The 72,089-nt window shown below is 37.7% G+C and overlaps 2 long non-coding RNA genes across 2 annotated transcripts; one reads left to right on the top strand and one right to left on the bottom strand.

Annotated features, from left to right (window-relative positions):
• Positions 1-5,995: 5,995 nt before the first annotated feature.
• On the top strand, positions 5,996-18,181 carry LOC131253281 (uncharacterized). The gene is made up of 3 exons (XR_009175072.1): positions 5,996-6,090; positions 6,283-6,367; positions 18,077-18,181. It is a non-coding gene; the product is annotated as an uncharacterized LOC131253281 (long non-coding RNA).
• Positions 18,182-35,636: 17,455 nt separating this feature from the next.
• On the bottom strand, positions 35,637-67,641 carry LOC131253282 (uncharacterized). The gene is made up of 3 exons (XR_009175073.1): positions 67,603-67,641; positions 40,031-40,124; positions 35,637-35,655 (listed from the first exon to the last, which is right to left on the bottom strand). It is a non-coding gene; the product is annotated as an uncharacterized LOC131253282 (long non-coding RNA).
• Between the last annotated feature and the right edge of the window lie 4,448 nt (positions 67,642-72,089).

The following is a 72,089-nucleotide window of genomic DNA, read 5'->3' as shown; positions in this document are numbered from 1 at the left end:
AATGTGAAGGAGTACGGTAACAAATTACCTTAAGGGGTAATGAATATCACTCCCACCCCTGCTCCTGATGCTCGGGTAGCGCCATCAAAATACATTTGTCATGGGCTTTATGACTCAGCTAACATAAGTTGTTCATCTGGAAAGTCATCACTGATGGTTTTGCATTCTACTACAGGGTGTGCTGTAAGAAAGTCCGCTACTGCTTGTCCTTTCACCGCTTTTGCTAGCTCATACATAATAGTATATTCTGAAAGTAACAGCATCCATTTGGCTAATCTTTCAGACAACATCAGCCTTGTCATCAAAAACTTTATTGGGTCTACTCTTGAGATCAAAGTTATGTCATGGGAGAGTCAATAATGTCTCAATTTCTGCACTGCGAATATCAGCGCCAGACATTCTTTCATGATCAGAGAGTAGTTGCATTCTGCACCCATCAGAGTTCAGCTTAAATAGTAAAGAGCAGTTTCTTTCCCGGACTCATTTACCTGTGCTCACAAAGCTCCTAAAGAATTCTTAGCTACAAATATATACAAAAGAAGTGGTTTCCCTTTTATCGAAGCTGTTAGTACCGACGGCTATTTCAACAATTCTTTTATTAAGTCAAATGCATTCTGACAGGCTTGGTCCCATACAAACTCTATACCTTTCTTCATCAAATGGGAAAATGGATGACATCTCCCTACTGGATTTGAAATGAAATAGCGAATATACGCTAGCTTTCCTTGTAAACTTTTTAATTCTTTTAATGTCTTTGGCGGCGGCATATCTTGAATGGCTCTAACTTTCCCTGGGTCTATCTCAATGCCCCTGTGTCGGACGATAAAACCGAGGAATTTACCTGAGGACACCCCAAATGCGCATTTAGCTAGATTCATCTTTAGTTATTTCTTTCTAAGTCGACGAAAAACCAATGCCAAGTGTTCGCGATGCTCTTGATGATCTCCTAACCTAACCACCAAGTCATCGACATAACACTCAACATGCTTGTGCATCATGTCCTGAAAGATATTCTGCATTGCCCTCTGATATGTTGCTCTGGCATTTTTGAGACCAAACGGCATAACTTTATAACAGTAAATTCCCAGTGATGTCATGAATGTCGTTGCTTCTTCATCTTCAGGTGTCATTCGAATCTGATTGTACCCTGCATAACCATCTATGAAAGACATAATAGCATACTGGGTCGTACTGTCAATCAGTAATTCTGTTATCGGGAGAGGAAAATCATCTTTTGAACAAGCCTCGTTCAGATCTTTAAAGTCAACGCACACCCTGATTGTCCATTTTTCTTCTTTACGGGGACAATGTTTGATATCCACTTGGGATACTTGACCTCCCTGATAAACCCGACCTTTATCAACTTACTAACTTCTTCTTCTATCAGGGGAACCAAGTCTGAATGAAATCGCCTTTGCGCTTGGTTAATCGGCCTTTTCTCTTTAGAGATATTTAATCGGTGCAGTTCTACAGAAGGTTCTAAGCCCGGCATCTCTGCATACGTCCAAGCGAAGACATCTTTATTTTCCTTGAGAAGCCGAATGTATTTCTTAGACTCTTGCTCAGAAAGACCGGCGCTGATGAATGTGTTCCTTGGCTCTTCTTTTAAACCTAGGTTTATCTCTCATAAACTATTTATTGTCGGCTGCCCCCTGTCTTCCAACTGCTTCAAAGTCATTTCAGGATGTTCGACTGTGTGAGGATCCTCTTCTGATAATTGTTCGATTGTAACCATATTCACCGATGACTCTACCCCCAGTTCTTGAAATTTTCTTCGTTTTTCCTGGCCGACCCTAATAGGAATTTGAATTTCTCTCCCATGTTTCAAGCTGGTGGGTTCTTCATAATTAAACCCCATGCTTCTCAAGATTCACTACCAAAAAAAGGGGCAAAGGATAGAGACCACGTTAGTTTTTCGCTATAGATATAAACCTTAGCTATATTTGCTATAGACTTAATCTGTAGCTAAAAGTCAATTATTTGTAGCTAAAACCTACCTCTCACCATAACCTTATTAGATATTGATGGTGCTTAAGGGGCTCCATGGGGCCCATTGGAATATATGTGTTTGATTTAAACCTCCCATCAATTCTGATATATAATTTCAATGGATGAGCCAAAAAATTATGTAGATTAAAGGTCTAAGTGGACCACACCGTAAGAAATAATAAAAAATAAATTTCTATCGTTAATATTTTATGTAGTCCACTTACGGCTTCGATCTGACTCATTTTTTGGTTCAACCCTTAAAATGATATTTTAAAATGAATGGACAAAGTATATAAATAACATACATCATGGTGGGCCCCACAACACCTACAACGAAGCACTTAAAAGTGTCATCCATCACCCCACCCGCGCGCGACCCAAATCCCTCAAATCTCCCTCATGCACCCGCCCCTCTCCCAAAATCCAAACCTTCTCTCTCTCGCACCCGCGCCCATGCCCGTGCCTCTCCTAAAACCCAAACCCTGTCTCTCGCGTGCCCGCCCCTCTGTTTCCCAACCTCTCTCTCTCTCTCTCTCTCTCTCTCTCTCTCTCTCTCTCTCTCTCGGGTTTTCAAAACCCCCTTTCGCTACAAACTCATCGTTGATCTGTGGTCACACCATGTGCTAGGGTTTTCGAAACCCCTTTCATCCTACCCTCGTCACCGCCTCGGCTCCTCCACCAACTGTAGCCCCTATGACCACAAACTCCGTCCGCAGCCATCGTCCTTGCTCCACCAACACCGCCGCCACCACCGATCGACGACAACATTTGCCCCATCGAGAGTTTGATTTGGAGTTTCAGCTGGTATTTCTTGTTTCGAATCAAGGGTTTTCTGTTTTAGAATATCTTTTCTTTTTACCTTTTCATATTATATAATTTTTTTGAATTTAATCTATTTTTCCCCGTTCGATTCGATGGGGAAGGTGATTTTTTGATGAAGTTGAAAATTTCTATGTGGTTGTTATACATGATGGGGAATCTAGCCTGTGCAGAGTGCACATGCTAGTTATCCTATTCCCCCTGTGGGCCCCACCGCGAAGCTACAGCCGTGGGATACTCCTACTGATCCATAATGGGAGGGTGTTAGAGAATGTTGTTAGTTGAGGACATTGGAAGGGAAAATGCTCAACTCATTGGATAGCTAAGATTAACCAATAGGGGGATTTTTTGGACTATGGCCTGTGTACAGCGGGGCCCGCTAGATGAAAAGTCTGGAGACTACCAAAATGTTGTGCCACATGCATGATTTGTTTGTATGTGACCCATGATAATTAACCCATGCACCATGCACAGGTTAGGAAACCGACTTTGTACTATATATGTTCTGAATTTAGCTTATTTTCAGATTATTGATGGACCAGTGGCTTGCTGTTTTTTCTTTCCTTCCGCTGCTCCTTGTGATTGGTGTTTTTAGTTGAATTTTGTTAGGCAGTTTTAAACTATCTGTTTCTTTTTTTCTTTTACTTTCAAAAAAATTTAATTTCAGCTGAGATCATGATGACAAGTGGGTTAGTGATTAAATTTTGCTGTTTGAATGCATGATTTGAGCTTTTAGTTGAATTTTTGTCTTTGACAGTGGGAGCTGTATTCAGTTTCCTTCACGCTTGAAAATATTGGATTGCCCATCGTTGTTTCCCATTTTACCCTTATATATATATATATATATATATATATATATATGTATATGATTAGTGTGTTTACTAGGGTTTTGTTATTGCTAGTTATGAACTATACCATTTGGTTTTTGAGTTATCTCTCTCTTTAAAAAAACTAGTGTTTGTGGTCACAGGGGCTGCAGCTGTTTTAATTGCATTCATGTTGTTTTAAGAGTAGTGTTGTTTGTTTACAGATTTAAAAAAAGAATATATGTACCTTTTCACTTGTGTTTTCTTTTAGTTGCATAAGAAGGCAATATAAGTACCTTTTTTGGAAAGAAAATATGGATATATGATAATCATAGGACTCAAGAAAATGGTTAGTAATAAAATTTCTATTTTCTTGATTTTCTTTTGTTTTCATGTGTAGATGAAGGAATGGGTATTGTATGTTGGAACAAAAGGTTGCTGATAACAGGTATCTCTAGAGCTGTTCCATGCATTTCCATTTCATCTTCTTTTCCTTCTGTCATTTTAACTCTCTCACATTAGTTTTCTTTAGGTCAGATTTGTGGTTGGGGCATAGTTAGTACCTGATGTATAGTTTGGGGCAGAGTTATTGTTTCATGTGGTGGGTTGCAAATCTAAGAGAATTACAACCGCACACAAGAAAACTCTTGTGTGCTTTCTTTTTCCCTCCATTCATTGTTACTTCTGTTTTGCCAATAGTCTTCATTAGAACTTGTGGCTTTCCATTTCATCATCATCACCAGGTTTAGTTTAATCCACTAATGAATCTAAAAGTGATCATCATCATCATCATTGGGTTCAGCTTAATCTACTGACAGATTTTTTTTTAAAGGCTACCACCTTGGAAATTTTAGTCCATTCCATCCTTGATTTATGAAAGCTACCAACTTCGTGAGAAGAGTATGATTAGTTTTGTTTAGTTTTTTATTTTTATTTTTATTTTTATTTTTTGTATTGACTTGATTTATGTGTAGACCATGTACCTAGTTCTAATGGAGAAACCAGGTGCAAGGATGGGCTTTCATCAGACAATGTACATGAGACATACATGAACTCAAATTAAAACTAGATTGAATTGTGTGACCCACTATCATGAAGTCATTGTCCCAAAATCAGATTGGTTGAGCAATCATGACCTATGATTCGTAGACACATGTTTCTTGAAATACATAGAGAACAGATTGAAAAATGCTCGATATCTGCTTCAGAATGTTCACATGAACTCTTGAAACAAGCAGGAAGCAGCTGCATGCAATTCTATTCAAGTGAGGAGCCTTGAGCCTTAGAGCTTTTTCAATGGGGTGCACTGGACTTAGATTGAAAAATAGAGAAAAAAAACCTTTAAATTCACATTTAAGATGGCCCTCATTAACTGACATTCTTTGGCATTAACAGGGCTTGTGTAGGAGAACTACATCTCACATGGAGAAACGGGTACTAAAAAGTAGCCTGAACAAGTAATGACTTTTGCTGTCACCTTTTCTAATTTGGCAACTACCTTAATTGTTGACATCTACCAGAAAATCATTGTTTACTTTTTGTCATAGCTAGACTAGAAGAAAAGCTCTTGGACATGGTATGAACCGCGTCTCTCTTTCTGTCCTTTACTTTTTTATATGCTTTTATATGACAGGAGATATCTGTATTTGGCAGATAATATGCTATGCCAATTTGTTGATCCCATGTTCTGCACCCATATGGATTAAATCAACTCTTTGACATTGAAATAGGTAAGGTATATACCCCCATATGGATGTTGTTGCCATGCTTTCTAGATCATACTGTCTACACTGGAATCTTGCACAGAAGGAAGGGAAAAAAAAAACTTTTTTTCTCGATTGCAAGACCTGTCTCTTACTTTAGAGGTGTTATGTGATGCTTGATTGGGAGAAATAATATGGATTTGTTCGACCCGGAAGTAGCAGTGGTTGGTCCAGATTATGTAGTTTAGAGGAGTCTTAGGTCCAATATATATCTGATTTTATCATTTTTGAAGTGTTTTTATTGTTTCATAATACTAATGACTTGGTGCAGATGTGAAATATTTCAGATTGTTGGTGGATCTGAACATACTATATGTGCAAAACTCACATTCTCACAAGAATCATATGGTATGACTGAGATTCTAACCTATGAATTTGAAAGAAAATGTATGAGCTGCAAGCTTCCATAACACATCTTGTTTATTTTTCTATTTAGTGTAAACATTGGCTTGATTCGTTGATTTTTTTTTAAATGTCTCTTTTGGTGGAAACGGATTCCAAGAGGAAACCAATTCTAAGTATTTACGTGGGCCCAAATGCAAGAATTTGCATCTACCTCCACTTCTTTTTTTGGTACATTGGCATATATGATGTGTTACCCATACAAGCTTTCGTCATTTTTTGTCATTTCATTCATATAATTTTTTTGTTCTATCAATGCAGCTAGGTACAACATTGGTGCAGTTATCTTGCTCTGGGCACCTGTAGTCTTGGTATGTCTCATTGTCCTTTAATAATTTAATATATCGAGATTTCTTTCCCATCATCATTTACATTTTTCTTCTTAATCGATACTTGGAAGTTAATATAATCATTTACTCTGTTTTACAATCTTTAAAATCTTTATATGTAAATTTGTGTCCATATGCATTGTCGGAGAAACTAAAAAACTTACTCATTCTTAGATTGCATTGTGGAATATGCATCCATTATTCAAAGAAAGGGCAACATTCCAAGCACTCACACTTTCTCTCCTTGCTAGCTAAATTGGTGAGTCTTTTTTCCTTCATACTATATGATTCATTGATGAAGTGGCCTGGCCATTTGGACAGGCCCATATTTATATATTATCTCGAAATTGATGAAGTAGATCTAAATGTGCATCGGAGCTATCCGGATGTTGAGCGGGGGTCCCTAAAAGGTGGGAACCGCTGTTATGACCATGATGAAGTTATCCATTTTCTACGAACAACAATATGGGTGGTCGGGCCATTTGGATAGGCCCATGTTTATATATTATCTCGAAATTGATGAAGCAGATCCGGATGTGCATCGGAGCTATACGGATGTTGAGCGGGGGTCCCTGGAAGGTGGGAACCGCTGTTATGACAAAGATGAAGCTGTCCATTTCTTATGGACAACATTGGAGGAGCTTGCCATTTAGACAAGCCGTGTTTATATCTATATTTGCAGGGACCACACCCTTAACCTAAACCACACCCTAAACCTATAACCTAAACCTAAACCTTAACCTATAACCTATAACCTATAACCCAAACCTAAACCTATAACCTATAACTGAAGGTGACAGGAGCTCTGGAACGTGGGAGGCAGCGTGTAAGGCTTGGTTTTCTCTCTCTGTCCTTCTTATTCCTTTCTTTTCCTTTTTATTTTTATTTTGTTGTTTAATCAGCCCATCCATGTGTGGCTAATCCTCTTAGCTAGGGCTAAGAGGTGAAGCCTGTAGCGAGATGGGAGACACTATTTCCTGCTTTTCATTTAAATTTATGAACTGAACTTGGTTTTGAGTTGATTATTAAAAGAATATTTTCTCAGTCTTTAATGGTCTGTTGTGACTGAAATTACAATGGGTTTGCAATGGCTTTGAATATCTCTTTTTTCTCTTTTGATGTCCATGACGTCAGAAGGCCCTGTTGTTCACCATCGTCTCCTGGGCATGGTTGGATGATAGTACTCTTCCTAACTTCCATGTACTTTTGATTGGTTGGTAATTAGTTTAATCCTGTTATTTGCTTTGTCTCCTGGGCATGGTTAGATGATGGAATCCATTCTAATTCATATACCTTTCATCTCTTGAAAACCAGATCAAGTAAGTTCAGTTTGATTTCCATGATTCCTGATGCAGGCAAAAGATCTCCCTGATCCCTACAAGTGGATCCTCTGAATCCCTAGTTTCCCTTCTCTAAATTCCTTAAGTTTTAGATAATTATTCCTTAAATTCTATTTGGTTTAGATCACATCTTAGTCTAGTTCTATTTCTACCTAGTTTCAGGAAACGTACAAGTTTCAGTCCCTGTGGATTCGACCTCGGTCTTACCGAGTTTATTACTACATCACAACCCTGCACTTGGGGAGTGAACAAGTTTTTGGCGCCGTTGCCGGGGACTGATGGCTACGTTTTTCTGAAATTAATTAGTTTTAGAATTAGTTTGAGATTAGGATTTTACTAACTTTAGTTTTTGATTTTTATTTCTATTTGATTTTTAGAACTAACTTGTTTCCTGTTTTGTAGGATCCTGACATAAACTTCTAAATTGGTAATCCTTTTCTAATTCCTCTACTTTTTCTATTTTTAGAATTAGGGTTTGAATTTTAGAAATTTTCTAATTCTAGTATTTTCCTATTTATTTTATTTTATTTTAATTTTTTTAGAAATAGTTTATTTTTAGAAACTTTCCTGTTTTGCTTTTAGAAACTTGGTTAGTTATTTCTTTTTTTTTTTAGAGTTTCTTTCTAATTTTAGAAACTAACTCATCTTTCCTTTATTTTTAGAAATTTTCTAATTCTGGAACTTTCCTTCTTAGAAATTAACTTTCTAATTCTAACTCTTTTAGAATCTAACTTTGTTTCCTAATTTATTTTTAGAAATTTCTACTTGTAGGCTTTTTGTTTAAAAACTAACATTACTTTAGAATTTTTAGATTTAGAAACTAATTTCTGTTGTTTTCTTTTGCAGGATCTTAATATAAGAATCTCTAGTCTGGTAACATCTTTCTAACTTCTCCTCTTACTTTATGTACTGCTGTAGGATTCTTCCTTTTTCTAGGATTAGACTCAGAGTTAGGGTTCTACCATGGAAGCATGGGTACGTGCATATGCCGAGATGGATAAGAGATATTGGGGAATGCCTGAGGGTTATGGAATTCAATGTATACCTTAAGATTTTTCTCCATCAAGAACAGACATTGAGAATTGACTAGAACGTTATGTTTCATCTGTTAATAGGGCCGTATATGATCGTAATTATGGAAACGAGGATTATTATCAACCATCATATTCTCCCATGTATGATCAGTATGACTATTACCAGGGGAAACATCAAAATTTGGAAGATGAACCAACTATATGTTATAATGATTATCCTCTTGGATACCCTACCATTGATATCCAACCAGAAACAATCCAAGAGGATTTAGCTCAGCGTAGCCTGGCCTATCTCACGGAAATGAGAAAATCGTTGGAAGCGCTTAATTCGCGCCTTGATAAGATAGAGGAGGCTCGGTTATCTCAACTACAATTCATTCCAGAAATACAATGCGAGAAAAGTGATCCTAACTCACTTTGGAAGAACTCTGGAATTACAAATGAGGAGTTGGATTATATCAATGAGCATATGGTTCAATTTCCCGATGAGTTGATCTCAATGACTGTTCAAAGGAATGGTCAAGATGCATGGGTATCTTTCAAATACAGTGATGATGACACACTTTCCTCACATGACACACAGGATATCAATGATGACGTAGAGGTTAGTTTTTTCAAACCTCAACCGAACTTAGGTGTAGAATGTAAGGAGAGCGACCCCATCCCAAGTGTGTACTGCACGGAATTAGACAATGATGCTTATTGGGATGATAATCATGAATATACAGCCCAAAGTCCCCTAGAATCAATCTCAAGTTTGGTCCAGGTCAATGATCAAGATGTACATGAAGTAGTCAGTCATAATGAGCCACTCCCCTCACCTGACATGTCTGATTTTAAGGTGGAGGATGAGCCCCTTACAATCGACCCTTCTAACTCTTATAAAACATGTTTGGACCACTCCTCTGAATTAAATGATGATGTGATTCGAGAGAAGGACGAGTTGCTCGCTACGACCTTGGAAATTGAAACCACTAAGTTGAGGCCACCATCTGAGCTGTACACGTTTGACAATTCAATACCTCGATTGAGTAGTTTCAATGATCAAAGTGATCACATCGATGCTTCCCCTATTGATTTTCAATCTATCTGTGTAGGGCTGGAGCAAGAGAGCACACCTCCATTTACCTTTAAAGATAATGGATTCCTTGGGCAGATCATCACAAGCTTTAATGTGAAAAATGAATCACCCTCAGCTGAATGTCCCAACTCTTTTAATGATTGTTTGGCACACTTTGCAGATTCAAATGATCCCATGATAAGAGACATAGTGAATGCCTTGCAAGACAACATCTCGGTAGTCATCACTGAACGAGAGAACCCTTACTTTGAAGCCCCTTCTTCAACAGACCCTGAATGTTTACCATTAGGGGAGGAGGAGCTGAAAATTAAACTGAAGTTTGCTACTTTAGAATGTGTTGAGACTACACCACTTCCTGAAAATTTTTCTCAATTTGATCTACCTGTAGTCTCTGATTCACCATGGGATACTAACTTTGCAACTTTTTCTGACACAGGAGAATCATATATATTTTGGATACCTCAAGCGAATCAACAGCAAAACTTTAACGAGGTACATAAGTTTCTATGGAAGGTCATGCTCCAAGGCGTCCAAGCCTATTGCAAAAAGGGCTTTTGGATGATCATATTGAGGAACTTACTGAGAAACTTATCAAGATACTGGCCGAAAGAGGAACCTTGCGGCTTGACTCAGTAGTTTTTCCTTGCTTTCTTAAGACTAGGATAGTTGCTTTATTTGTCTGGCTGAAGACGGTAAACTTAGCGCTCCTAGGAGGCAACCCAGCTCTTCATTTCATTTCGTTTTTATCATTAGTTAGTTCAATGTTTGTGGGTAACATTACTGCAAACCCTCACGAGATTACAACTCGTCCACTAGGGGCAACCTAGGGGTTTAAAGGCTTGTTGCATATGCTAAATGCAATCGAGAGCACCTGCGAAAGTGGTATAGGTAGGATTTTGTCTTTACTGTTGTTGGTTTCTCTCTTGTACTGACCCCCTTTTACGTAAATAGCTATGGAAAGCCTCTTGATTTTTTCAGGTATTATCTTCCTATCACTTCTCATTTACTTATTTTGTCCCATGTGCATTGCATGTTTATTTCTTTTACATTGTGGACAATGTAGATTTTTGGTTGGGGGTGGGAGATTAGGTTTCCTAATCAGTATTTCTTGGTCTTGAGCAAAAGTTGTGAAAATTTTTAAAAAGTTGTGAAATTTTTTAATTTTTCAGGCTTTCTGATGAATTCGAAGTGATTTTGACGGCCATCTAGGGCACTTAGAATTTCAAGATGCGTGATGTTGGTACTTCTTGACTCTTGGATTCAGTTATCTATTAAATTTCACAGCTAAGTTTGAATTGTTAATCCATTATTAGAATTTGTAAACATTGATTGAGTCATGAATTCGCAGGACACATCTCACTTGCATATTAAGGTTTCAATTTGATATTAAAGGATTAACTTGGTAATCACTAAACATGAAAGGAACCAACTTGAGAAATTGAATGGATTGGGCGAACAATCTTACCATAGGTTTGCTCCCTATAGGTGAGGATTCGATTCCCCATGAATGATATGTGAAAAAGTTGGGTGTACAGTCTTTACCTTAGGTTTGCTCCCTATAGGTGAGGATCTGATCCCTCTTCTTGGTGTTACTTCTAATGAAAAAAAAAATCAAAAATAAAAGAATAAAAAGATAATGTGTAAGCCAAGTTGGGTTATCGTGAATTCTCTTAGTTGTTACCAATGATATCCTTCAATATCGAGGTAAAACTTAATGTTGACAAGTCGAGATTACACTATACATCCATGGAATTCAATATTTAGCATTGTTCTAATTAATGGATTAATATTTGAGCTTGATTATGAAGTACCGTGAGTTTGATTCGAGGAGAAAGTAATGCCAACATTCATAAATCTTAGAATTCGAATATCTGAATTGTTTTTCATAAATCTCTCGAGTTTGTAGAAATTGTTCTGTAATTCTCAACTTACTTTTCGCATACTTTGCTCGGGACTAGCAAAATGCTGGTTGGGGGTTGGGCGCCGTTCCCGGCAATGGAACCACAAAAACTTGTTCACTCCCCAAGTGCAGGGTTGTGATGTAGTAATAAACTCGGTAAGACCGAGGTCGAATCCACAGGGACTGAAACTTGTACGTTTCCTGAAACTAGGTAGAAATAGAACTAGACTAAGATGTGATCTAAACCAAATAGAATTTAAGGAATAATTATCTAAAACTTAAGGAATTTAGAGAAGGGAAACTAGGGATTCAGAGGATCCACTTGTAGGGATCAGGGAGATCTTTTGCCTGCATCAGGAATCATGGAAATCAAACTGAACTTACTTGATCTGATTTTCAAGAGATGAAAGGTATATGAATTAGAATGGATTCCATCATCTAACCATGCCTAGGAGACAAAGCAAATAACAGGATTAAACTAATTACCAACCAATCAAAAGTACATGGAAGTTAGGAAGAGTACTATCATCCAACCATGCCCAGGAGACGATGGTGAACAACAGGGCCTCCTGACGTCATGGACATCAAAAGAGAAAAAAGAGATATTCAAAGCCATTGCAAACCCATTGTAATTTCAGTCACAACAGACCATTAAAGACTGAGAAAATATTCTTTTAATAATCAACTCAAAACCAAGTTCAGTTCATAAATTTAAATGAAAAGCAGGAAATAGTGTCTCCCATCTCGCTACAGGCTTCACCTCTTAGCCCTAGCTAAGAGGATTAGCCACACATGGATGGGCTGATTAAACAACAAAATAAAAATAAAAAGGAAAAGAAAGGAATAAGAAGGACAGAGAGAGAAAACCCAGCCTTACACACTGCCTCCCACATTCCAGAGCTCCTGTCACCTTCAACTTTCTTCCCTTTCTTTTTCTCAATCCTCCTCACGTGCCAGCCCTCCAAAATCTTCCTCTTTCTCCACGTTTTCCCTGCCTAAGACGTGCAGCCAGCCTCTCCAGCTTCCTTTCCCTCTCCGTTTCTCTTCCTTTAGCCGAGCACAAAACCAAGACCGAGCAGCAGCAGCAGCCCCCCCAGACGAGCACTGATCTCCTCCCGTTCAAGCCTCTGCTCCAGCACTCAGCAGCAGCCAAGGTGCCTCCACGGCTGCCCTTCCTCTCCCCGTTTCTCCTTCCTTTGTACACTTTCTCTCTCTCTTTTTTATAGCACCCTCGTCGGCACCCAATTTCCGACCTCCATGCGGAAGTTTTTCGCATCAGAAACTGTGTTGGAGTCGGAATAGAAGAGCTTTCGCAGCAACTGAGTTCGTCTGCGCAGTGAAAACGCAAAACGACTTGCGTTTGGAGTGTCTTTGCGGCGTGATATCGACCTACCTGACAATTCTGACATCTTGGCTAGGGTATTGGACTCCCTGTGGACACATTGGACGGTCTGGATCACTCAAAGTGTTGATGGTGGGCCACAACTGCCTGGAAAATCCGATTTCGCGGACGTGCGTAGCCTTTCGCACGTCCGGCGCTGACGTGATCGGTGGGCCCCACAGAGGTGTTTTCGAAGAAATCCACCCCGTCCATTGGATTCAGAACGAAATTTTGATAAAGAATGGATAGTTTTGAACGTCCATTGACGCGGAATCAGAGAAGAAATCACCCAAACATCAATTTGAAAGTTGCAGGGCAGTCCACTTATGGCCTCTGTATCGTGCACGTGTGCTTGCATGGGTCCAAAAGTTTAGCATGGGTTTGAAGAACTCATGGCCCTCTACAAGATGGACGGTTTAGATTTCCTACTGGGACAATGTGTGGGGCCCACTAGCGTCCGCAAAAACGGACAGCGTCCGTTCATCTCGCCGCGTGAAACGGAAGCTCCGTTTTTGGGAAGAAGATGCAGGTCAGCGCTGCTGACCCGCTTTAGCTTGTTTGGTGCGGCTCGGGTACGTGTGTACCTCATATACACACGTTGTATATGTGGGGCCCATTGTGATGTTCTATCAAAATCCAAACCATCCATTTGTTTCCTCATCTTATTTAAACCACCGAGACCAAAGTTGAGACAGTTCCAGATATCAGGTGGGCCCAGAATCAATGGTTTATGGGCTGATCTGTCAGATGGGGCACTTCTATAGTGATCCGATGGCTGAAATTTGATATGTACAGCTAATTTATGGCCCTCAGGCCATGTATAAAGTTTTGAGTCAATCAGATGGCGGGAACTATGTGATCTTGCATTCTTCACCAATTTCGGGCCTCTTTAATGTGAATGGCCTGATTTCCTCGGATCCTTGATGCATAATTCCATCGATCTTCGTCCCCTGGAGTCCGTCCCTTGCCTTGGGTATCATCAGAGCGTTAAATCCATGGTTTAAGCACCATTTTTCAGTTCATGCTTGTAAATACACTCTGCATCACAAATACAATTAAATCAGGCTATTAAACGGTATCATGCTTGTAAAGCCATGCAATAAATGGGTCTGATATGCAATATTTGACCCTCAACAATAACCTAACCTAAACCTACACCTAATCCTAATCTCAACTCCCAAACCTAAACCTAAACCTACACCTAATCATAATCTCAACTCCCTAACCTAAACCTAAACCTAAACTTGAAAACCCAAACCTAAACCCAATCTCAAACCCGAACCCGATTTCCTAAACCTAAACCTTAACCTATTCTCAATTCCCTAAAGCTATAACCTATAACCTAAACCTAAACCTTAACCTTAACCTTAACCTAAACCTATAACCTAAACCTAAACCTATAACCTTAACCTAAACTAAAACCTAGGACCTAAACCTTAACCTATAACCTATAACCTAAACTTATAACCTATAATCTAACCTTAACCTTAACCTAAACCTATAACCTAAACCTAAACCTAAAACCTAAATGTATTCTCAAATCCCTAAACCTAAACCTACACCTAATCCTAATCTCAACTCCCTAACCTAAACCTAAACCTAAACTTGAAAACCCAAACCTAAACCCGATCCCGAACCCGAACCCAATTTCCTAAACCTAAACCTTAACCTATTCTCATTTCTCTAAAGATATAACCTATGACTTAAACCTAAACCTAAACCTATAACCTTAACCTAAACCTAAAACCTAAATATATTCTCAAATCCCTAAACTTAAACCTACACTTAATCCTAAATACAACTCCTTAACCTAAACCTAAACTTGAAAATCGAAACTTAAACCTAAACCCAAACCTGATTTCCTAAACCTAAACCTTAACCTATTCTCAATTCCCTAAACCTTAACCTATAACCTAACCTAAACCTATAACCTAAACCTAAGCCTAAAACCTAAACCTAAACATAAAACCTAAATGTATTCTCAAATCCCTAAACCTAAACCTACACCTAATCCTAATCTCAACTCCCTAACATAAACTTAAACCTAAACTTGAAAACCCAAACCTAAACACGATCCCGAAACCAAACCCGATTTCCTAAACCTAAACCTTAACCTATTCTCAATTCCCTAAAGCTATATAACCTATATAGTATAGCCTATAACCTAAACCTAAACCTTAACCTAAACCTATAACCTAAACCTAAACCTTAACCTAAACCTAAACCTATAACCTTAACCTAAACCAAAACTTATGACCTAAACCTTAACCTATAACCTACAACCTAAACTTATAACCTATAACCTAACCTTAACTTAAACCTAAAACCTAAACCTAAGCCTTTAACCTACAACCTAAATCTAAACCTAAAACCTAAATGTATTCTCAAATCCCTAAACCTAAACCTACACTTAATCCTAATCTCAACTCCTTAACTTAAACCTAAACCTAAACTTGAAAACCCAAACCTAAACCCAATCCCGAACTCGAACCCGATTTCCTAAACCTAAACCTTAACCTATTCTCAATTCCCTAAAGCTATAACCTATAACCTAAACCTAAACCTATAACCTTAACCTAAACCAAAACCTAGGACCTAAACCTTAACCTATAACCTATAACTAGAACTTATAACCTATAACGTAACCTTAACCTTAACCTAAACCTAAACCTAAAACCTAAATGTATTCTCAAATCCCTAAACCTAAACCTAAACCTAAACCTATAACCTATAACCTATAACCTAAACCTAAACCTAAAACCTAAATGTATTCTCAAATCTCTAAACCTAAACCTATACCTAATCCTAATCACAACTCCTTAAACTAAACCTAAACTTGAAAACCCAAGCCTAAACCCGAACTCGAAACCGAACCTGATTTCCTAAACCTAAACCTGAACCTATTCTCAATTCCCTAAACCTTAACCTATAACCTAACCTAAACATATAACCTAAACCTAAGCCTAAAACCTAAACCTAAACCTAAAACCTAAACCTAAACATAAAACCTAAATGTATTCTCAAATCCCTAAACCTAAACCTACACCTAATCCTAATCTCAACTCCCTAACCTAAACTTAAACCTAAACTTGAAAACCCAAACCTAAACCCAATCTCGAACCCAAACCTGATTTCCTAAACCTAAACCTTAACCTATTCTCAATTCCCTAAAGCTATATAACCTATATATTATAACCTATAACCTAAACCTAAACCTAAACCTAAACCTTAACCTAAACCTATAACCAAAACATAAACCTTAACCTAAACCTAAACCTATGACCTTAACCTAAACCAAAACTTATGACCTAAACCTTAACCTATAACATATAACCTAAACTTATAACCTATAACCTAACCTTAACCTAAACCTAAAACTTAAACCTAAACCTAAAACCTAAAACCTAAATGTATTCTCAAATCCCTAAACCTAAACCTACACCTAATCCTAATCTTAACTCCCTAACCTAAACCTAAACCTAAACTTGAAAACCCAAACCTAAACCTGATCTCGAAAATGAACCCAATTTCCTAAACCTAAACTTTACCTATTCTCAATTCCCTAAAACTATAACCTATAACCTATAACCTAAACCTAAACCTTAACCTAAACATAAACCTATAACCTTAACCTAAACCAAAACCTAGGACCTAAACCTTAACCTATAACCTATAACCGGAACTTACAACCTATAACCTAACCTTAACCTAAACCTATAATATAAATCTAAACTTAAAACCTAAATGTATTCTCAAATCCCTAAACCTAAACCTACACCAAATCCTAATCTCAACTCCCCAACCTAAACATAAACCTAAACTTGAAAACCCAAACCTAAACCCGATCCCGATCCCAAACCCAATTTCCTAAACATAAACCTTAACCTATTCTCATTTCCCTAAAACTATAACCTATGACTTAAACCTAAACCTAAACCTATAACCTTAACCTAAACCTAAAACCTAAATGTATTCTCAAATCCCTAAACCTAAACCTACACCTAATCCTAATCGCAATTCCTTAACCTGAACCTATACTTGAAAATCCAAACCTAAACCCGAACCCGAACCTGAGCCTGATTTTCTAAACCCAAACCTTAACCTATTCTCAATTCCCTAAACCTTAACCTATAACCTAAATCTAAGCCTAAAACCTAAACCTAAACCTAAAACCTACATGTATTCTCAAATCCCTAAACCTAAACCTACACCTAATCCTAATCTCAACTCCCTAACCTAAACTTGAAAATCCAAACCTAAACCGGATCCTGAACCCGAACCCGATTTCCTAAACCTAAACCTTAACCTATTCTCAATTCCCTAAAGCTATAACCTATATACTATAACCTATAACCTAAACCTAAACCTTAACCTAAACCTATAACCTAAACCTAAACCCTAACCTAAACCAAAACCTATAACCTTAACCTAAACCAAAACCTATAACCTAAACCTTAACCTATAACCTATAACCTAAACTTATAACCTATATAACCTAACCGTAACCTAAACCTAAAACCTAAACCTAAACCTACCATCTAAACCTATAACCTAAAACCTAAGCCTAGACCTAAAACCTAAATGTATTCTCAAATCCTTAAACCTAGACCTACACCTAATCCTAATCTCAACTCCCTAACCTAAACTTAATCCTAAACTTGAAAACCCAAACCTCAACCCGAACCTGATTGATGTAATAATGTAGCCCACTCACATGGCAACAAACAAGAAAATCTTGCTTTGTTGGCAAGCATACTCGAACTCAAGCATCACAATGCATCTATTTCCATCTCCACTATCTCTTATAGCATAGATTATTTGAGATTTGAATTTATCTCATTTTTAGAGTCATGTCCTAACACAATATGATAATATTAATAGAGAAGGTGGATTTGTCACCAACATTATTCCAAGACCCATATAACCAAATGGGGCTGTTACTACTTTTGGCAAAAAACCATGAAGTCTAGTAGGAATGGATATCGTCTGTAAATAGTAAGTTTACTTTTTATAGTAAGTCACATATTTTAGTGTGTTTGATTTGGAGTTTTGAGTTTAAAAGTCCATCCTAGGTTTGAACACATTACTCATGTTGGATTTTGTCATAGTTTAGAAGATTTGTAGGTACATTTTTTATTTCTTCATATATAATTATTTTTTTTCTTTCTTCCTTTTGAGTTGTGTACAAAGGCATGCTTGTTTGATTATGTCTACAAATGTTGTTTTATACAGGCTGACAAGTTAAAGAAGTTAGTGGAGGATGAAATTCATTTTCTCAACTGAAGGGTTTCAAACTTGAAAGTGATCTTGTGTTGAAGTCCACAAAAGTTACATCTGCAATTTCAAGGAAAGAAGAAGCTCTATCTTCTACATTTGCAGAATTGACCATTTGAAGGAAGAGAATTCTATAAAAACGTGAGCATTATTGAATGCATATGGAGGGTGTTTACTGTGTTGGAGTGTATTTATTTCTTACACATGAGGGCATGCCTTAGTTGTAATTCTTAGGATAGGTTGAGCAAAGTGAAGTATTGTTTATTTAGAAATGTGAATGTAGGATGCATTGTATGATTTGATTGCTATTTGTAATAAATGCATCATTTTTTTCTGATTGCATTTTATGTACTATTTTTATCAGCATTAAGCTTAGATGAGTTATCAATCACAGTAGGTTCTTGCAATGGAAACAGGTCATATTATTACAATTTAAAAAAAAATAGCTACAAATATAATCCGTAGCTATAGCTACGGCTTTTGTCCGTAGATATTGGTATCTATTGCTATGGATATTGTCCGTAGCTATTGGTATATATTGCTACGGATATAATTTGTAGCTATTGGTGGGGTAGCTAAAGGTATTGCTACGGATATAATCCGTAGCTATTGGTATCTATTGCTACGGATATGATCCGTAGCTATTGGTATCTATTGTTATGGATATAATCCGTAGCGATACCTTTAGCTACCCCACCAATAGCGACAGACATGCTATGGATTATATCCGTAGCAAAAAGCCTTTTGCTATGATTTTTAGCCGTAGCCTTTGCCCGTTTTTCTTGTAGTATTTTCTTGCTTGCCGAACTATACTTTTTGAAGTCTTGCGGTGTCAGCCTACCGCGATACACATTATTCTTGATCTCTTCTCCTGCCTTTGCTTTCACTGAAGCATAAATTCTATTGGCGTGGGTGTTCGCACTAGCCTTGACCTGAAATCTTCCTAGGGCGGCCGAGAATGGCTTGTTTCTCTCAACATACGGCAATGGCACTGTAAATTAGACAGTAACATTTTCAACTGTTCAGGTGATAGCAGGGTTAGTGGTGGCTGCCCTAGTTGTCTCAGATGTTTCGACACAAAATAGAATTTCTTCTTTGCTTCTGCAGTCTTAGATGATTCTGCCTTTTCTGTTTCTTCTTTAATCATATTTGCTTGACTGTCCTTCAAGACTTTGCTTTCATCAATCTTTCTTTCATCTTCGGCAAACCCTATATAATAACTAGCATCCGCAAAGGACTCGGCCTCTATATATGGCTTTGCATCAGCCATTACTTTATACTGCATTCCATCTTTAAAGTATTTGAAGCATTGATGCAGTGTAGAGGGTACAATGCTGTATTGATGGATCCATGGCCTTCCTAGGAGAAGATTGTATGTTGTCACGGCATTTTTAATGTGACACATGGCACCAGTAATCAATTCTCCTATTTTTAGCATCACCGTAATTTTACCAAGTGCATGCTGCCCATCTTGATTGAAACCCTGTATCATCATTCCACTAGGGCATAAATCTGAATGACGATGACCCAGTCTACATAACATTGAGAGTGGCAAGAGGTTCACCGCAAACCCATTATCTATTATAACCCGCTTAACCTTCTTCCCACAGATATGACCTTCTATCATTAGCGGCCTATTATGCTCTAACTCGCAGATCAAATCATCATCGGAGAAAGAAATGACCGGTAGGCAGTTTTCTTGTTCATCATGCTTTTCACGCTCCAATTCTACCAGTAAAGTTTCTCTGACATCATAATTAGACAATGCTTGGATCAAGCTCTGCCAAAATTTCTCTAACAACTTAAGCGCATCGTAGACGCTTAATTGGGTGGTATACCCTTCAAATGACTCACTACATCATAAGTCACCTTTGCCGTCTCATTCTTCTTTTCATTCTCATCATCATCACTCTGCCTTCCAATGACTTCTTTTCTTATAATCCTTCCTTTTTTGCTTCACAAGGCTTGTTATATTCTTTCCTGATCGCAATATAATCACTGCTACCTTCTTTGTCGTCTTACGGTCCTCTTTCTCTCTCTTTTTGCTGCCCCTTTCTCGGATCGTAAGCATATTCACCATTGCCATTGTACCCCTTTCCTTTTCTTTTCCAATTGATATTTCACCTTTATCTATCATCCGTTGTATTATACATTTTCAATGTATAACAATTCTCCGTCGGATACCCCACCAGACGATGATAGCGGCAAAAATCTTTCTCTAGTTTTTATCACATCCTCAGGGCACTTGGGTTCTAGTAATTCAATCGTGTCGGCCTTTAGTAGTTGGTTCATCATAGAAATGACATCTTCCTTGTCGAACGCGAACCCCTCGTGAGAATTGAGCATCCTAGGCCTCTTTCCACTATATCTATTTCTTGATTAGTTCCATTCTTCTTTTCATTCTGGTCTCTTTTCTCTTAAGTCCCCTGTATCTTTGCTTCTCTTGTCATGATCGACAGTATTTACGGCCATCCTGCTGGGCACTCTCCTAGCTGTCTCATGGTGAAATGCTGGCATCTTACGGGTCATCAATTCCAAAGCATGAGCCTTGGTGGCCAGGTCACGAAAAGTTTTGATGTCGACGCTAGTGAGTCCAAACGTGATTCCCGTCTCCATAGAATTCAGACACGTTTTGACCTATTCTTTTTCTTTCGGCAGCTGCTTACATGAGGCTCCCAATGTCTTCCATCTATCGATAAATTTTCTACTGGTTGTCCTTCTCTTTGCCACACGGAAGCCAATTCCGTAATACTAACATCTCATTCTGAAGAGAAGAAGTTTGACATGAAGGCATCCTGCATTTGCTCCCAAGTACATATCGACCCTGGAGCCAGAATGGAATACCATCAGAATGCTTTGTGCGTCAATGACGACTCGAACAATCGTAAGCAATACTACGGTAACGTAGAAAAATTCCTTATGCTAGTAATGAAGTGCATTAAGTGTTCTTCCACTACGTGAAAAATGGAAAAAAAATGACGGATTTAGAGACGGTTCTGGACCGTCACTAAAATTGCTTGGTTTAAAGACGCTTTAGAGACGGCCGTAAACCGTCTCTAAATTTTTAGACGGCCCTTGACTGTCCTTATTATTGTCTTAAAATTTTGAACGATGACAAATCATTTAAGACAGTCAAAAACCGTCGTTAATTGCAGATAAAAGACGGCCATTGACCGTCGGGAATAAGAGACGGTCCCTGACCGTCTTATATGGTGGAATTTGAGACGGTCAAAGACCGTCCCTATTAGAGACGGTCATTGACCGTCTCTTACTGGTAATTTGAGACTATCAAGGACTGTCTCAATTAGAGACGGTCGTTGGCCGTCTTTTCCTGTAATTTGGGACTGTTAAAGAGAGTCTGTATTAGGGACGGTTCTTAGCTGTCTCTGTTTGAGACTGTCAAGGACCATCTCTATTAAAGACGGTCATTGACCGTCTTGTATTGGTAATCTGAGACTGTCATTAACCGTCTCAATTATAGATGGTCATCGGCCGTCTTTTACTACTTATGGAAGGCAGTCAAAAATATCCTGTATTAGGGACAGTCCTTAGCAGTCTCTATTTAAGACTGTCAATGACCGTCACTATTAGAGACGGTCCTTAGCCGTCTTATTATGGTTATTTGAGACTGTCAAGGACCGTCTGCATTAGAGACGGTCCTAAACCGTCTCTAATGCTCAAGTCAAACATTAAGAATAAAAGAAATTATGAATTTGGAAAAAAAAAAGGTTAAAAAACTTAGAAAATTAACTAACAATGTTTAAGAAAAAAATTTTAATTTTGATAAAAAAAAATGTAATTTTATAAAAATCTAGATTTTGAAATAAAAATTAAGAACTTTTAATAATGTTGATAATTTTGAAAAAAAAATTCGATAAGAAAATGATATTTTGAAAAAGAAAATTTTAAAAATTAAACAAAATTGTAAAAAAATTGTCAAATTGAAAAAATATATATTTTTTAAAAAAGAAAACTAGATTTTGTATTTTGAAAAGAAAAATTAAAAAGTTGTATAACAGAAGTGATATTTAAAAAATGATATTTTGAAAAAGAAAATTTTAAAAATTAAACAAAATTGTAAAAAAAAATTGTCAAATTGCAAAAAAAAAAAAAATATTTTTTAAAAAATAAAACTTGATTTTGTAGTTTGAAAAGAAAAATTAAAAAGTTGTATAACAAAAGTGATATTTAAAAAATGATATTTTGAAAAAGAAAATTTTAAAAATTAAACAAAATTGTGAAAATATAGACAAATTGTAAAAAAAAATATATTTTAAAAAAGAAAACTAGATTTTGTATTTTGAAAAGAAAAATTAAAAAGTTATATAACAAAAATGATATTTAAAAAATGATATTTTGAAAAAGAAAATTTAAAAAATTAAACAAAATTGTGAAAAAATTTACAAATTGTAAAAAATATATATATTTTAAAAAAGAAAACTAGATTTTGTATTTTGACAAGAAAAATTAAAAAGTTATATAACGAAAGTGATATTTAAAAAATGATATTTTGAAAAAGAAAATTTAAAAATTAAACAAAATTGTGAAAAAATTGACAAATTGTAAATTATATATATATATATATATATATATATATATATATATATATATATATATATATATATATATATATATATATATATATATAAGAAAACTAGATTTTGTATTTTGAAAGGAAAAATTAAAAAGTTATATAACAAGATTTCGATTAAAAAAATGATATTTTGAAAAAGAAAATTTAAAAAATTAAATGAAATTGTGAAAAAATAGACATTGTAAAAAAAAAATATTTTTTTTAAAAAAAAAAGAAAACTAGATTTTGTATTTTGACAACAAAAATTTAAAAGTTATATAACAAAAGTGAGATTTTAAAATGATATTTTGAAAAAAAAAATAAGAAATTAAACAAAATTGTGAAAAAATTGAAAAAATGTAAAAAAAATATATTTTTTAAAAAAGAAAACTAGATTTTGTATTTTGACAAGAAAAATCGAAAAAAAAAAAAAAGGGATCTATATCAAATTGAATGGATGTGGCCTACAATACACAAGGTGGGATTAAAAACATGTAAACGTGAAAAGAAAAAAGAAAAAGAAGAAGAAGAGTGTTAACTCGAGGTTAAAAAAAATATAAACGTTTAAGAAAGAGGAGTGCAAATCAAAGTTCCTCAATACCTTGGTAAAAAAGAAAATGGTCTTAAATTCAACGGTAATATCAGATGGTTGAGATTATCCAATCATTGTGATATTAAAATAAGTGCTCTACCCAACAGAATAGATGTGCCCTTCAACCCAAGTGCAGACCAAAGAAGATTGAAGCATATAGATGTTTAAAAAGAATAGTACAAGTCAATGTTCCTCAGGATAGTCAAAAAGAAAATGGTCCAAATTAATCCAACGGCAATTTCAGACAGTTGAGATCATCCAATCAGTGTGACCTTTGGAGAGGGTACAGGTCTGCCAGGTGTTGCCAACATTAAGAATTGGAACCAAATGCATACATTAGTATAGGCCATTCTCATGTTATCATTTTTCGACTATTAACTCGTCTCCAAAGCAATGAGATGTAAACTTGCACAGCTTAGATATAGTTTAAGCTGCTTGTTAATTAAAAAGGAACTGGAATATAGTTAATTAAGTCAAATGGAATCTCAAAAAAAGAAAAAAAAAAAAAAAGACGACCGACATCCATCCAATCGTACCAAGTCCACCAATCATGTGGCAGAGATTGTTCCATGAAAGGCATTCCCAGCTCTCCAGCCATCCACAGTCGGCCCCCACATATTAACTCCAAGGACTCTAAAACAGTAAAACACAACACATAAGTCTCACTAGAAATCCTAGAACTTGCAGAAACACAAGACATTGACACAGACAGAATTTTTTCCAAATAGAATCAAATTAATATCAAAGGTTAGTTTCCAAACACCACTAGTAGAATCAAACAATCTTTAACAAGAAAACAAAATCAAACCCTACAACCCCTAGAATTCAACATACAGCCTCATCAAAATAGCAAAATTCAAAGGTGAAAAAATTATCATAAGAGCGATTTCATGACCCACCTGAGATTATTGAGTTCTTATGATTCGAAATCACATCCTAAATATATGATGGAAAAATATATGGACGATGTCGATATACATAAAATATATCAAGGTGGGCCATACACGGTTAGAGTAACACCCATGAAGGAGTTATCTAAATAGTGAAATGGTACTATAAGGTCACCTCTTGGGAACTTCCCATGAGGTTAATCTGTGTGCGCCCCACCATGATGTATGTAGAACATCAACACCATGCATTTAATGTGTCCCATTTAAGTCCAAAAATCAGTCATATACAAAACTCAGGTGAGCCATAGCATCTAAAACTATGTGAAGACATCCCTAAAACATATAAAAGCATTCAATTGGTGGGGCCCACATGAGTTTTGGATGTGTGTGAAACTTGGGCTGACTCCTCATCCAAGTGGGACACACGTATATAATGAATGGGCTGGATCTATGAACCACATCTAGGTGGCCCAATAAATGATTATGAATGTTTTAATGGGAGGGTAACCCTCTCAACTATAGTATGTGGTGTGGCCCACCCAAGTCATGGATTGACTTTATTTTTAAGGTCGTGGCCACCATGGAATGGTGCATCTAACTGACGGGACAAATCCAAAGTTCAAGTGGACCCACCATAGAAAAGAGTGGGATAGTGACACCCACTATTGAAACCTTCTTAGGGCTCGCCGTGATGTTTATTTGAGATCCAACCTGTTTATCAGTTAATACAGACATGGATGCAGTTAAAAATTGGTCTGACCCCTCATCCAAGTGGGACACACATAATGAGTGGGTTGGATATGTGAATCACATTTAGGCAGGCCTAATATATGATTATGAATGTTCTAAGGAAACCCCTCCATTATATTATGTGGTGTGGTCCACATTTAGGTTGATTTTTGTGTTTTCCCTTCATTCATATTTTTTTTTGATATTATGAACATGTTGAATGACAAATAAACATTACTGTGGGCCCAAGGAAGGTATCAACGGTGGAAATCATTATTCCACACCGTTTTGTGTGGCATGGTCCACTTGAATTATGGATTTATCGAAAATTTGGGATCAACCCACACCGTTCATCTATTTTTTGAGATCATTTTATAGAATTATCCAAAAAATGAATCATATCCAAAGATTAAATGGACCACACCACAAATAAGGGGAACGAATTGGCTCCTCCCCTACACCATCCAATGGCTTGTAGTTGGTGCTGTGTGGGCCCAACCATGATGTGTTTTTACAAATACATGGATGAAGGGAAAAACTAAAATATCAACTTGATCCAAAACTTCAGTGGCCTCCCAAAAATTTTCAATGGTAGACGTTTAGTTTATATTATTTCCTATGATGTGGTCCACTTCAGATTTTTATAGGCTTCATTTTTGAGCTTATGTAATAAAATTATATGTTAAAATGGATGGATGGAGTGGATAAAATGAAAAAATCATGGTGGGCCCCAAAGGATTTACTTAGTATGCTTGGGAACGGATTGGCTACTCCCCAGAGACTAGCCAATGGCTGGTGGTGGGTGCTTTGTGGCCCCCACCATGATGTATGTGTTTCATCCATGCCGTCCATATATTTTTACAGATAATTTTACAATATGAGACCAAAAATGAGATATATCCAAATCTCAAGTGGACCACATTATAGGAAACAGTGTTGAATGAGCGACGACCATTAAAAACATTTTGGCAACCATAAAAGTTTTGGATCAAGCTGATTTTTGTTTTTTCCCTTCATTTGGTCCTGTATGACCAAATCAACAGATTGGATGTCAAATAAACAGTATAGTGGGCCTTAGGAGGATTTTAATGGTGGATATCCAATCACTATTGTTCTCATGTGGTGTGGACCACTTGAGATTTATATTCCTCTAATTTTTGGCATAAAGCTTTAAAATGATCTTTAAAAATGGATGAACGGAATGGATGAAACACATACTTCATGGTAGGGCCCACAGAGCACCGACCAACAACCAGCCCAAATTTGGGCGCACGCTCAAAACAGAGCCGCGCGCACCCTTCTCTCACTGGGCACGCTCCCTTCCCTCTCTCTCTCTCTCACCCCTGCCCTCCCTCGCCGCCCTCTCTCTCTCTCTCTCTCTCTCTCTCTCTCTCTCCTCTCTTCACCACGCCCTCTCTCTGTTTCTCTGTCTCTCTCGGTGCTCTCTTCTCTCACGCATCCACACGAGGTATCTCTCTCTCTCTCTCAATCTCTCTCAATCTCAATACCGATTGAAACGATTTGGGGATTTAGGGATTTGGGGATTTGGGGATTTGGGGATTTAGGGATTTGGGGATTTAGGGATTTAGGGATTAAGGTGGGCCCTACTGAGTTTACTCAGTACAATAAGAGCGTACTGAGTAACTCGGTATGCAATCCGATTTCCTCTGCAGCATCACCATGATCTATGGCCCCACCATGATGTATATATTTTATCCATGCCATTCATCTATTTTTACAGATCATTTTAGGGCTTTATCTCACTCAGAAAACCTTTTGGAGGACATGTGTGAGATGGCCATGCATGCTTATGAGAGTATCAAAGTTTCTCTTTTGCAGGCCTGTTCCACGAAAGGGGTTTGATACTCTGGCAAAGTTTAGTGAATGATACACATGTACACAAACATCTTTCAAGTAGCAAATTTTTTCTGATATTAAAAATTCTTAGAACTCTGTTGATGTGGCTACTGGCTTTAAGATGGAATGTAAAGATCAGAGATTTGGACATCAGCAGTATTTATGCATTGAATTAGTCGTAATCTTTGATGTAATATTGACGTGTGGATTCTCTGGTATTAGTTCATAATATAGATGCCAGACAAGCAAAGCTTGTTATACACTGCAAGCTGCAAATATTTAAACTTATTTAATGTGTTTTGTGATGTGTTCTTATGCAAAACCAAAAGAAAATGTCATCTAGAAAGTTTCAGATATGTATTGATCAGGTAAAATATTTATCTTCCTTTAAAGAGATTGTGATACTTTAGCTGATTGGAAATGAAATTTCATGAAACATGATGAAGCAATTGCATCATAAGAATTCCAAAGTGCTGTATTTCATTTAAAATAAAATAAAATAATTCGTTGTGGTTAAGAACATATAAGGTGTGTTTAGATGCATTATTGAACTGAATTGCAGCTATTAGTCTAATAGAGTAGAAATTAGACAAGTTGTGATTTCCTCAGCAACTGTTTGGGCTCCAAATTGTGGTTATGTTGCCTCCAAGTTGGACTTGAATAAAAAATAACTACCAGTTTTGTGGGTTGCTTCCTCATCATGAATTCTAGAAAATGTCGATTACTTTTTCCTATTCCTATAGATTAATAAAGTGAAATTTCACAATTAACTTTGTGCATGATTTTTGTATTTTAACCCATCATAGAGGTAACCCATTGATTGGACAATTGGAGTCAATGAGGATGTTGATTGGATGGTATACGGGGCTTCATACCAAATCTTAGTATATTGCTGATGAACAGGATCATTTCTATTTCTTACACATTTACACTTTGATTTTCAAATAGCCAATGAGTTAGAAAGGCCCATTGCTTGGTGATCTAGACTGTTGAGATGGGTTTTCATCGTGGATGGACCATGCTTCCAAAATTTTCCCTACCAAAGATCCTACCTCTCAAAAGTTTCTACTCCTTTTCCTATTTGCTTTGAATTGTGTTGGAACTAAGAGATTCTTTAGATAAATCTATTTAACCTTAGTTTCATTTGTTCTATTTGACTGCAGGAGATGATATCCAAGCCTGAAATTGGACAATCACAAAGGTTTTATGCATGAAACAAAGCTAATTTTTCCCTTCCTATGTTGCTTTACTATTGATTCCAAGTAGCTTTTTCCTTCTTCTTTATATAGTTTTTATAATGATTTGTATTTTTTAAAAAGGTTTCTGGGATATCATGCTGATAAATATGGGTGGACCAGCATGATTTTTTTGAGGTTCTATATTTTTCTTTCTTTTGTTTATTTATTTGTTTATTTTTCCTGATATTAGTCCTAAACATATGCATTTCTAAATCTTAATTCTACACATCTCAGTTTGTTGGATTGATTAGTTCATCATTTCTTTGTAGGACTAATTTAGGAGTCGTTGGAGATGATAACCTGCTTAATGCAGTTTCCATTTTCTGTGTCAACTCAAGCATAAAGTGGATGGGTTTCACTAATGATGCTGATCCAATACCGATTTGGAGGTTCATCCAAACGTGCCCTTCAACTGTGGCATTCTCCATTTGCTTCCTTGCTTCCCTTTTTTATTTTCTTTTTTGGTAGTACCAGTAACTTGCCTACTAATATTCCATCTCTTTTGAGGGTCCTGCAAGGGGTATAGACAAGATTGACAAAATTCTACATGCCCATTTTTTTTTTGGTGAAAATCAATTTGATTTTAGTAGATGTGTAGTTGTTTTTTTTTCTTTTTGGAGAATCAGTGAAATTTGGGATGTTTTGAAGCAATTTTATGCATATTTTTCGATTTTGATGTTCATCAAATTTGGATTAAAAAAGGAGTATTATGTGGGTTTTTTCTATTATATGTAACAGAATCTCATTTGAGTGCTTTTGCATTTATCAGTTCTTCAAGTCTGTGTAATCATTTGATGTGAATCCATTTGGATTCTACTGTAATAATTTTTCTATTGTCAAGAAGGAAATCTGTTGAGGGTCAAATATTGCATATCAGACCCCATTTATTACATGGATTTATGAGCATGACTCTGTTTAACGGCTTGGTTTAACTGTGTATGTGATGCAAGGTGTAATTACGAACTGAGACTAAGAAAGGGTGTTTAAAGCTGGGATTTAACGCTCTGATGACACCAAGGCAAGGGACGGACCCCAGGGGACCAAGATCATTGAATTTACACACCGGAGATCCGTGAAAATCAAGTAACTGAAGTTCAAGTGGCCCAAAATTGGTTCATAATGAAAGATCACAGGGTTCCCACTATCCGTTCAGGTCAAAACTCTATACAGGGCCTGAGGACTCTAAATGAACCGTACATGTCAAAATTCATCCGTCGGATCATCGCGAGAGCAGCCCAACGGACAGATCAGCTACCAAAATAATGATATGGGGCCCACCTGACATCTTGATATGCTTCACTTTTGGTCTCACCCCTTTTATGGAAGTACTAAAGATGATGGACGGATTGGATGTTACATATACATCACGATGGACCCCACAGGGCCAGTGCGTGTACACCATGTACACGGCACTGGCCGTGCACCGAACCACGCTACGCGGGTCAGCAGCGCTGACCCGCATCTCCTTTTCAAATACGGCGGTGGCCGTTTCACGCGGCGAGACGGACGGACGGCTTTGCGGATGCTAGTGGGCCCCACACATCATTCCAGTGAATGATCCAGGCCGTCCATCTTGTAGAGGGCCATGAGTTCTTCAAACCCATGCTAAACTTTTGGACCCATGCAAGCACACGTGCACGATACAGAGGCCATAAGTGGACTGCCCTGCAACATTCAAATTGATGTTTGGGTGATTTCTTCTCTGATTCCGCGTCAAAGGACGGCAAAGACCACTCTTTCCCGACCGAAATTTCGAGAGGAATCTGGTGGATGGCTTGGATTTCTCATTTGAAGCTTATTGTGGACCCCACCATTGTCACAGCGTAAAGAATACGCAAGCGCTGTTTACGCAGTCCGGAAAAACCTGGATTTTCTGAGCTATTGTGTATCCATAGAGAGGGTCGGATGGCCAATCCGAACCATCCAAACACTACAAAGCTGGGTCTTCAACCTCACCATGGAGTCAGATTCCAAGGTGAGGAGGTTCGCTATTCCAGAAATCACTCCAAAAATCATGTTGTTTGCGGTTTCGCTGCGAAAGAGGAGTGCGTGACTCCTTGTTCTCTTCTAACTTTCGCACCGACTCCAGCATGCACCCACGGCCATCTCTGTTGTCTATAAAAGAAGAAGAGAGAAACAAAGAAAGGGTATTCGGAGAGAACTATCGTGAAGTTTTTGAGACAGGGGGAGAGCTAGGCAGAGGAAAAAGGAGGAGAGCACTGGAGCATTTGCTGCTGCTGTGCACGGCTGCACGGTTAGGGAGGAAACGGAGAGTGTGGCTGCTGTGCATGGAAGGAGCGCTCGTTTTTTTTTTGGTTTTTGACAAAGGAAGAAAACGGGAAGAAAAAGGGGTGCTCGGTCTTGGGTTTTCTCTTCTTCCTTCTTATTCTTTTCTTTTCCCTTTTATTTTTTTATTTTGTTGTTTTTATTAGCCCAGTCATGTGTGGCTAAACCTCTTAGCTAGGGCTAAGAGGTGAAGCTTGTAGCCTGATGGGAGAGATGTTGCTGGTGCCCTTTGATTAAGATTGAAGAGATTATTTTTGACTTAATTTTATGGGAATATTTTTAGTTGTTAATGGCATGTTGTGACTGAAATTACAATGGGCTTGCAATGGCTTTGAATATTCCTTTCCTCTTTTTATATTTATGAAGTCAGGAAGCCCTGTTGTTTGCTTTGTCTCCTGGGCATGGTAGGATGACAATACCTTCCTGACCTTCACGGCATGTTGATTGATTGATAATTAGATTAATTCTGTTGTTTGCTTTGTCTCCTAGGCATGGTCTGGTGATGGAATCCATTCTAATTCATACACCTTTCATCTCTTGAAACCTATATCAATGGCAGTTCAGTAAATTTTCATAATTTGTGATCCTGGCATACGATCTCCCTGATCTCTACGAGTGGATCCTCTGAATCCCTAGTTTTCCTTCCTTTGAATTACTTAAGTTTTAGATAATTATTCCACAAATTATTCCCTAAGTTTTACTTGATTTAGATCGCATCTTAGTCTAGTTCTAGTTCTACTTGATTTCAGATAACGTACAGGTATCAGTCCCTGTGGATTCGACCTCGGTCTTACCGAGTTTATTACTACATCACAACCCTATACTTGGGGAGTGAACAAAATCTCATATGGGTATCTCTCCTTTTGAACTTTCTTTGATTTGGTGAAAATCAATGTGACTTTAGGATGATGTGTGGGCTGTTTTCAATTGTTTTGGGATGAAAAACCAATGAAATTTGGGATGTTCTTAAGCAGTTTGATACATATTGGTTGAAAAATGAAGTGTTATGCAGATTTATTATAATTTTTTGTGGTTTAGATGATGGAATCTTATGTAGGTGGTGCTTTTGCATTTATCAATTCTTAAAATTTGTGAGATTACTTGATGTGAATCAATGGGAGTTTTTGATGATGAGTAGTTGCTTTTGGGTGTTCTTGGACTGAAACCAATGGAATTTGGGGCACTTTCAAGTTATTTGGAAGTGACATAATTAATGGAGTGTTGTACACATCATTTATGTTACATGTAAGTGAAGCTCATGTGGGTACTTTTGCATTTGGCAATTTTTGAAGTTTATGTGATCATGTTATATTAATTGATGGGAATTTAGGATGATGGGTACTTGTTTTCCGGATTATTTTTTTTTGGGACCAAAATAAAGGAAACTTGGGATGTTCTCAAGCAATTTGATGCATATGTATTGACCCAGATGTTCTTCATACTTAGATTATCTGAAAAATGGAGTGTTCGTGTAGATACTTTTCTATTTATTAGTTTTTGAAGTTTGTGTTTATTTGATGAAAATCAATGGGAGTTGAGGATGCCGGGTACTTGTTTTCAGGTGTTTTGATTGGAACGAAGGTAATTAAGGGCTTTTTCTAGTTATCTGATGCACATTGATTGATTTTAATGTTTTTCAGATTTTAATGATTGTATTTATATGCATGTGGTGTCCTCAAGTCTTACATGAACTAATTTATATGCATGTGGTGTCCGCGGATCTTACATGTACTAATACGACGCCCCAACTAGATCATGTGGAGCAAGAAAGAAGTTAGTTTTCTTCCCTTTACCATTATTGTTTGATTGTTAATCCATGCAACGATTATTTTTTTATGCCATAGGTCTTGGCACTTGCTATTTTTCTTAGAATTTATTAGTTTAATAACCTAGCTATGTAAACTATTAGACTTTCTTTCATAAGCATAAATATGAATCACCTTCTTTCTTCTTTTTGCTATGTGGCATCAAATCTAGATGTCGTAATAGATGTGTATGATTTCCTCCATTTGGTAAGCACCATTTCTAATGAAAAAGAAGTAAGCAATGAATGTCTAGGTGCAGATGCTGAAGAAAAAGAAGTAAGCAATGAAGCAGGCCATTCAATCTGATCAATCTACTCCCTGGGGAGGTTGGAAATCAAATGATGTGTACAACAATTCAGGTATGGTTTGCACCAATTCAAGAGACTGTACATTAGGCATTCAATATATAAGACTGGAGTGAGACTGATTAGGCATTTAAATGTGTTGCACGATGTTGTTTGAATTACTTGTCCTAACAGGTGCACAAGTTGGGATGGATTGGACTTCTATCTTGAGAAAACGCCATGATTTTAGGTAGTTATTATTGTAATGGAAAGTTAAAAAATTAAAAGAGAGAGAGAGATAATGAATTCCTGGAAAGAAATGTTCTTTATCATTAGGGCTGCTTTCACCAGGTTTGATGCAGAAATCGTTGCCAACTTCACAAAAAGACAAATAGCATCAGTGGCCACAGATTGCAACTTGGATTTAAACAAGGTTCGAGGTGTCGTCAACAATACTAACAGAATCCTCCAGGTCAGATTGTTGATTGGACCTGATTTTATTTAAATGATCTTGATAATCCATTTTATTTAAATGAGCAGACCCAGATGTGCGTCGGAGCTATCCAGATGTTGAGCGGGGGTCCCTGGAAGGTGGGAACCACTGTTATGACCATGATGAAGCTGTTCATTTCCTATGGACAGCATTGGAGGGGCCTGGCCATTTGGACATGTCATGTTTATGTATTTGATCGAAATTAATGGAGCAGACCCAGATGTGTGTCGGAGCTATTCGGAAGAGCAGGGTTCCCTGGAAAGAGGGAACCGCTATTATGACCATGATGAAGCTGTCCATTTTTTATGGACAGCATTGGAAGGGCCTGGCCATTTGCGCCGGATGGCCGTGTTTATATCTGTATTTGCAGGGACCATTAACCTAAACCAAAACCTATGACCTAAAACCTTAACCTATAACCTAAACCTCAACCTTAACCTAAACCTAAACATTAACCTAAAACCTAAACCTAAACCTAAAACCTAAATGTATTCTCAAATCCCTAAACCTAAACCTACACTTAATCCTAATCTTAACTCCCTAACCTAAACCTATATCTAAACTTGAAAACCCAAACATAAACCCAATCCCGAACCCGAACCTAAACCTTAACCTTAACCTATTCTCAATTCCTCAAACCTATATCTTATAACCTAAACCTAAACCTAAACCTTAACCTATACCTATAACCTTAACCTAAATCTAAACCTAAACCTATAACCTTAACCTAAAACCTAAACCTAAATCAAAACATATATCCAAAACCAAAACCAAAACCAAAACCTATATTCTAAACCCGAACGCATTCTCAAATCCTAAAACCCATAATCTAAACCTAAACCTAAACCTAAACCTATAACATATAACCAAAACCAAAACCTATAACCTAAATCAAAGCCAAAACCTATAGCCTAAACCCGAACCCATTCTCAAATCCAAAAACCTATAACCTAAACCGTTAACCTATAACCTAAATCAAAACCTATAACCTAAACCAAACCTAAACCTAAAACCAAAACCTAAAACCTAAACCTATAATCTATAACCTAAATCAAAACATATAATCAAAACCAAATCCCAAAACCCAAACCTAAACCTAAAACCTAAACCTAAACCTATAACCTAAACTCAAATCCCTAAACCTAATCCTAAACCTAATCCTATAACCTAAACTCAAATCCCTAAACCTTAACTTATAACCTAACCTAAACCTATACTTATAACCTAAAACTATTCTCAAATCCCAAAACCTATAACCTAAACCTAACCTTTCCCTAAACCTATAACCTAAACTCAATTCCCTAAACCTAGACCTAGACCTAAACCTAAACCTATAACCTGAACTTGATTTCCTAAACATAAACCATAACCCATTCTCAAATCCAAAAACCTATAACATAAACCTAAACCAAAACCAAAACTTAGAACCTAAACCCAAACTCATTCTCAAATCCCAAAACCTATAACCTAAACCAAAACTAAAACCTATAACCTAAACCCGAACCCATTCTCAAATCCCAAAACCTATAACCTAAACATAAACCTTAACCTAAACCTATAACCTATAACCAAAACCTATAACCTAAACCCGAACCCATTCTCAAATCCCAAAACCTATAACTTAAACCCGAACCCATTCTCAAATCCCAAAACCTATAACCTAAACCTAAACCTTAACCTAAACCTATAACTTATAACATAAATCAAAACCTAAACCTAAACCTATAACCTATAACCTAAATCAAAACCTATTGCCTTTACCTAAACCTTAACCTAAACCTATAACCTATAACCTAAATCAAAACCAAAACCAAACCTAAACCTAAACCTAAACCTATAACCTATAACCTAAACCTAAACCTAAAACCTAATGTATTCTCAAATCCCTAAACCTAAACCTACACCTAATCCTAATCTCAACTCCCTAACCTAAAGTTAAACCTAAACTTGAAAACCCAAACCTAAACCCAATCCTGAACCCGAACCCGATTTCCTAAACCTAAACCTTAACCTATAACCTAACCTAAACCTATACTTATAACCTAAACCTATTCTCAAATCCCAAAACCTATAACTATAACCTAAACCTTAACCAAAAACCTATAACCTAACCTAAACCTAAACATATAACCTTAACCTAAACCTAAACCTATAACATTAACCTTAACATATAACTTTAACTAAAACCTATAACCTAAACCTATTCTCAAATCCCAAACCCGATTTCCTAAACCTAAACCGTAATCTATTCTCAATTCGCTAACCCTATAGCTTATAACCTAAACATATACCTTAACCTAAACCTATAACCTATAACCTAAACATAAACCTAAAACCTAAATGTATTCTCAAATCCCTAAACCTAAACCTACACCTAATCCTAATCACAACTCCCTAACGTAAACCTAAACCTAAACTTGAAAACCCAAACCTAAACCTGATCCTGAACCTGAACCCGATTTCCTAAACCTAAACCTCAACCTATTCTCAATTCCCTAAACCTTAACCTATAACCTAACCTAAACCTAAATCTATAACCTAAACCTAAACCTATAACCTAAGTGTATTCTCAAATCCTTAAACCTAAACCTACACCTAATCCTAATCTTAACTCCTTAACCTAAACCTAAACCCGATCCCGAACCCGATCCCGATTTCCTAAACCTAAACATTAACCTATTCTCAATTCCCTAAACCTATATCTTACAACCTAAACCTAAACCTAAACCATAACCTAAACCTAAACCTAAACCTATAACCTATAACCTTAACCTAAACCTAAACTTAAACCTGTAACCTATAATCTAAACCTAAACCTAAAACCTAACTTTATTCTCAAATCCCTAAACCTAAACCTACACCTAATCCTAATCTCAACTCCCTAACCTAAAACTAAACCTAAACTTGAAAACCCAAACCTAAACCCGATCCCGATTTCCTAAACCTAAACCTTAACCTATTCTCAATTCCCTAAACCTATAGCTTATAACCTAAACCGAAACCTAAACCTATACCTAAACCTAAACCTATAACCTAAACATAAACATAAAACCTAAATGTATTCTCAAATCCCTAAACCTAAACCTACACCTAATCCTAATCTCAACACCCTAACCTAAACCTAAACCTAAACTTGATAACCCAAACCTAAACCTGATCATGAACCCGAACCCAATTTCCGAAACCTAAACCTCAACCTTTTCTCAATTCCCTAAACCTTAACCTATAACCTAACCTAAACCAAAATCTATAACCTAAACCTAAACCTATAACCTAAGTGTATTTTCAAATCCTTAAACATAAACCTGCACCTAATCCTAATCCCAACTCCTTAACTTAAACCTAAAACCGATCCCGAACTCGATCCCAATTTCCAAAACCTAAACATTAACCTATTCTCAATTTCGTAAACCTATATCTTATAACCTAAACCTAAACCTAAACCTAAACCTAAACCTATAACCTATAACCTTAACCTAAACCAAAACTTAAACCCGTAACCTATAACCTAAACCTAAACCTAAAACCTAAATGTATTCTCAAATCCCTAAACTTAAACCTACACCTAATCCTAATCTCAACTCCCTAACCTAAACCTAAACCTAAACTTGAAAACCCAAACCTAAACCTGATCCTGAACCCGAACCCAATTTCCTAAACCTAAACCTCAACCTATTCTCAATTCTCTAAACCTTAACCTATAACCTAACCTCAACCTAAATCTATAACCTAAACCTAAACCTATAACCTAAGTGTATTCTCAAATCCTTAAACCTAAACCTACACCTAATCCTAATCTCAACTCCTTAACCTAAACCTAAACCCGATCCCGAACCTGATCCCGGTTTCCTAAACCTAAACATTAACCTACACTCAATTCCCTAAACCTATATCTTATAACCTAAACCTAAACCTAAACCCAAACCTATAACCTATAACCCTAACCTAAACCTAAACTTAAACTTGTAACCTATAACCTAAACCTAAACTTAAAACCTAAATGTATTCTCAAATCCCTAAACCTAAACCTACACCTAATCCTAATCTCAACTCCCTAACCTAAACCTAAACATAAACTTGAAAACCCAAACCTAAACCCGATCCCGAACCCGAACCCGATTTCCTAAACCTAAACCTTAACCTATTCTTAATTCCCTAAACCTATAGCTTATAACCTAAACCGAAACCTAAACATATACCTAAACCTAAACCTAAACCTATAACCTATAACCTAAACATAAACCAAAAACCTAAACGTATTCTCAAATCCCTAAACTTAAACCTACACCTAATCCTAATCTTAACTCCCTAACATAAACCTAAACCTAAACTTGATAACCCAAACCTAAACCCAATCCTAAACTTGAACCCGATTTCCTAAACCTAAACCTTAACCTATTCTCAATTCCCTAAACCCTAACTTATAACCTAACCTAAACCTAAATCTATAACCTAAACCTAAACTTAAAACCTAAGTGTATTCTCAAATCCTTAAACCTAAACCTACATCATAATCTCAACTCCTTAACCTAAACTTAAACCTAAATTTGAAAACCCAAACCTAAACACAATCTCTAACCCGAACCCGATTTCCTAAACCTAAACATTAACCTATTCTCAATTCCCTAAACCTATATCTTATAACCTAAACCTAAACCTAAACCATCACCTAAACCTAAACCTAAACCTATAAACTATAACCTTGACCTAAACCTAAACCTAAACCTGTAACCTATAACCTAAACCTAAACCTAAAACCTAAATGTATTCTCAAATCCCTAAACCTAAACCTACACCTAATCCTAATCTCAACTCCCTAACCTAAACCTAAACCTAAACTTGAAAACCAAAACCTAAACCCGATCCCCAACCTGAACCCGATTTCCTAAACCTAAACCTTAACCTGTTCTTAATTCCCTAAACCTATATCTTATAACCTAAACCGAAACCTAAACCTATACCTAAACCTAAACCTATAACCTATAACCTAAACATAAACCTAAAACCTAAATGTATTCTCAAATCCCTAAAACTAAACCTACACCTAATCCTAATCTCAACTCCCTAACCTAAACCTAAACCTAAACTTGATAACCCAAACCTAAACCCGATCCAGAACCCGAACCCGATTTCCTAAACTTTAACCTATTCTCAATTCTCTAAACCTTAACCTATAACCTAATCAAAACCTAAATCTATAACCTAAACCTAAACCTAAAACCTAAGGGTATTCTCAAACCTACACCTAATCCTAATCTCAACTCTTTAACCTAAACTTAAACCTAAATTTGAAAACACAAACCTAAACTCGATCCCGAACCCGAACCCGATTTCCTAAACCTAAACATTAATCTATTCTCAATTCTCTAAACCTATATCTTATAACCTATACCTAAACCTAAACCTTAACCTAAACCTATAACCTATAACCTTGACCTAAACCTAAACCTAAACCTAAAACCTAAATGTATTCTCAAATCTCTAAACCTAAACCTACACCTAATCCTAATCTCAACTCCCTAACCTAAACCTAAACCTAAACTTGAGAACCAAAACCTAAACCCGATCCCGAACCCGAACCCGATTTCCTAAACCTAAACATTAACCTATTCTCAATTTCCTAAACCTATATCTTATAACCTAAACCTACACCTAAACCATCACCTAAACCTAAACCTATAACCTATAACCTTGACCTAAACCTAAACCAAAACCTGTAACCTATAACCTAAACCTAAAACCTAAATGTATTCTCAAATCCCTAAACCTAAACCTACACCTAATTCTAATCTCAACTCCCTAACCTAAACCTAAACCTAAACTTGAAAACCAAAACCTAAACCTGAACCCGATTTCCTAAACCTAAACCATAACCTGTTCTCAATTCCCTAAACCTACAGCTTATAACCTAAACCAAAACCGAAACCTATACCTAAACCTAAACATAAACTTAAACCTATAACCTATAACCTAAACATAAACCTAAAACCTAAATGTATTCTCAAATCCCTAAACCTAAACCTACACCTAATCCTAATCTCAACTCCCTAACCTAACCTAAACCTAAACTTGATAACCCAAACCTAAACCCGATCCTGAACCCGAACCCGATTTGCTAAACCTAAACCTTAACCTATAACCTAACCTATACCTAAATCTATAACCTAAACCTAAACCTAAAACCTAAGTGTATTCTCAAATCCTTAAACCTAAACCTACACCTAATCCTAATCTCAACTCCCTAACCTAAACCTAAACCTAAACTTGAAAACCCAAACCTAAACCCGATCCCGAACCCGAACCCGATTTTCTAAACCTAAACATTAACCTATTCTCAATTCCCTAAACCTATATCTTATAACCTAAACCTTAACCTAAACCTAAACCTAAACCTATAACCTATAACTTTAACCTAAACCTAAACCTGTAACCTATAACCTAAACCTAAACCTAAAACCTAAATGTATTCTCAAATCTTTAAACCTAAACCTATACCTAATCCTAATCTCAACACCCTAACCTAAACCTAAACTTAAACTTGAAAACCCAAACTAGAACCCAATCCCGAACCCGAACCCGATTTCCTAATCCTAAACCTTAACCTATTCTTAATTCCCTAAACCTATAGCTTATAACCTAAACCTATAACCTATAACCTTAACATAAACCGAAACCTAAACCTGTAACCTATAACCTAAAACCTAAATGTATTCTCGAATCCCTAAACCTAAACCTACACCTAATCCTAATCTCAACTCCCTAGCCTAAACCTAAACTTGAAAACCCAAACCTAAACCCGATCTCGAACCCGAACCCGATTTCCTAAACCTAAACCTTAACCTATTCTCAATTCCCTAAACCTATAGCTTATAACCTATACCTAAACCTAAACCTAAACCTATAACATATAACCTAAACATAAACTTAAAACCTAATATATTCTCAAATCCCTAAACCTAAACCTTCACCTAATCCTAATCTCAACTCCCTAACCTAAACCTAAACCTAAACTTGAAAATCCAAACCTAAACCCGATCCCGAACCCAAACCCGATTTCCTAAACCTAAACCTTAACCTATTCTCAATTCCCTAAACCTATAGCTTATAACCTAAACCTAAACCTAAACTTAAACTTTAACCTAAACCAATAACCTATAACCTAAACCTAAACCTAAACCTAAAACCTAAATGTATTCTCAAATCCTTAAACCTAAACCTACACCTAATCCTAATCTCAACTCCTTAACCTAAACCTTAACCTAAACTTGAAAACCCAAACCTAAACCCGATCCCGAACCCATACCCAATGTCCTAAACCTAAGCATTAACATATTCTTAATTCCCTAAACCTATAGCTTATGACCTAAACCTAAAGCTTAACCTAAACCTATAACCTATAACCTAAACCTAAACCTAAAACCTAAATGTATTCTCAAATCCCTAAACCTAAACCTACACCTAATCCTAATCTCAACTCCCTAACCTAAACCTAAACCTAAACTTGAAAACCCAAACCTAAACCCGATTCCGAACCCGAACCCGATTTCCTAAACCTAAACCTTAACCTACAACCTAACCTAAACCTAAACCTATAACCTAAACATAAGCCTAAAACCTAAACCTAAACCTAAAATCGAAATGTATTCTCAAATCCTTAAACCTAAACCTACACCTAATCCTAATCTCAACTCCCTAACCTAAACCTAAACCTAAACTTGAAAACCCAAACCTAAACCCGAACCCGATTTCCTAAACCTAAACCTTAACCTATAACCTAACATAAACCTAAACCTATTACCTGCACTTATAACCTAAACTTATAAGCTAAACATAAGCCTAAAACCTAAACCTAAACCTAAAATCGAAATGTATTCTCAAATCCTTGAACCTAAACCTACACCTAATCCTAATCTCAACTCCCTAACCTAAACTTAAACCTAAACTTGATAACCCAAACCTAAACCTGATCCCGAATTCGGACACGATTTCCTAAACCTAAACCATAACCTTAACCTATTCTCAATTCTCTAAAGCTATAACCTATATACTATAACCTATAGCTAAAACCTAAACCTTAACTTAAACCTATAACCTAAGCCTAAACCTTAACCTAAACCTAAACCAAAACCTATAACCTAAACCTTAACCTATAACATATAACCTATAACCTATAACCTAAACTTATAACCTATAACCTAAAACCTAATCTTAAACCTAAACCTAAACCTAAAACCTAAAACCTAAACCTAAACCTAAACCTATTTTAATGATCAGTTTTATTTTTAAAAAGTGCCCACTTTTTTGGAAGAAGTTTATGCAATTCTTCATGATTCTGAATTATAATGTTTTGTTGGTTTAATATTTTTTTTTCAGGTGAAAGATATGAAAAGAAAATTGTTGCTAATTTTTTTCTTTTTTTATTTATGATGTTAAACCTATATGTATTTATGTGTGGATGAATGTAATGTGGATAAGATTGCTTGTGTTTGGATGGATGTAGTTTATGTTTGGATGAATGTAGTTTATGTTGGATTTACGTAGTTTGGGTTGTTTAGATGGATTTGAATGTGAATATGATGAAATATATTATATAATAGGTGTATATCAAGAAGAATACGATGAAATATATTGTAACAGGTGTATATTGACCCTCTTATAAAGGATGGTCCGTGACAATCCTTTTTAAGGACGGTCCATGACCGTCCTTTTAAAGGACGGTCTATGGCCGTCCTTTGAAGGCCCATAAGAGACGGTCCATGACAATCCTTTTTAAGGACGGCCCATGATCGTCCTTTTAAAGGATGGTCTATGGATGTCCTTTGAAGGCTTATCAGAGACAGTCTACGACAGTCTTTTTTAAGGACGGTCCATGACCGTCCTTTTAAAGGACGGTCGATGGCCGTCCTTTAAAGGCTTATAAGAGACGGTCCGAGACGATCCTTTTTTAGGACGGTCCATGACCGTCTTTTTTTCATCAATAAAAATGACGGTTTTCGACCATCCTTTAAGTAATACGACACGTCAAAATTTGATAGCCCTTGCGACGGTCCATGACCGTCCTTTTTGGTCATTTGAGACAGTTTTGGACCGTCCTTTTTTCACAGTTTTGGCGTAGTGTTCTAGCGATCCTTCCCCATTAAACTTCTGAAAATCTAAATGTTTGAAGTTGGCTAGAAAATGGATATCTTCTACCTCTCTTGGGTACGGCGTTCGATATCTGAAATGACCAGTATTTTCACGCTCTCTTTCTACTCTGACAGCTTCTTCGACAACCTGTCTCACTTCATCTTGTGTCACAGTTCTCGCAACTGGAACAAATCCTCGTGATCCTATCCCCTGTGGTTAAAAGCTTTCGGGCTGGTTTTCTTGTCCGTGCATTGTACCCATCATTGGTGGAGCCACTATCTGGGCTACATTATGTGTAAAGGTCGCTAAAGTCTCTCTAAGATTCCTGCACTCTTCTATGCGTGTCCTTTGTGCTTCTACCATGGCATTCATATGATCTTCTGTAGTTGGCATATTGTCCTGATTTGTCCCAACCATATGTACTGCAGCTTCTCCACTCTTTGATGAAGTCGTAGTTGGAGTGGGGCGGGAATACGTCGACGTAATGGGACTTATGAAGAGAGGAGAGGATGGAGTTTCATTCAACTTTTCTATGCTTTCGGTGTCATTGATCGATTGAGGTGATACACACTTTGATGGACTTTCTTGGGGCGATACGGACATTAGTGAATTGGTCATTAATGCTTTACCTTTCTGTTCTCTCATCCATCTGACTCTTGGGGAGACCAAAGCCGAAAGTCGCGCGACGCTAACTGTGGGACTATTTATTCAGGATATATCGCAGGAGGGGCAAGTTCAGGATTCCTTCTACCTGCATGTGTGTTATCGGACCTCTAACTCTTGGTGAAGGCTGATCCATCCTAGCGCTTCTTGCATTTCGTGCTCTCGTCCTACGAGACATTACGATAGTCCAGCCCTTATCTCCTTCTGGCGATTGAGTCGAAGCAGATACCACTACAGCTGTTGCTCGAGTCAGGTTGTTATTGCTCGTAGGAAGTCGAGTCATCTACTCCAGAGGTCAATTCGGTGTGTATTCTGTCACAAATCCGGTCAGATTGAAACAGAAGCTCACTTTTCTTGCAGAAGCTGCCATTGGTTGTAACTCATAGTAGAATTCAGAAACCTTCAGTAACAAAACATAACTATAGTTAGTATTTGAAGGATCGAATCATCTATATTAGAGATGAAGGGGAGGATGTTTCCACTGAGAGTCGTCATTTTGGCGTCAGAAAGATGCCAAACTATGATGAAAGTTCTTAACTATCTTGATGTTAACGTTAAATAAGATAAATAATGTCCCCAACAGAGTTGCCATTTTAATTTGAACAAGAAACAAAGGTAATCGATTTGGGACATTATCTTATTCAAGCATAACAGAGAGGAAATATTTAGAACAAACATCATATTTTACTGATACTGAGTTCAATTACATCCCTCCAGTATCCCTTGATTCCAAGATAGATCGTTTGCAATATATAAATTGAAATCATATTAAATCTCAAATTCGGCAGCATTTCGACAGTTGCTTCGGTCATCTCCATACGAAGAATGTCATGTTGATTAACTCCTTCTCATTCAAGCTTGTCCTTTACATAAAGGGGAGCTTGGAGCATTAAAGGTCGGACTGGATGAACTGGACGATTTCAGCAACATTTCGTTCCCTTTAAGAATTGGCCACCTAGTGGCCTAGTCGCGCGACCTGCGCAGTGTCTGTTCCGCGGTCCGCGCAACCATTTAGTGTGTTGCGCGGTCCGCGTAACTGCTTCTCTTCTTCGCTCCTCACCTTCAGTCTTCTTCTTGGAGCTCTGCTCCTCTTCCAAAAATCTTCTCCTCCTAAATGAGAGGGGGAGCGGGGTATTTATAGGCCTCCACATGTACCAACCCTCGATCTTTGTGCCCTGGGACCCACTTTTCATAGATATGGCCGTTTAATCTCGATCACTCTCTATTCCTGATTGTGCACCCGCACAACAGTAATATAGGTTGCACTATCCGTGCAACATGCAACCCGTTGCGCGATCCACATAAAAGATTAACTCCACCGCTAACCTATTAGGTTATTTGTGCCATCCGCATAATGACTATAATTGGTTACAGGATCCGCGCAACGACTGTAATCGGTTGCGCGATCCGCGCAACTGTCAAACAAAACACTTTGGTTCTTCTTTATCCCTTTCACTCCATGTCTAGCTTCTGATCTTTAATCTTTCTCCATGATGATTTTTATGCTCCAACACCAAGACCAAAAGATAAACACATTATCAGAACAAAATGGATTTTTAAAAATAAGTCTGATGAATTTGGTAATATTATTAGAAACAAGGCTAGGCTGGTTGTACATGGGTACACTCAAATTGAAGGCATCGATTATGATGAAACCTTTGCCTCAGTAGCTCGTCTTGAATCAAGCAGACTATTTATATCCATTACATGTTTTAGAAAGTTCAAAATATACCAAATGGATGTAAAGAGTGCATTCTTAAATGGCAATTTGCATGAAGAAGTGTATGTTGCACAACCAACGGGTTTTGAAGACCCTAAGAATGCTAATCATGTCTACCGCCTAAAAAAGGTACTCTATGGTTTGAAACAAGCTCCCAGGGCATGGTACAAAAAGTTGACTAAGTTTCTACTAAGTCATAACTTTATAATGGGAAGTGTTGATAAGACATTGTTTGTAAAGAAACATAATGATCACATTTTAATAGTGCAAATTTATGTTGATGATATTATTTATGGATCTACCTACGCTAACATGACTATTGAGTTTACAGATCTTATGAAGTCTAAGTTTGAAATGAACATGGTTGGAGAATTGAATTATTTTCTAGGGTTGCAAGTAAAATAGCTACCTGATGGTTTCTTTATCTCTCAAACTAAATATGCTCTGAACTTAGTTAAAAAGTTCAGATTTGAGAGTGGAAAAAATGTTGATACTCTTATGAGTACTATAACGCCCCGGATTTCAAGGGTCGAGCAAAGCTCTGCTCCCGAGATCCAACGCATCACTTATGCAACATGAATAAGGATGTTTAGATGTTATCCATATCAATGTATTAAACATGAGTGGGATTATACTCAAAAAGCATATCATACTCCAGATATAATTAAATTTACCAAGCGGAAGACTGAGACATATATATACTAAACAGGTAAATGTTTTAAAACCTCCAGAGTATGATTATGTAGTCGGGCTGAATAAGTACATGTATTGTTTCAAAATGGGCAAAATGTCAAAATGCAAGTGTCCAACTAATCCATGTGCCCCTTTATCCCATCGAATCAGCACGAAATCTATATAAACCCGCCTGATAATTGAACATAGGAGAATTTCACCTCCTCATCTATGAAGTCCAATTCAATTACATAGACATCAGCCTCACGTGCATCTACAACAGAGTCTGGTTGGTGTTTTAAAATATCGTCCCAGGGTGGAAGTGAGTGATCAACTGAGTGGTACTATAAGGTGAAGGTTAACATGTTATCAAGTCAATCAAGCAATAATGATAAAGCAATAAAACAATCATTCCCTAACTACTCTTGTTAATGCAGGGATGGAATGCAGTAATGAGATATGCCCTCGCGCAAAGCTCCCTTACAAGTGACTTTGGCAACCAAGTTTGCACATGATAACCTCCCGAAAGTGCAACTTCCTCACCAACGCACATGTAATGCGGTGCATGGTCGTGCTAGCCGAGTACTTAATTAAGCTTATTCATACAACAGGTTCAAGAAGCTAAGGTACCTCTTTTTATATCATTAACCCAAACCGAAGGATCCATCTAGGATCATCAATCTTAGTTAATCACATATGATAGAAAAGTTGTAGGGCATCACCCATAATGAAAAGCATTGATAAGCAAATTCAAAAGTTTATACTCGCGGTCACTAGGGGGAGGCTCGTCACCTCAGTGTAGGCCGACAGCTCGAACACGATGTCCAATACCACCATGCCTGGCTCATGAGTTTGGGTTGCCCACTAGTCACTACGAGGAGGTTCGTCACCCCAGCGTAGGCTGACAGCTCGACCACAGTGTCCCATACCATCATGCCCGGCTCATGAGTCTTAGCGGATCATGGTAGGATGGTTGAAACGGGTTTTTACATTGGTAAGTGGTACCTTAGATTCAATCAGTAGTGTTCATACATGGTAAACACACAATAGGTACGGGCGCTTGCTGACTTAATCGACATGGAGCGCATAAGCACTCCTCATGGCCTAACCACTATCGACAATCGTCGTACGACCCGAATTCATCGAGTATATCTAATGTGGCGAGACTAATTCGGCGACCCGAACAGGAACCATTACCAATTGCCTGCACTACGTTGTAGTCCTAATCTTACTTAGATGTAGCATGTAAATACATGTGACAATCATATTAGCATTTAACAAACAATCTAAATAAATTCCTTATTTAAGCATTACATCAAACACCTTAAACATATTACCAAACATTTGCATTTCATCCATAAATCGTGTAGTCAAAATTAAGAGAACATGAAGGAAACTAAACATATGGATAAAGTAATTGAGAATCTTATCTCAATGCCCTTATTAAATACAATTCATTAACAATTTCTCATTCAGACATTTTATCAAACACTTAGACTACACATTACCAAATAAATAGACTAGATTAGTTATGACATATATTACGGAACATATATTACGGCAAATCCTTACACAGAGAGATCGTTAAACATACAACAAACATGAATCCTAGATTTACAGTCATGACAAGCACAAATCTCAATTTCATGTTCATTCAAACATTTCAACAAACACATGGAATGCATCTTATATTCAACATAGTTCACACATGTATAATATATCGAAAATATCATAACTAAGATCATATGGCAACAATCAAATTAGATATAAATCATTATCTGACATTGAAAGCATTGAAAACCATAACCTAAACGTTTATAGTCCGCACCTTTCATCGGAATACTCGATTTGGACGCGGTTCAAATTCTACGTTCCCAAAAAGGGAATGTCGGGCACCTAAACAATGAAATAGGTTAGCTATTTCATCAATTACTCTATTTGGATCTCTAAATCAATATTAGGGTTAGGATTTCTTATCCAAATCAAAGCCAAAACAGGTCGGTTAACTAGATGGAAAGGTGATTCAATGCGTGTAGTTGTGGGAAGGAATCACAGCTATGATTTCCCCAACTTTCACTTCTCTCCTCACTCTTTTCTCTCTTCTCTCTCCTAGGGTTTGGAGTAAATTCGTATGGGATGGAAATGGGGTGGTTTAAGGGCTTTATATAAGCCCAGAACTGATGCAAATGGCCCTAGGGCCATGGTATACTTAGTTTATAACCTAAGGGTGCCTGTTTTTGATAAACCGATCTCGTAGGAAGGCCCATTACTCACCTACATCACAGAGTAAGTTCCTTGACAATGGATCTATGCTAGGATGTGATTTCGACGTGATTGGATAGGCCGATCAGCTGTGAAAGACCCGCGTCAGATCAACGGTCATGCTTGCTCGATCGAGGCTACAAGTATACGAATATGAGTAGGAAAATTTCCTTTTCCCCTAGGTGAAGTTTGGTCAGAAACTGACAATCCAAAATCCTCAATTTTGCGCGTAAGGGAACAGCCCAATTCACTTAAGTTTAACTTCATTTTCTAAAGATATTCACATTTCTCACACTCTTTACTCAGGGCTCAAGTTGTGCGTTTATGGACACTATTTGGGTTCGATTCCCACGATGGTTGTCAAGCCTAATAAGACGGTCATAACCCTATAGTTTCGCGGTCATCGGACTTTCGATGTGTGGTCTAGGTCCGATACGGAGTTTCAATGTACTCCTGAGAGTAACAGGCTCGTGGGATTTCTCCTAGGTTCTTAAGTAGTGTTGAGCTAGCGATTTTGATGGTTTTGGGTCTTGCCATTTGTGTAAATGGTGGTTCAAGCTAAATTCACTGATTAATTTAGTTTAGTACTTAATTAATTTCACCTAAATTTCTATAGAATATGGTCCTTAAGGATTTCTACCTGAGGTGGTACTCGGGCTTTTGTACAGATTTTTCTGAGACGTTACAATCTACCCCCCTCAAAGAAAAATTTCATCCCCGAAATTAATACCTTTTCATATTCTTCGAGGATTTGAGGGTAGTTCTTACGGACTTCGGCTTCCGTTTCCCAAGTAGCCTCTTCCTCAATGTGGTGAGTCCACAATACTTTCACGAGCGGGATCACTTTGCTGCATAGCATTTGTTGCTTCTTATTGAGAACACGTGTTAGTCGCAGTACATAGGTAGCATCTTCACTTAACTGTACTTGCTCCCATTTGATAATATGGGCAGGGTCAGGAACATATTTCCTCAATATTGATATGTGGAACATGTTGTGCATGCCTGCGAGTGGTGTGGGCAAAGTGAGGCGATATATTACCGCACCCACTCGGTCTAGAATCTGGAACGGACCAATAAATCATGGTGTGAGTTTCCCCTTCTTATCAAATCGAATGACTCCCTTCATTGGGGAAACCTTAAGGAATACATGGTCCCCAACCTCAAATTCCAGCTGTCGCTGTCTAGTATCGGCGTAGCTCTTCTGTCTACCCTGGTCTACAAGAAGTCGACACTTGATAATGTCAATTTTCTCTGAGGTCACCTGTACTAAATCTGGGCCAATCAAAATCTTCTCGCCAACTTCTGCCCAACAATGTTGAGCTCGACATGGGCGCCCATACAATGCTTCATGGGGAGTCATGTCAATGCTTGCCTGGAAGCTGTTGTTATAAGCAACTAGGCATAGAGGAGGCAGGCATCCCAACTATCCTTAAAATCAAGTACACATGCTCGCAACATAACTTCTAATATCTGATTTACTTGTTTCGTCTACCCATCAATCTATAAGTGGAACGTGGTACTGAACTTCAGTTGCACTCCCATTACTTCTTGGATTCGAGTTTAGAAAATAAACATGAATCATGTGTCCCGATCCGACACAATTTCCATAGGAACTTCATGTAACCATACAATCTCCTTGATGTACAGATTGGCTAAATCATCTGCTAAGTTTGAAACTCTAAACAGGAGAAAATGAACTGATTTCTTCAATCGGTCCACAATCACTCAAATGAAGTCATGCCCCTTTCTCATCTTCGGTAACCCGGAAATGAAATCCATGGATATGAAATCCCATTTCCTTTCAGCTATGGGCATGAGCTGGAGTAAACCAGGGGGTTGGCGATGTTCGGCCTTAACCTGTTGGCATGTGAGACAACGGGACACGAAGTCTGTGATCTGGGCCTTCATGTTGTCCCACCAGTATGAATGCTTCATGTCTCGATACATCTTCGTACTACCAGGATGCATCGCCATCTTTGAATTGTGAGCAGCTTCTAGGACTTCCTTTCTCAACTTATGTAGATTTAGGATGTATAGGCGGCCACGATATCGTAAACCCCCATCCGAACCAATTCTCCATTAGAATTCTTCACTGTCGCTCGCTCGTTCTCTCATTTTCACCAGCAGTTCATCTTCTTTCTGAGCCACAATGATTCAGTCATCAATAAGTGGCTGCAAGTGAAAGTGTGCGACACTCTCGAATGGCTCCTCCACTGTCAGCTTTTGTTCGAAGTCTCGCATAAACTCTACCATATTCCACTCTTTTATCATCAGCGGAGCTACAAATTTTACTATCTTCTTGCAGCTCAACGCATCGGCCATCAGGTTGGCCTTGCTAGATGGTAGGAGACCTCAAACTTAAAGTCTTTCAAGGTTTTCATCCAACGTCGTTGCCTCATGTTCAGGTCTCTCTGAGTAAAGATGTACTTGAGGCTTTTGTGATCATAAAAGAGCTCGAACTCCTCTCCGGAGAGGTAATGTCTCCAGAGCTTTAATGCGAAGATGACTGCCGTCAATTCCAGATCGTGCGTGGGGTATTTTTCTTCGTGTTTCCTCAACTGTCGCGATGCATAGGCAATCACTCTATCCTTTTGAATAAGTACACAACCCAAACCAACACGAGATGCATCGATGTATATAGTATATCTGATCCCTTACTCTGGCAAACTAGCATGGGTGTGGACATCAGCTTGTCCTTTAATTCCTGAAAGGCTACTTCTGCTTTCTCGTTCCAGGCAAACTTAAGATCTTTTTAATTGAGTTAAGATAGCGGTCTGGCTATCTTGGAAAAATCTTTAATGAATCGGTGATAGTAGTCGGTAAGTCTAAGGAAACTCCTCACTTCAATAGCTGAGCTGGATTGCTCCCAGTCTTGTATTGCAGTCACCTTGGCAAGGTCCACGGTAATTCCTTCCTTGGACACCACGTGTCCCAGAAACTTAACTTCTTCTTTCCAGAAGTCGCATTTTCGGTATTGTGCAAACAACTGATTCTTCCTGAGAGTATTGAAGACTGCTCGCAGGTGTTCTTCGTGATCCTTCCAACTCTCAGAGTATATCAAAATTTCATTTATAAACACGATGACGAATCGGTACAGATACGGCCGAAATACCTGGTTCATGAGGTCCATGAACACGGCCGGTGCATTTGAAAGCCCAAATGGCATCACGAGGAACTCGTAGGGCCCAAAACTGGTTCGTAATGTTGTTTTTTGCATGTCTTCATTTTTTACACGCAACTGATGATACCCGGAGAATAAGTTGATTTTTGAGAAATATTGTGCCCCTTTCAACTGGTCAAACAAGTCATCTATCCTAGGTAGAGGATACTTGTTCTTGACGGTGATGTGATTCAGTTTGTGATAATCAATATACAATTGCAACGATCCATCTTTCTTCTTTACAAACAACACAGGTGCTCCCCAATGAGATACACTCGGTTGTATAAAACCTGAATTCAACAGATCATCAATCTGTCTCCTCAACTCCTCCATTTCACATGGAGGCATACGATACGTCAGTAAAGAGATAGGTGTTACACCCAGCACTAGGTCGATGGTAAAATTGATCTTGCACTGAGGAGGTAGCCTAGGGATCTTTCTGAACACGTCCGTGAAGTCTTGGACTACTAGCGTGTTCCTAAGTGTCGGAGTCGCAACATTTTTCAATAAGGAAGCGTAACAATGGATCAGAAGGGGCAACTGACCTAAACTGAGAAAGTGAAGGTTGTGCCCTCGGGCCCATGTGCTGTTACTAATCTGGTTTCACAATCGATTACTGCCTTCATTTCGGTGAACCAATCCATGTCGAGGATGACATCGTAATGATATATTGTGGTGACAATCAGGTCAATGAACACCACTCTACTCCCTAAATCTATCGGGCACTCCTTACAAAGCTTAGTGGCATCAGTAAAAGTTCCTACTATTGCGATGACTCTCACCCCAACCATAGGAGTAGTGTTCGGACCTAATTGCGTGACTGTAGAGTATGCTATCATAGAAATAGTGGACCCAGTGTCCACTAACAGAAAAACTGGTGTACCTTGGATGTGGGCAATGACTTCGAAGGCTAAAGGCACTGCAGTTGCTGACTCAGATGCTTCAGCTGTAAGTGCATGTACACGCTCTTGTTGAGAATGATTGGGTTGCACTGTCATAATTCGTTGAGGTGGCCTATTTTGAGGTATGGGTGGTTGGTAAAATGGTTGTGCTGGCAGTGCTGATCATAAAGGTGGAGCTGATATAACTTGTGGTAGCTGGCGGTTGATCTTCTGAGGTGGCGTAAACCATTGTCCCTCATCTTAGAAAAGAAAAAGGACTCATTATGGCCTATCTTCTTACAGTAGGCGCACCAAATATCTAATCGCCTCTGCTAGGTCAATAGAGCCATTAGCCTGGGAGGCGAATCTGCATGCGGCCTCTTGCCGAGAAATGGTCGGTTCAGTAATTCAGGCCGAGGCCTTGGGCACATTGGTATACGTGTCCGAGACACTGTCTCCATCCTACTTGGCTCGCAGGGACATGTTCACTAGTTCAGCATAATTGGGATGCTAGCACAACACATTTTAATGCAGATATCAGCCTGCAGACCCTCTGAAAATTGCCGTATTCTCATTGGCTCGTCTGTTAGGATTAATGGAGCATATCTGGCCAGCTCCATAAAACGGTTCTCGTATTCAGCTATAGTCATTCCCCCTTGTCGGATGTGAAGAAATTCACTCTCCTTTTCATTATAATAAGTGAGGGGGAAGTACTTCCCATGGAAATGAACTTCGAACACGTCCCACGTCCACACGTATCCTTTGGGAATGGTTCATAGGATGCTATCCCACCAAAGACTAGCCTCCTTCTCGAACATATAAGTAACCAGCTCCACTTACTCTGCCTCAGTACACTGCAATGGCTTCAGCATCTTGGATATACGATCCAACCAATACTCAACCTCCTCAAGCCTGTGAGTACCTACGAAATTAGGAGGGCGGAAGCACAAAAAGCGCTTAAACAAGCCATTAGTGTTCATAGCTCCAACAAGCTACACAGGTGGCATAGGCAGGACCACGTTCATATTTTGGGTAATGGCCCCCGTAATAGTGGCCAAAACTTGCTGTTGTTGCTGCATTAGGAGCATCATCTGCTCCAACCTATAAGGGGGAGAGGCCACCTGAGGCATGTGTGGTGTCGATGTAGATGCATGATTCTATCCCAGAACCGGTGCTGCATTCGATGTTGGCCCATTTGTAGGGTCAGTGGCCAGCTGTGAATCCGGCATAGTCTCAATATCCAGGCCAAAACTGGGGTCCGTATGGCTATTGCTCAGAGGAGGTGCCCAGTCAATCGATCTGCCAAGTGAGAGACGTGCTATATTCTAAGTATTTTTAGGAGGCATTCCCTATATACAACATAGGGTGCAACATGTGTAAGATTGGGATAATATTACCCACTTTTTCAAATATTCTACACATTCCAAATCAAAAGAAGCTTCATGCATTTCATTTAGCCTAAACTTGTCACAATACATGAGTTGTAGTATTACATGGATTATGACAGAAGATGCATGTGAGCTAATTTAGCAAAAGCTTTAACACTAACTACTCTAACATCCAACTAAGCCATCGAGGGCTATTACAAAGAAAAGCAAGAAACAAAGAAAACCAGAAGACAACTGCAACACATGACTAGTCCTCTGATTCTAGCAAGGGTGGAGGCGTACCCTTATCCTGCATATAGCACAGGAGAGTCTTCAAGGTGTGAGACATTCTCTTGAATTTCTATTTCAAGTAAGCCTGATTCTCTTTGATCTCCTGCTTCAGGGTGGCTTGGTTCTCTTCAATCCTGGTCATGAGTGCTTCTAAAGCGGCCCGATCATGGCGGTCTTCATGTGTAGCAGGAGGTCCCCCATCTAAATCTTGGGTCTCCTCTACCTCTTCCTACTCTTCCTCCTCACTTCCTTCTTCATCCTCACTGCTTCCTTCCTCACTGTCTTCTTCCTCACTGCCTTCTTCCCCTTCATTTCCTTCCTCATCTTCACTTCCATCTTCCTCTTCACTTTCTTCTTCTATTTCATCCCCATACTCATCGAGTCAAACTTGGCGCTGCCTAGGGCCAATCCCCATATTGTTGAGTGTGGTCTCACTGATAAAGTGGATGGGCGCAAGATTATCCATATTTAGTCTGAAACCAAAGTTATGAGTAATCTTACAGGTAAGTCAGCCAAATGTGAGTGTGGCGTCTCCCCAAGTAGAGCGTGCGGTCCTAATTATCTATGACAAGGTACAAGTAGGTAGCCACAACTTGTTTCCTTGTCCAGCTCTGTATAGGAAGTCCACCATAAGGCGAGTGCATTCTGTATGGTTACTCCACCTAGGATACACGTTGTACATGCATATGTGGTGGAGTAGGCAGAAGTCTGCCATCATCTTAGTCGACGCGAGGCTATTTTCTCACCTCCAATGAGCCAGTCGGCCACAAAGAAAACATGTGCGGTGATCTTTCTCTCATCTACTAGTGAGATGAGTTACACTTGTATGTACCACACCACACTCAATTCCCATAATACAGGCCATCACATCCACATTGACTATGGCTTCCTGCCTCCCCAAGGGATAGTAAACTGAAGCGGCTCCAGTAGTGGGTTTCGTATGTGGGCATAGAAGGCTCGTATGGTGCCTTCACTTGCGTGAGCCTTCCCTTCAAACATGGGACCCCACCCGGTCTCCAATAGAAGGTCAATAACCGGATACAATCCAAATAGTTTCTCATCAGCATGAGCTTAAAATACGACTTTACGGTCATGAAACTTACCAAGTCTGGTGCCCGCCGGTAAAGATCTTTCGAGCGAGATTTGAGGATCGAGATCCCGTTTTGATCTTCGCTCTCGCTCAGCACTTGTGCTAGCCTCAGCGCTCGCCTTCTTCCTGGAGCGGCTTGGACGGCTCGGGCCGGCCTCATCCGGGGCCGCTCTTCTCTTTCCCATAAGGGAAAGGAGAGTTGAGATGGAGAAAATGGCGGTAACTAGCTCAAAGAGCGCCATGGAAGTGGAAAAGCTTGGAGATTGAAGTGGATGAGATAGTTTAGGAGTTATGAGACACAAAAGATGGGTTTTGTCTCAAATGAAGGGGAAATAAGGAAGATGGAGAGTTGTAAGGAACAGTTTTGAGAGAATGGTGGAGGATGGGTGTGAAATGAAGAAGAAAAAAAGAGCCTTAAGTGTATGGAATGGGGATTTGAGAGAGAAAATGGGGTTTTGGGGGGTTTAGAGGGTTTGAAATGGGTTGGAATGAGAAAAGGGACAAGGAGAGGGGCTGAGTGAGTGGTCTCACACGTGGGAGGGCCCCACATGCATGGCCGGTGGGTAGTGCGCCACCGCTGCCGCGGGGTCACCATAGCCCGCTGTGGAGCCTAGGCAGTGCCGCTGCGCTCCCTGGGGTGTCCAGCGGTGGCTCTGCCCTAGGGTGGTGGTCACCCCCTCTCGGGGTGCCAAATATGCACGGGGGACCCCCTAGGTCCCACGGTATTTCGCAGTATGAGCCCCTATGCCCGTAAGGTCCACTTTCGGCATTCAATACGCGCGTATACGCGCCCTTTAGCTTGTTTCAAGTTTGGGATTTGCCGATGTATAGTTCAAACTCGTTGATTGACTGCCTAAAAGGGACTGAGATCAATTCACATTATCTCGAATGCGTACGAGCTACGCTACAATATCCAATTTCACCCGTCAGTGAAACTTTGGGGTCCTACGATCATTTCTATATTTCATCGCCCGCTTCCTAAGTCAGAGTGCATTCAGAGTGCATCGTGTTACCTATAACCCAAGTCCAGTTTAATCCAAATCATGCTCTAATACCAAATTGTAATGCCCCGGATTTCAAGGGTCGAGCAAAGCTCTACTCCCGAGATCCAACGCATCACTTATGCAACATGAATAATGATGTTTAGATGTTGTCCATATCAATATATTAAATATGAGTGTGATACTAAAACAGCATATCATACTCCAGATATAATTAATTTTAGCAAGCCGAAGACTAAGACATATATATAACTGAACAGGTAAATGTTTTACAACCTCCAGGTATGATTATGTAGCCGAGCTGAATAAGTACATGTATTGTTTCAAAATGGGCAAAATGTCAAAATGTAAGTGTCCAACTAATCCAATGCCCCTCTATCCTGTTGAATCAGCACGAGGTCTACATAGATCCGCATGATGGTTGAACATAGGAGAATTCCTCCTCCTCATCTAGGAAGTCCAATTCAGCTGCATAGACTTCAGCCTCACCTGCATCTACAAGAGAGTTTGGTTAGTGTTTTAAAATACCATCCTAAGGTGGGAGTGAGTGATCAACTCAGTGGTACTATAAGGTAAAGGTTAACATGTTATCATGTTAATTAAGTAGTAATGATAAAGCAGTATAACAATCATTCCCTAACTACTATTGTTAATATAGGGATGGCACTACGTGAAAAATGGAAAAAAATGACAGATTTAGAGACGGTTCTGGACCGTCTCTAAAATTGCTTGGTTTAAAGACGCTTTAGAGACGGCCGTAAACCGTCTCTAAAATTTTAGACGGCCCCTGACCGTCCTTAATATTGTCTTAAAAATTTAAACGTCCACAAATCATTTAAGACGGTCGTTGGCCGTCTTATATGGGTCATCTGAGACGGTCATTGGCTGTCCGCAGTAGAGACAGTCCTTGACCGTCTTATATACGGTCATCCGAGACTGTCATTGGCCGTCTCTATTAGAGACGGTCATTGGCCGTCTTTTACTTGTAATCTGAGACTGTCAAAGACCGTCTCTATTAGAGACGGTTCTTAGCCGTCTTATAGCCCTGGCAAAGACCGTCTCTATTAGAGACTGTCCTAAACCGTCTCTATTGGAGACTGTCAAACACCGTCTCTATCAGAGACAGTCCTAAACTGTCTTATAGCCCTGTCAAAGACTGTCTCTAATGCTTAGGTCAAATTTTAAGAAGCTCAAAAAAATTATGAATTTCGAAAAAAAAAATTAATTGAGAAGCTTAGAAAAATAATTAAGAATGTTTAAGGAAATTTTAAATTTTGAAAAAAAAAACTGTAATTTTATAAAAATCTAGATTTTGAAAAAAAAAAAAATAAGAACTTTGAATAATGTTGATAATTTTTTTTAAAAAAATATTGATAAAAAAATGGTATTTTGAAAAAGAAAATTAAAAAATTAAACAAAATTATGAAAAAATTGATAAATTGTAAAAAATATATTTTTTTTAAAAAAAAGAGTTATATATATTTACAAGAAAAATTAAAAAGTTATATAACAAAAGTGAGATTTAAAAAATGATATTTTGAAATAGAAAATTTAAAAAATTAAACAAAATTGTGAAAAAATTGACAAATTGTAAAAAAAAAAATATTTTTTAAAAAGGAAAACTAGATTTTGTATTTTGATAAGAAAAGTTATATAACAAAAGTGAGATTTAAAAAATGATATTTTGAAAAAGAAAATTTAAAAAATAAAATAAATTTGAGAAAAAAATGACAAATTGTAAAAATATATATATATTTTTTTAAAAAAACTAAATTTTGTATTTTGACAAGAAAAATTGAAAAGTTAGATAACAAAAGTGAGATTAAAAAATGATATTTTGAAAAAGAAAATTTAAAAAATTAAACAAAATTGTGAAAAAATTGACAAATTGTAAAAAAATATATATTTTAAAAAAAGAAAACTAAATTTTGTAAAAAAAATGTTAAATTTATTTATAATGAAAATGGTATTTAGTTAAAAGAGTAAAAAAAATATACATTTTGAAAAAAAAATGTTAAATTTATTTGTGAAAAACAAAATTACTAAATTATTAGGCACATCCACTAATTGAACCTTTAATCGTTTTTGGACAATATAATCAGTTCAAATTGAAGAGTAAATAACTTCAGATGTTTAAATCAAATTTCACTGAAATTGTTGATCAATCTTATATGCCCAATATCTTTCTCATATGTAGCATGATTGGGACGAGTAACTAGTCAAATTGAGAGTATTGATCAGTAAAATAGAGTAAATGTACTAGATATGTAAAATGGGCCAAATATTCCGGTTAGAATTGTGACCCAACTTACTGACTTCGTGAGAACCTAAGAATTGATGTTAGTAAGTTTTGTGGGCCCCATCATGATGTGTGTCGAACATCAACACCATGGATTTGATGTGTCCCCTTTAGGTTATGAGATATCTCAAAAATCATCGGTAAACGAAACTCAAGTGGGCCATACCATTTAAAACTATGTGAAGACATCCTAAAAAATATAAAAGCATTTGGTGGGGCCCACATGAGTTTTGGATGCGGTTGAAACTTGGTCTGACCCCTCATCCAAGTGGGACACACATAATGAGTGGGTTGGATATGTGAATCACATTTAGGTAGGCCCAATATATGATTATGAATGTTTTGAGGAAACCTTTCTCCACTACATTTGAGTGAGTTACTCGTTACCTTTACCAGAGTAAACTCTGTGGGATTCATCGTTATTTATTTATTTTATCCACTACATTCATCCATGTTAACAGATAATTTGAGGTCTAAAGAACAAAAAGGAAGCATATCCAAAGCTCAAGTGGACCACACCATAGGAAATAGTGTGATTGAACCTCTACCATTTAAAATTTCTTGGGGGCCATAGAAGTTTTGAATCAAGCTGATGTTTGTGTTTTCTATTCATTTATATATTTTTGATATTATGAACAACCTTTAACTGTTTTTGGACAATCTAATCAGTCCGGACATGAAGAGTAAATAACTTCAGATGTTTAAATCAAAATTCACTCAAATTGTTGATTAATCGTGTTTGCCCAATATCTTTCTCATATGTAGTATGATCGAGGCGAGTAACTAGTCAAATTGAGGGTAATGATCAGTAAAATAGAGTGAATGGACCAGACATGTAAAATGGGCCCATCATGATGTGTGTCGAACATCAACACCGTGCATTTGATGTCTCCCCTTTAGCTTATGAGATATCTCAAAAATAATACGTATATGAAACTCAAGTGTTGATTACCATTTAAAACTATGTGAAGACATCTAAAAAATATAAACAGTACAATATTGGATGTCATACCATTTTGGGGCCATAAAAGTTTTGGATCAAGTTGATTTTTATTTTTTCCCTTCATCTGGCCCTGTATGACCTAATTAACATATTGGATGTCAAATAAATAGTACAATAAGCCTTAGGAGGATTTTAATGATGGATATCCAATTACTATTGATTTCATGTGGTGTGGTGCACTTAAGATTTATGTGGTGGGGTCCACTACAGATTTTTATCTCACTCCTCATCCAAGTGGAACACACATAATGAGTGGGTTAGATATGTGAATCACATTTAGGCAGACCCAATATATGATTATGAATGTTTTAAGGAAACCCCTCTCTATTATATTATGTGGTGTGGCCCACCCAAGTCATGGATTCACTTTATTTTTAAGCTCTTTGCCCACCTAATTCATGGATTGACTTTCTCCATACTATTCAACACTTTTCTTAGATCATTTTAAGATATTAACCAAAAAATGGGGTGGGTCCAAAGCTTAAGTGGACTACAAAATAGGGACTGAACGTCCACCATTAAAAATAACATTTATAGAAGTTTTAGATCAAGCTGATGTTTATGTTTTCTCTTCATTTATATCTTTTTGTTTTGAGATTTGATGGTTTTTTGTCCATCTGGATTTGGGTGTTTGGGTATCACATTCCTTCTTCTTCTTCTTCTTTTTTCCAGCTTTGATGTTGAAATCTCTTTTATAATTCAGATTTCTCCCTTTGTTTGTGAAATTTTAAGGAATCCTGTTCCTATATATAAAAAAAAAAAATAGAAAGATTTACTCATTCTTCATGGTTATGAAGTATCTGCCCTTGTTGTAGTAGTAGTTGAACTTGTTGAACATTGTCTCTTGAAGAAGAATTATAGTCTTCATGTAAAAAAAAAAAAAAAAAAAAAAAAAAAAAAAAAAAAAAGAAAAAAGTTGGCCTTACGACGATTTTAATGATAACCAATCACTATTGTTTTCATGTGGTGTGGTCCACCTGATATTTGAATAAGATTCATTTTTGGGCTCAAATCCTATAATGAGTTCGCAAAACAAATGGATCATATGGATATACAATATATAAATCAAAGTGGGCCCACATCTACCCCATTAGTCAAATGCACCATTCCATGGTGGGCCTAGGGCTTAAAAATCAAGTCAATCCGTGACTTTTTTGGGCCACACCACATACAAAAGTCGAGAGGGTTTACCCTCCATTAAAATATTCATAATCATTTGTTAGGCCCACCGAGATGTGGTTCACAAATCTAGCCCATCCATTATGTGTGTCCCACTTGGATGAGGAGTCAAACCAAGTTTCAATTGCATACAAATTTCAGGTGGGCCCCACCAAGTGCTTTTATATGTTTTAGGCATTTCTTCACATGATTTTAGATGGTATGGCCCACCTAAGTTCCGTATACGGCTGATTTTTGGGATATCCCATAATTTAAAGGGGGCCCATCAAATGCACGGTGTTGATGTTTGACACATGTCATGGTGGGGCCCACACAGCTTGACCTTTGTGTTTAATCCATGCCGTCCCCATGAGGTCAATCTGTGTGGGCCCCATCATGACATGTGTCAAACATCAACACTGTGCATTTGATGGGTCCCCTTTAAATTATGGGATGTCCCAAAAATCAGCCATATACGGAACTCTGGTGGGCCATACCATCTAAAATCATGTGAAGACATGCCTAAAACATATAAAAGCACTTGGTGGGCCCCACCTGAAATTTGGATGTGTCTGAAACTTGGTACGACCCCTCATCAAAGTGGCACACACATAATGGATGGGCTGGATTTGTGGACCACATCTCGGTGGGCCCAAAAAATAATTATGAATGTTTTAATGGACGGTAACCCCTCTCAACTTTTGTATGTGGTGTGGCTCACAAAAGTCATAGATTAATTTGATTTTTAATCCCTGGGCCCACCATGGGATGGTGCATCTGACTGATGGGGTAGATTTTTGACACGCTTGATGGTGGGGCCCACATAGCCATACCCGACCCCGGCCTAAATTTGGGCGCGCGCTCAAAAACAGAGCCGCGCCCAAAAAAACCCCAAATCTATTAATGTTTTGGGCGTAAATTGTTTGAAGAAAACCCTAAAAGATCATGACCGTCTTCTTCCAATTCGGCGAGGGAGTGACGAGGAGCATCAGGGAGCCGCAAAAGCTATTCATGTTTGATTCAATGGAGAAGCTCAAGGTCCGTGTTTCTTTATTACCATCTGAAACACAACAGGGTTGAAAACCCCTAACTGCACTTCCTTTTTTTTTTTTGAAAGATAACGGCATTAACGTGCACTTCCTTTCTACAGCAGGGTTGAAAAACCCTAGCCACCACACCACCTTCCATGACTGATGGGATTCTAGATAGCTTTTTATTGGATCCATTAGTGACCCAGGCTTTGTGGACATTGGGGAAATTTACAGGATCAGATGCAGGATATTGGCTGATTTTTTGGGGTCTGTTGCAATCATAGACTCCAACTTCACTGAAGATGTGTCTCTTCTGCAGGCCATTAAAGTGGCCGCTGATTTTGAGTTCTTCCCGATTTCTGTTGAAGGCGATTCTTTTATTGCGATAAGCTGGGTTAGGGGTACCCATGGCATCTTGTGGACCTTTTGGAAGAAGCAAAGATATTTGTCAGGGCACGAATTTTCTCTCTCCTATATTCAGAGAGAAGTTAATGCCAAGGTGGCCAATCCAGTGGGCTAGTTTTTCTGTCTTTTTTTTGTGTTTTTGCCTGCAGGTTGAAGGCCTGTGCCTGCTGTTGCCTGTATGTATTCTTCTCCTTCAGGCAGTTTTTTTTTTCTATCTATTTTTTTAAAAAAAAAATCAGCTTCCTTATGCACGCACGCATATATAGATATACATACGTATCTCTCTCTCTCTCTCTCTGTGTAAACTGAAAAGAATGGAGGAAAAGAGAGTCGTTATGGCTGCAGTTTGAAACGCAAGTGACTTTAATTGCCGCACTTAGTTTATCAAGAGACAATGACACAATTAGTGATTTTCCCTAGTGACCATGATGTAGAGGAAGTCCTCAAATTGTGTACCTTTCATGTGCAACTTGCAAGTAACGTAGTAGCAATTTGGAGGTTAGGCCCTGAACATGAATGATATGTAAAGAAGTTGTAGTTTATTTTTTCTACTTCATCAGAATAATTGCAACTCAATTCATGACTACATCTGAACACACCCTATATTGTTAACTCAAATTATCATCCTTCCATCCAAATATGCGTTATGGAAATGATATAATGGGGATTCGTAGTATGGGACACAAACATAATAAGAAAACAAATAGGGTAAGAAATGAAACCAAACAAACTTCCAAATTCAAGGTGCATTTAAATGCTCAACTGAAGTGAATTGCAAGAAAACTAAATGAAGTGGAGCCCAAGGCCCTTCGAAAAGGTTCAAGGATTTTTAGTAGTCTTCATTGCAGCTTTGGCAACAGAGATTTCATCCTTCCATGGTTCGTGGATGTGGAATCGGGTTCTCGCACACGGCCATGGTTGTCGCTTATTCTAGAAGAGTTTATTTATTTATTATTTATTTTTATTTTAAATCTGAATCTGACTGCAACAGGGTGTTAACCGTGAATTCCACAGTCGTCGACAACCTCACCGTTCACCATTGGCAATGGCTGATGAAGGTGGGTCTCCGGCTGCCTTCTTCCTAAAATACCAGTATTAAAATCAATTGCCTTTCAACATTTGCTGAATGGGATTATTTATTTGGTGTGTTTGTTGGTTGGACATGACTCATTCCTTGAGACATGCTTCTTGCCTTCCGCAGTTATTTCACGGTTCTAAGGTATGCTTGGGTTTCAACTTTATTCTCTGGTTTTATGCACATTTTGTTCTATTTCTATTTCCAATGCCATACTTTGTCCCCCTAACCATGACACTGGATTTTTTTGCGAGTTCTCAGATTTCCACCACAACTTGTATCTATTGAGTAGTTACTAATAGGGTTGGGATACGTTGGTTGACTATGTATTAGGCCTTGTATCTTAAAATTATCTATTCCGTGACTACTAATTTATCGAGGAATTTATTTATTTATTCCACTGACTTTGACATGGGAATTCATGAATATGACACGATGTTGGATGTCCTATGAAGATTTTTGTTTTGCATACAGGCATGAAAAAGATGCAAACATTATAGAGCATTGATTGTTTCAACATGTTCCTTTATCTTATTGATATTGAAAAAATTATACTTGTTTCATACAATCAATGCTCGATAAATTATAGAGCATTGATTGTTTCATACAAGGAAGACTTCCAAAATCCCCTCGCCAAGAATTCTAGCCTATGTTTCCTAATTTAATGTTATCAATTTTTCTTATCAATCTTGCATTTTTAACAGTGTGAAATAATCCATAAAACTTCAACTTGCATATGAGTGTTGCCTGATTGTGTTATACTTTTTTCAATCATTTAAAATTGTGGAATTTGGGGCTTTGCCACATTATGGATTTCTTTCTCTTTTTGCCTCAGAATCATGCTGAAGCAAAAAAGAATAGCCGAGTCATGCATGCTTGGCAAGGTAAGAGTCCTGTATTGGATATTCTATTATGCATAGGTTTTCATTACTCATTCCTAAGACTAATCACGAGTTCACAACTACTAGAGGCTAGTCTGTTATGCATGGGTTGTCGTTACTCATTCCTAAGATTAATCACAACTATTGGATGTGATTACTTGTTAAGCTGCAGTAGAGAAGTTTTGGCAATGATGTTGTTGATGAAAATGCAGTAGGTGCATGTGCCCAGCTTGTCTTTGCACCTTAGATCATTAAGTCTCCATGATGAAGTTTTTTCATGCTATGTTGCTTTAGGTCTGTGTAACCATAGTTGAAATAATGGTTTTGGATCACCTAGAGATTGAAACCAGTACAACTTGCACTGCCTCATTCCATCTTGTGCAGCAGAACTCCATATGAAATGCCATTTTGTTCAAGGCATCTAAGATAATTTGTCCTTGTTACCAATTTATGCAATTTCATGGTTTATGATTTGGGGTGTTTGGTTGCTTTTACTTGTCCTTTTAACTATCATCTTTCACTAGTTATTTGAAATGCCGACAATTGCTTACTTCTTCTTAGTTATCTGTTCTCCTGCACAAGCAATAAAAAAGGTGAAATTTAAAAATCCATTGTTTCTCCCATCATTCCCAAAAAAGAAAGAAAAAAGAAAAAAAAGAAAATGCTTGCAATGAATTTTTATGAGCACTAGGTAGCCTATTAATGAAAACAATGTCTCCGTCTATAATACGTCTGTTTATGATTTGACCAACTTTCAAATATGTATGTCCTTTTGAACCTTCCCTAATTGCACAAGTGGCTGAACCATCTCTATATGTTACACATAATTTGTCATCCACTAGTTTCTATAAATGAAAATAAGAGGATTGATCTTAACAGTATGGTCGTCATGCACATAGATATAAAATGCTTGCAATGAATGTTTATGAGTACTTGGTAATTTTGGAGTCCTTGGTTAGGGTTTGGGTTGAAAGTACGAGTGCTGGAGCCGACGCTTTTGGAGTCCGAATTCATTCTTTTGAAAAATAGGAAAATGGGAATATTAGTAAATATGGATTTTCTTGTTAAGAAGAAAATGGAAGGTAAAGAAGAGACATAACTGAAACGCTGCACTGTGAAAAGTAATATTAACCATCTTACTTTCCTCGTTGAATTTGACATCTAGGAAATGGACCTTTTCCAGAAAACCATGGATTTAAAACCATTAAATCCTTCTTAGAAATTTGAGTTTATTGAACTGAATTGAATTATTACAATTCAATTTTGTTAAATATCCAAACGCAAGGTTTCCATGAATTAAGCAAATGAATTCATTCTAACACATTTTGTTGAATATCCAAACGCAAGGATTTTTTATTTATTTATTATTATTATTATTATTATTATTTTTGTGATATGCAATAGCTTTTCAGAATTCATATGTAAGGTGCATACTTGTGCTTATTCACATGGACTTTGACTATCTTTCTTAAATTTCTTTGATTTTTCTAATTTTTGTATCTAATTTTGAATTTCTAGGCCCTAAAACAAGATTCGAGGTGCCGTCAACAATGCTAACAGAATCCTTCAGGTCAGATTGTTGATTGAACCTGATTTTATTTAAATGATCTTGATAATCCATTTTATTTAAATGAGCAGACCCGGATGTGCGTCGAAGCTATCCGAATGTTGAGCGGGGGTCCTTGGAAGGTGGGAACCGCTGTTATGACCATGATGAAGCTGTCCATTTCCTATGGACAACATTGGAGTGGCCTGACCATTTGGATAGGCCGTGTTTATATCTGTATTTGCTCGAAATTGATGGAGCAGACCCGGATGTGCGTCGGAGCTATCCGGATGTTGAGCGGGGGTCCCTGGAAGGTGGGAACCGTTGTTATGACCATGATGAAGCTGTCCATTTCCTATAAACAGCATTGGAGTGGCCTATCCATTTGGATAGGCCATGTTTATGTATTTACTCAAAATTGATGGAGTAGACCCGGATGTGCGTCGGAGCTATCCGGATATTGAGTGGGGGTCCCTGGAAGGTGGGAACCGCTATTATGACCATGATGAAGCTGTCAATTTCTTATAGACAGCATTGGAGTGGCTTGGCCATTTGGACAGGCCATGTTTATGTATTTACTCGAAATTGATGGAGCAGATTCGGACGTGCGTCGGAGCTATTCGGATGTTGAGCGGGGGTCCCTGGAAGGTGGGAACCGCTGTTATGACCATGATGAAGCTGTCCATTTCCTATGGACAGCATTGGAGGGACCTGGCCATTTGGACATGCCGTGTTTATGTATTTGATCGAAATTAATGGAGCAGACCCGGATGTGCGTCGGAGCTATTCGGAAGAGCGGGGTTCCCTGGAAAGAGGGAACCGCTATTATGACCATGATGAAGCTGTCCATTTTTTATGGACAGCATTGGAAGGGCCTGGCCATTTGCGTCGGATGGCCGTGTTTATATCTGTATTTGCAGGGACCATACCCTTAACCTAAACCAAAACCTATGACCTAAAACCTTAACCTATAACCTAAACCTCAACCTTAACCTAAACCTAAACCTTAACCTAAAACCTAAAACCTAAACCTAAACCTAAAACCTAAATGTATTCTCAAAGCCCTAAACCTAAACTTACACTTAATCCTAATCTTAACTCTCTAACCTAAACCTATACCTAAACTTGAAAACCCAAACATAAACCCAATCCCGAACCCGAACCTAAACCTTAACCTTAACCTATTCTCAATTCCCTAAACCTATATCTTATAACCTAAACCTAAACCTAAACCTAAACCTTAACCTATACCTATAACCTTAACCTTAATCTATAACCTTAACCTAAAACCTAAACCTATAACCTAAGCCTAAATCAAAACATATAACCAAAACCAAAACCTATATCCTAAACCCGAACGCATTCTCAAATCCTATAACCCATAATCTAAACCTAAACCTAAACTTAAACATATAACCTAAACCAAAACCTATAACCGAAACCTATAATCTATAACCTAAATCAAAACATATAATCAAAACCAAATCCCAAAACCCAAACCTAAACCTAAACCTAAACCTATAACCTAAACCTAAACCTATAACCTAAACTCAAATCCCTAAACTTAAAACTAAACCTAATCCTCTAACCTAAACTCAAATCCCTAAACCTTAACTTATAACCCAACCTAAACATATACTTATAACCTAAAACTATTCTCAAATCCCAAAACCTATAACCTAAACCGAACCTTTCCCTAAACCTATAACCTAAACTCAATTCCCTAAACCTAAACCTAGACCTAAACCTAACCTATTCTTAATTCCCTAAACCTATATCTTATAACCTAAACCTAAACCTAAACCTAAACCTAAACCTAAACCTATAACCTAAACCTAAACCTAAACCTAAACCGAAAACCTAAATGTATTCTCAAATTCCTAAACCTAAACCTACACCTAATCCTAATCTCAACTCCCTAACCTAAACTTAAACCTAAACTTGAAAACCCAAACCTAAACCTGATCTTGAACCCGAACCCGATTTCCTAAACCTAAACCTCAACCTATTGTCAATTCCCTAAACCTTAACCTATAACCTAACCTAACCTAAACCTAAACCTATAACCTAAGTGTATTCTCAAAGCCTTAAACCTAAACCTACACCTAATCCTAATCTCAACTCCTTAACCTAAACCTAAACCCGATCCCGAACCCGATCCCGATTTTCTAAACCTAAACATTAACCTATTCTCAATTCCGTAAACCTATATCTTATAACCTAAACCTAAACCTAAACCTAAACTTAAACCTGTAACCTATAACCTAAACCTAAACCTAAAACCTAAATGTATTCTTAAATCCCTAAACCTAAACCTATACCTAATCCTAATCTCAACTCCCTAACCTAAACCTAAACCCGATCTCGAACCCGAACCCGATTTCCTAAACCTAAACCTTAACCTATTCTCAATTCCCTAAACCTATAGCTTATAACCTAAACCGAAACCTAAACCTAAACCTAAACCTATAACCTATAACCTAAACATAAACCTAAAACCTAAATGTATTCTCAAATCCCTAAACCTAAACCTACACCTAATCCTAATCTTAACTCCCTAACCTAAACCTAAACCTAAACTTGAAAACCCAAACCTAAACCCGATCCTGAACCCGAACCCGATTTCCTAAACCTAAACCTCAACCTATTGTCAATTCCCTAAACCTTAACCTATAACCTAACCTAAACCTAAATCTATAACCTAAACCTAAACCTATAACCTAAGTGTATTCTCAAATCCTTAAACCTAAACCTACACCTAATCCTAATCTCAACTCCTTAACCTAAACCTAAACCAGATCCCGAACCCGATCCCGATTTCCTAAACCTAAACATTAACCTATTATCAATTCCCTAAACCTAAACCTAAACCATAACCTAAACCTAAACCTATAACCTATAACCTTAACCTAAACCTAAACTTAAACCCGTAACCTATAACCTAAACCTAAACCCAAAACCTAAATGTATTCTCAAATCCCTAAACCTAAACCTACACCTAATCCTAATCTCAACTCCCTAACCTAAACCTAAACCTAAACTTGAAAACCCAAACCTACACTCGATCCACGAACCCGAACCCGATTTCCTAAACCTAAACCTCAACCTATTCTCAATTCCCTAAACCTTAACCTATAACCTAACCTAAACCTAAATCTATAACCTAATCCTAATCTCAACTCCCTAACCTAAACCTAAACCCGATCTCGAACCCGAACCCGATTTTCTAAACCTAAACATTAACCTATTCTCAATTCTCTAAACCTATATCTTATAACCTAAACCTAAACCTTAACCTTAACCTAAACCTAAACCTATAACCTATAACTTTAACCTAAACCTAAACCTAAACCTGTAACCTATAACCTAAACCTAAACCTAAAACCTAAATGTATTCTCAAATGTTTAAACCTAAACCTACACCTAATCCTAATCTCAACTCCCTAACCTAAACCTAAACTTAAACTTGAAAACCCAAACTTAAACCCAATCCCGAACTCGAACCCGATTTCCTAAACTTAAACCTTAACCTTTTCTCAATTCCCTAACCTATATCTTATAACCTAAACCTAAGCCTAAACCTAAACCTTAACCTAAACCTAAACCTGTAACCTATAACCTAAACCTAAACCTAAAACCTAAATGTATTCTGAAATTCCTAAATCTAAACCTACACCTAATCCTAATCTTAACTCCCTAACCTAAACCTAAACCTAAACTTGAAAACCAAAACCTAAACCCGATCCCGAACCCTAACCCGATTTCCTAAACCTAAACCTTAACCTATTCTCAATTCCCTAAACCTATAGCTTATAACTTAAACCTAAACCTAAACCTAAACCTATAACCTACACCTAAAACCTAAATGTATTTTTAAATCCCTAAACCTAAACCTACACCTAATCCTAATCTCAACTGCCTACCTTAAACCTAAACCCGATCCCGAACCCGAACCCGATTTCCTAAACCTAAACCTTAACTTATTCTCAATTCCCTAAACCTATTGCTTATAACCTAAACTGAAACCTAAACCTATACCTTAACCTAAACCTAAACCTATAACATATAACTTAAACATAAACTTAAAACTTAAATGTATTCTCAAATCCCTAAACCTAAACCTACACATAATCCTAATCTCAACTCCCTAACCTAAACCTAAACCTAAACTTGAAAACCCAAACTTAAACCTGATCCCGAACCCGAACCCGATTTCTTAAACCTAAACCTAAATGTATTCTCAAATCCCTAAACCTAAACCAACACCTAATCCTAATCTCAACTCCCTAACCTAAACCTAAAATTAAACTTGAAAACCCAAACCAAAACCCGAACCCGAACCCGATTTCCTAATCCTAAACCTTAACCTATTCTCAATTCCCTAAACCTAAACCTATAACCTATAACTTTAACCTAAACCTAAACCTAAACCTGTAACCTATAACCTAAACCTAAACCTAACACCTAAATGTATTCTCAAATCCCTAAACCCAAACCTACACCTAATCCTAATCTCAACTCCCTAGCCTAAACCTAAACTTGAAAACCCAAACCTAAACCCGATCTCGAACCAGAACCTGATTTCCTAAACCTAAACCTTAACCTATTCTCAATTCTTTAAACCTATAGCTTATAACCTATAGCTTATAACCTATACCTAAACCTAAACCTAAACCTAAACCTAAACCTATAACATATAACCCAAACCTAAACCTAAAACCTAATATATTCTCAAATCCCTAAACCTAAACCTACACCTAATCCTAATCTCAACTGCCTAACCTAAACCTAAACCTAAACTTGAAAATCTAAACCTAAACCCGGTCCCAAACCCGAACTCAATTTCTTAAACTTAAACCTTAACCTATTCTCAATTCCCTAAACCTATAGCTTATAACCTAAACCTAAACCTAAACCTAAACCTAAACTTAAACTTAAACTTTAACCTAAACCAATAACCTATAACCTAAACCTAAACCTAAAACCTAAATGTATTCTCAAATCCCTAATCCTAAACCTACACCTAATCCTAATCTCAACTTCTTAACCTAAACCTAAACCTAAACTTGAAAATCCAAACCTAAACCCGATCCAGAACCCGTACCCAATTTCCTAAACCTAAACATTAACATATTCTCAATTCCCTAAACCTATAGCTTATAACCTAAACCTAAACCTAAACCTAAACCTAAACCTAAACCTAAACCTATAACCTAGAACCTAAGCCTAAACCTAAAACCTAAATGTATTCTCAAATCCCTAAACCTAAACCTAATCCTAATCTCAACTCCCTAACCTAAACCTAAACCTAGACTTGAAAACCCAAACCTAAACCCGATCCCGAACCCGATTTCCTAAACCTAAACCTTAACCTATAATCTAACCTAAACCTAAACCTTTAACCTAAACCTATAACCTAAACATAAGCCTAAAACCTAAACCTAAACTTAAAATCGAAATGTATTCTCAAATCCCTAAACCTAAACCTACACCTAATCCTAATCTCAACTCCCTAACCTAAACCTAAACATAAACTTGAAAACCCAAACCTAAACCTGATCCCGAACCCAAACCCGATTTCCTAAACCCAAACCTTAACCTATAACCTAACATAAACCTAAACCTATTACCTGCACTTATAACCTAAACCTATAACCTAAACATAACCCTAAAACCTAAACCTAAACTTGATAACCCAAACATAAACCTGATCCCGAACTCGGACCCGATTTCCTAAACTTAAACCTTAACCTATTCTCAATTCCCTAAAGGTATAACCTATATACTATAACCTATAACTAAAACCTAAACCTTAACTTAAACCTATAACTTAAGCCTAAACCTAAACCTAAACCAAAACCTATAACCTTAACGTTAACTTATAACCTAAAACCTAAACCTAAAACCTAAAACCTAAACCTAAACCTGTTTTAATGATCAGTTTTATTTTTAAAAAGTGTCCACTTTTTTGGAAGAAGTTTATGCAATTCTTCGTAATTCTGAATTATAATGTTTTGTTGGTTTAATATTTTTTTTCAGGTGAAAGACACAAAAAGAAAATTGTTGTTGATTTTTTTCTTTTTTTATTTATGATGTTAAACTTATATGTATTTATGTGTGGATGAATGTAATGTGGATAAGATTGCTTGTGTTTAGATGGATGTAGTTTATGTTTGGATGAATGTAGTTTATGTTGGATTTATGTGGTTTGGGTTGTTTAGATGGATGTGAATGTGAATATGATGAAATATATTATATAACAGGTGTATATTAGGAAGAATACGATGAAATATATTGTAACAGGTGTATATTGACCCTCATAAAAAGGACGGTCCATGACAGTCCTTGTAAAGGACGGTCTATGGCCGTCCTTTGAAGGCCCATAAGAGACGGTTCATGACAGTCCTTTTTAAGGACGGTCCATGACCGTCCTTTTAAAGGACGGTCAAAGGACGGTCTATGGCCGTCCTTTGAAGGCTTATCAGAGACGGTCTACGACAGTCTTTTTTAAGGACGGTCCATGACTGTCCTTTTAAAGGACGGTCTATGGCCGTCCTTTGAAGACTTATCAGAGACGGTCGATGGCCGTCCTTTAAAATCTTATAGGAGATGGTCTGAGACCGTCCTTTTTAAGGACGGTTCACGACCGTCCTTTTTTGGGACGGTCCATGACCGTCTTTTTTTTCGTCAATAAAAATGACGGTTTTCGACCGTCCTTTAAGTAATACGACACGTCAAAATTTGACGGCCCTTGCGACGGTCCATGACCGTCCTTTTTGGCCATTTGAGACGGTTTTGGACCGTCCTTTTTTCGTAGTTTTGGCGTAGTGTGGTATGCAGCAATGATGTATGCCCTCACACAAAGCTCCCTCACAAGCGACTCCAAAAACCAAGTTCACTCAGGAGAACCTTCCTAAACTGCAACTTCCTCGCCAAAGCACATGCAATGCAGTGCATGGTCGTGTTAGCCAAGTACTTAATTAAGCTTATTCATACGGTAGGTTCAGGAAGCTAGGGTACCTCCCTTTATATCATTAACCCAAACCGAAGGATCCATCTAGGGTCGTCAATCCTAGTTAATCACATACGATAAGAAAGTTATAGGGCATCACCCCTAATGAAAAGCAGTGGATAGGCAAATTCAAAAGTTTATACTCGCGGTCACTACGGGGAGGCTCGTCACCTCAGCGTAGGCTGATGGCTCGAACACGGTGTCCCATACCACCATGCCCGGCTCACGAGTTTGGGTTGCTCACTGGTCACTACGGGGAGGCTCGTCACCCCAGCATAGGCCAACAACTCGACCATGGTGTCCCATACCACCATGCCCGGCTCATGAGTCTTAACGGATGGTGGTACCATGGTTGAAACGAGTTTTTACATTGGTAAGTGGTACCTTAGATTCAAGCAGTAGTGTCCATACATGGTAAACACACAATAGGCCAATTAGTTTATTAGACAAGTTCGACTGATACGAGCGCACGCTGACTTAATTGACATGGAGCGCATAAGCACTTCTCGTGGCCTAACCACTCTCGACATCGTTGTACGACCCGGATTCATCAAGTATTTCCAATGTGGTGAGACTAATTC

The sequence above is a fragment of the Magnolia sinica genome, chromosome 8 (genome assembly GCF_029962835.1).
Source record: "Magnolia sinica isolate HGM2019 chromosome 8, MsV1, whole genome shotgun sequence".
Lineage (NCBI taxonomy): Eukaryota > Viridiplantae > Streptophyta > Magnoliopsida > Magnoliales > Magnoliaceae > Magnolia > Magnolia sinica.
This window is presented reverse-complemented; position numbering and strand designations above follow the sequence as displayed.